Source organism: Musca autumnalis, unplaced genomic scaffold (assembly GCF_047663935.1).
Source record: "Musca autumnalis isolate F117 unplaced genomic scaffold, ASM4766393v1 scaffold_2, whole genome shotgun sequence".
NCBI lineage: Eukaryota > Metazoa > Arthropoda > Insecta > Diptera > Muscidae > Musca > Musca autumnalis.
In genome coordinates this window covers 137,043,907-137,115,995 of record NW_027411755.1, presented here as the reverse complement: position 1 = coordinate 137,115,995, position 72,089 = coordinate 137,043,907, and positions in this window count along the sequence as shown.

The window sequence follows — 72,089 nt, the reverse complement described above, 5'->3', positions numbered from 1 at the left end:
TATTTATTTTTGACTTTTTGTGTTTTTTGGTCGATACCCATAATGTTTAAGCTATATTATATATTAAATAAATTCCTCTCGCAATTACCAATCTATTCCATTTTACATATATTTACATTTGGTTTATTTTTCCGCGGTTTTAAATACATTGAAATATGTCTTACAATATATATATTTTTTAATTCTTCTTCGAAATTCTCACTTTGACTGCAATTTAAACCGCGATAATGACGCTATTTTGAAATATATCATTCATATTAATAAATTTTGACATGTTCTTTTTTTAATGCCAACTAAAAAATTATTATTATTAAAAGTTGCAAAATCGACTTTTTGCCTCAAAAACTGGGCAAATTACCTATAGTGCGGTGCATAGAACCATCCGCCGTAGAATTAGTGCCAACAGTCATTTTGGGTTATTATCTCAAGTAGTATGGGCTTCAAGAAATATATCATTGTAATCCGGACCACAGGACTTTTCTCCACAGGCCCTAAATTACACATAATCGAACATTTGTTGGGAAGGTAACCAAAGGAGCGGACCAATACCAGCATAAAAATCCTCCCAAAATAATGGGTTTTGTAAGGGAATTTTGGCAGCCGTAACTACTCTCAAAACCCCCTATTAACCCATTATTTTAACAGGGACATGTCGCACTGAATTACTAGTTATTCTATGACCACTAGAATAACTAGTTATTTTATGACCACTGGAAGTTGAAAAATAAGCTATAAAATAAAAAAGAATATTTTCTTTATTTTTAGAACAGTTTAGATGGAATTTGTTTGCAATTTCAACACACTTCATATTTTTTATTTTATTTGGCTATTTCCTGGATTTGAACACACGATCTTCTGCTTTGTAGACGAACACACAACACACTCGACCATAGAGATGGTTTTTACCGGGTATTTACCCGGTAAATACCCACACGGTGGTAAATACCCAGGAATAGGGTGTAAAATGTTGTATTTGCCATTCAATATAGTAAATACCCAAATAAATACCCACAAATGGGTATTTACCCGGTGTATAAGTTAGATACTTTGTCCCACAACTTCCCCTGCTCGATCAATCACGGATGCTGATTGGCGCACTGGCATCTCCTCTACAATTCCCTCTGCGGATACCGTAGTGTGCGGATCGCCGCTGGGCATCGGTTGTTGTCGGTTTGCTCGCCTTGTTACACTTTGCTCTCACTGGAATAATTGTAATTGTAGTAGTATATGACATGGGATCCTCTGCGATCACTCAGAACCTCTGCGTTCACTTGTCATTAGTCATTTGTCGAAGAATAACGTCTACGCGTTATTACAAAAAGGCCTCTGTCGCCAATACCACCGATTACAAAAGGTAATCTATTTTGTTGTATGAAAAGAAATCATCTACAAATAAACTTCCAGCATATTATTATATTTAAACTGATACTGCTTGTGTTTTTATTTCTCTTATTCTTTTCTCCCTCCACTGCTCAACATTCGGTAACCTGAGCTATCGTTGAACTATCGAAGAAACCTATGGATTTCCCCTCCCTCACCTAAACATTTGGTCCTTCGAGCCGGATAAAAGCCAGCCTTTTTGTTGTTGCCGCTCCATTGGTCAATTCCCCCTCTCTTGTATGAAATACAACGAGATTTGAAGACATCCTTTGTTGTTGCCTTGAACGGATTTTGCATCATCATCCTAACAAATCACCATACTAACACCAGGTACGTAAACTCAGATTTCCAGAAAAAGTGAGCTACCCGCGAGTGTTAGTATTTTTCGTTTTTGTTTCGGTTACTAATTTGAGCATTATAAAAAAGCATTGGTCGAATTTCAATCGCCCTACGCGAGTGCATTAAATTCGTTGCCTTCATTCCCCCTTCATACAGTCCACACACAAATTTGGTTTAAATCGTTGTTGTACTGATCATCCGACGTCGCGTTGATCATACAAATCATAATTTGCTCTAACTTATTAGTTCTCACCAAAACAACTAACACTCATAACTTCCAATCGTCGTTTCTAGCCTTGCAATTTGCACTTTGGTCGACTATTGTCATCACTACGTGTGTTAATTGCTTCATCCCTCCACATAAAGCGTCTTAGTTCTTGCTAAACTTGCTAGTTTTATTTCGTTGTACTGATCACCCTACGTCGCGTTGATCATACAAAGCATTCGGTGTTGTTACTTCGTAATATTCGAATTGTGGCTCTTCTCATTCTAACTGAGAACTTGCAAATATATGTATTCGTAATATTTGCAATAACCACATTCTAAAATGCCAATCACTTTTGCTCTGGTGTTGTTAAATTATTACACGCACTGATTTAACTCTCATTACACTTAGCTGTCTGAGTGCTGATCATTTGAAATTTATTTATTGTTGTTGTTATTCCACTAGGTCTTTTCTAACGAAGTCCTTTTTGTTGAGAATTTGCATTGGCAAATTTACACTAACAACATAACCTACATTGGTACTCTCCACATATTGTCGTTTGTTTCTCCAACCACAAAATATTTGGCGTTGTTATTTCCTCGTTTACCCTTTGAAAATTTGCCTGCAAATTTACAATAACAACGCACCATCCAAATTCTCGCTGCATTTTATTTCTTTGTTGTATAGATCGTCAATCACCAACCAAACACATTCGTTTTTCTATTCTCCTACCTTTGTCGGTCAGGTATTTATTCCAATTTGAGAAATTACATGGTAATTCTACCAACAACTTTCCCGCCCTTTTAAGCGTCCCTAAAAAAACTCTGCTGATCCTCAGCACTCACTTGCTTGGTCGTTTGCAACGTCTGTTGTTCAGTGGGAGCTTCGCTGCATACACATAGACATTTCTCTGCTAGCGTCGCTTGTGTGTGCAGCACAGTGGGGTAAGAAAGTACAAATAGTACAGTGGGGCAAAAGTACAAAAAGTTTTTTTTTAATAATTAATTTTGAAAATTATTTTTCGATAATTTTTAAAAATATAATTAATTGGCAGTAGGGTTTTTGGAATTTTTGGACAAATTCACCCTACACTCGGCATTTATTGCACATATTACTAGCAGAGAACATACGTGAAAAATAATTGTTTTTCGACATTTTTATATTGTTTTTGGCAATATTCGTTAAACATTTTGGAAAATTGTTCGACTCTTCGTAGGGGTTTCGGTATTTTTGAACAAATACACCCTACTTTTGGCATACTTGCACCAACGTGTCAACCAAATAAGATATATTTCTGACAAATTATTTTATCTGCGCTGATTTATTGGGCAAACATTGCTTTTTCAGACAAATAGCTTATTTGTCGTCGAATTTTGGACAAATACACCTTACCAGTGGTATAACTCACCATGCTGTACACCATACACTTGGTAGCACCATATACATTCTTGTATATTTGAAAATTTTTTGCATTTTTGGCCAAATTAAAGTAGTTTTTGTTCGCCCTGAGGAAGTTTCTTCAAATTTTCTCTTTTTCGCCCTACTTTAATTTCAAATATAATTACACCCTGTTAAGATTCTGTTGTATTCTTAGAATTTTGGAGGTTTTGTGTGGGAATTTCTAATTTCCTATGAGCTATAGCCATTTGTTCTTCAACTTGAATTTCATTTCTTCACCTCTCTTTGTTGTTTGCTGCAAATTCAATTGCAGATTTAACTTACAAAATGTCTGTCACCCAGCTTACTCGGTTTATTAGAGCTTCAGACATTGTTTTGAAACGTGTGGCTTCCTTTGAACAGAAAAGTGAAACCAAATATAACATACATTCTCTAGAAATCCACAATTCTGAGCTTCAAAAATTGTGGAACAAAGTTCATTGCACTTACGAGGAGTGCAAAAACTGCCTCACGACATCCGAGACTGCACAGACTGATGGTATTGATGTCGTTGAGGAAAAGTACGCCACATCCTACATTGCTTACCTTCGGTGCATTAGCACAATTAGTCGGCATCTTGAGCGCCTTAAAACTCCTGATAGTGAAACTCCTTCACCTGCTATAGCTTCTGCAATCTCACCACCTCCACCAAATGAATTGTTGTTCGTTTCAAAGGAAACACCATCTCCCAGTTTGCTTTCTAGCGAGTCTGTAGCCCCTGTTCCTGTGCAGTCTACTCCTCTTGGTGTAATTGTCCCAACAGAAACTTCCTCCACCACAACGTGTAGTACCCAGACTGACGACATCACCTTTTATTCGGAACAGTCTTCATCGGGTTTGCTATTGAGGGAGTCTATCCCTTTGCAGGTTGATGCTTCACATGTCTGTCCTTCACCTCCTCAAATCACCACCACCACAAATTGTTCTGCTGCCCCTATTGCAAACCACTCCAAGTCAACTGTCGATACCCATTATCTGCCTTTGCCTCCTATCGACATTGATGTTTTTGCAGGTGGATTTATGTCATGGCCCACGTTTAGGGATTTATTCACCACCCTTTTCGTTGAAAATTCGCGTCTGTCAGACGTTGAGCGCCTTTGCTATTTGTTGCAGAAAACCACCGGTGAGGCTCGCGAAATCGTCTCGTCATTTCCACTCACCAATTCTAGTTTCCCCTTAGCGTGGAAAGCATTGTCGGATACGTATGACAATAAACGTATCGTGGTGAATAGTCACATCCAGCAATTGCTCAATCTCCCTTCCTTGGATAAAGAAACTTGTTCTGGTTTGAAAACCATCCAGCGTGGGATTAGTGGTTGTCTTGCTGCAATGACCGTCTATGACGTCGTCACGGATCATTGGGATCCAATAATAGTTTGTATTTGTTTGCAGCGTTTCCCAAAATTAACTTTGACTCTGTGGGAGCAAAGCCTGAAAAATAAGTCTTCTTTGCCTTCGTGGAAAGACTTAGATGCTTTCCTCACAGAGAGGATACAAACATTGATGTGTATCCAGAACATGTATGGACATCAAGTCACAAATTCGTCATCTAAGCATATTTCTACATCTTGTCGCACCAATAACTCGTTGTTATCTAATGTTGTTCCTAAATCCTCCAATAAATTGTTGTCGGTACATAAATCTAACGATGTATCACCCCCTCGATCCACCAATTTATTGACAAGGACTTGCCCAATTTGTCCTAGTCAGAGACATGCTTTGCGCCTCTGCCCCAAGTTTTCTAAACTTTCATTTGAGGAGAAATTTTTTATTGTTAAAAAGTATAAGTTCTGCATTAACTGCTTATCTCGTGGCCATGTAGTTAAATTTTGCCAGAGCAAACATAGTTGCAACTCGTGTAAACAGCGGCATCATAGCCTTCTCCATCGGCCACAAGTTAGAAGAGTTATTGCTCCGGCCACATCAAAACTGTCTCCGTCTTTTACTGATGTCAAAAGTCGAGATCCCAGTTATGTTCTGTCGCAGCCCAGACACCCCCAGGGCAGTTCTACTTTGCCATGCACTTCTCCGGCTTTTACAAATGTCAAAAGTCGAGAGTCTAAGTGTACTGTGTCGACTTGCTCTTCTTCCAAACGCCGAAGCAATCATACAGACACTAATACCTTGCGCAATAGTAAAGTTCTTGCTTCGCCACCAAGCTCCGCTCCGGCTTTTAAACATTTCAAAAGTCGATCCCTTGATTGTAAGTTGTCGCCACAAAATTCCGCTCCGGCTTTTACAAAGGTCATAAGTCAAGTATTTAGCCCTTCTTTGTCGCGCTCAAATACATCTCCGGCTTTTACCAAGGTCAAAAGTCGAATATTCAGTCCTTCCTTGTCGCGTCCAACCTCCATTCCGGCTTTTACTGATGTCAAAAGTCGAGAACTTCGTTTGTTGGATATATACACCCTGTTAAGATTCTGTTGTATTCTTAGAATTTTGGAGGTTTTGTGTGGGAATTTCTAATTTCCTATGAGCTATAGCCATTTGTTCTTCAACTTGAATTTCATTTCTTCACCTCTCTTTGTTGTTTGCTGCAAATTCAATTGCAGATTTAACTTACAAAATGTCTGTCACCCAGCTTACTCGGTTTATTAGAGCTTCAGACATTGTTTTGAAACGTGTGGCTTCCTTTGAACAGAAAAGTGAAACCAAATATAACATACATTCTCTAGAAATCCACAATTCTGAGCTTCAAAAATTGTGGAACAATGTTCATTGCACTTACGAGGAGTGCAAAAACTGCCTCACGACATCCGAGACTGCACAGACTGATGGTATTGATGTCGTTGAGGAAAAGTACGCCACATCCTACATTGCTTACCTTCGGTGCATTAGCACAATTAGTCGGCATCTTGAGCGCCTTAAAACTCCTGATAGTGAAACTCCTTCACCTGCTATAGCTTCTGCAATCTCACCACCTCCACCAAATGAATTGTTGTTCGTTTCAAAGGAAACACCATCTCCCAGTTTGCTTTCTAGCGAGTCTGTAGCCCCTGTTCCTGTGCAGTCTACTCCTCTTGGTGTAATTGTCCCAACAGAAACTTCCTCCACCACAACGTGTAGTACCCAGACTGACGACATCACCTTTTATTCGGAACAGTCTTCATCGGGTTTGCTATTGAGGGAGTCTATCCCTTTGCAGGTTGATGCTTCACATGTCTGTCCTTCACCTCCTCAAATCACCACCACCACAAATTGTTCTGCTGCCCCTATTGCAAACCACTCCAAGTCAACTGTCGATACCCATTATCTGCCTTTGCCTCCTATCGACATTGATGTTTTTGCAGGTGGATTTATGTCATGGCCCACGTTTAGGGATTTATTCACCACCCTTTTCGTTGAAAATTCGCGTCTGTCAGACGTTGAGCGCCTTTGCTATTTGTTGCAGAAAACCACCGGTGAGGCTCGCGAAATCGTCTCGTCATTTCCACTCACCAATTCTAGTTTCCCCTTAGCGTGGAAAGCATTGTCGGATACGTATGACAATAAACGTATCGTGGTGAATAGTCACATCCAGCAATTGCTCAATCTCCCTTCCTTGGATAAAGAAACTTGTTCTGGTTTGAAAACCATCCAGCGTGGGATTAGTGGTTGTCTTGCTGCAATGACCGTCTATGACGTCGTCACGGATCATTGGGATCCAATAATAGTTTGTATTTGTTTGCAGCGTTTCCCAAAATTAACTTTGACTCTGTGGGAGCAAAGCCTGAAAAATAAGTCTTCTTTGCCTTCGTGGAAAGACTTAGATGCTTTCCTCACAGAGAGGATACAAACATTGATGTGTATCCAGAACATGTATGGACATCAAGTCACAAATTCGTCATCTAAGCATATTTCTACATCTTGTCGCACCAATAACTCGTTGTTATCTAATGTTGTTCCTAAATCCTCCAATAAATTGTTGTCGGTACATAAATCTAACGATGTATCACCCCCTCGATCCACCAATTTATTGACAAGGACTTGCCCAATTTGTCCTAGTCAGAGACATGCTTTGCGCCTCTGCCCCAAGTTTTCTAAACTTTCATTTGAGGAGAAATTTTTTATTGTTAAAAAGTATAAGTTCTGCATTAACTGCTTATCTCGTGGCCATGTAGTTAAATTTTGCCAGAGCAAACATAGTTGCAACTCGTGTAAACAGCGGCATCATAGCCTTCTCCATCGGCCACAAGTTAGAAGAGTTATTGCTCCGGCCACATCAAAACTGTCTCCGTCTTTTACTGATGTCAAAAGTCGAGATCCCAGTTATGTTCTGTCGCAGCCCAGACACCCCCAGGGCAGTTCTACTTTGCCATGCACTTCTCCGGCTTTTACAAATGTCAAAAGTCGAGAGTCTAAGTGTACTGTGTCGACTTGCTCTTCTTCCAAACGCCGAAGCAATCATACAGACACTAATACCTTGCGCAATAGTAAAGTTCTTGCTTCGCCACCAAGCTCCGCTCCGGCTTTTAAACATTTCAAAAGTCGATCCCTTGATTGTAAGTTGTCGCCACAAAATTCCGCTCCGGCTTTTACAAAGGTCATAAGTCAAGTATTTAGCCCTTCTTTGTCGCGCTCAAATACATCTCCGGCTTTTACCAAGGTCAAAAGTCGAATATTCAGTCCTTCCTTGTCGCGTCCAACCTCCATTCCGGCTTTTACTGATGTCAAAAGTCGAGAACTTCGTTTGTTGGATCGGTCTTCGGACAACACCTTTAGATAATTGTATACTTTTCGGAACCGCCAAAGATAGTTTTGAATTCGTTGCTTGCCCAAAAATATATTTTCGGGTACCTTCTTATCGGTCCGGTTCCTGCCACCTCTTGTTCCTAATCTCTTTTTATACCCTCCACCATAGTATGGAGGGTATATTAAGTTTGTTTTTCCGTTTGTAACGCATTGAAATACTCATTTGCGACCCTATAAAGTATATATATTCTTGATCAGGGTAAAATTCTAAGTCGATCTGAGCACGTCCGTCCGTCCGTCCGTCCGTCCGTCCGTCCGTCCGTCCGTCTGTGGTAATCACTCTAGCATCCACAAAAATGGAGATAGGACGCTGAAATTTTGGGAAAATGCGTCTTTTGTTTGCAGGCAGGTCAAGTTCGATGATGGGCTATATCGGTCCACGTTTTGGTATAGCCCCCATATAACGGTACCACCCGATTTACGGTATTTTGACGTTTTTAGCTACATTTTCAGACCGATTTGGCTATAATTTGACATTTAGGGTTCTTAAGTGTCAATAAACATATATAACAAAATTTGTGGACATAGGTCCACGTTTTGGTATAGCCCCCATATAACGGTACCCCCCGATTTGCGGTATTTTGACGTTTTTAGCTACATTTTTAGACCGATTTAGCTATAATTTGACGTTTAGGGTTCTTAAGTATCAATAAACTTATATAACAAAAGTTGTGGACATAGGTCCACGTTTTGGTATAGCCCCCATATAACGGTACAGCCCGATATACGGTATTTTGACGTTTTTAGCTACATTATCAGACCGATGTAGCTATAATTTGACATTTAGGGTTCTTAAGTATTAATAAACTTATATATTAGAAGTTGTGAACATAGGTCCACGTTTTGGTATAGCCCCCATATAACGGTACCCCCCGATTTGCGGTATTTTGGCGTTTTTAGCTATATTTTTAGACCGATTTAGCTATAATTTGACATTTAGGGTTCTTAAGTATCAATAAACTTATATAACAAAAGTTGTGGACATAGGTCCACGTTTTGGTGTAGCCCCCATATAACGGTACCCCCCGATATACGGTATTTTGACGTTTTTAGCTACATTATCAGACCGATGTAGCTATAATCTGACATTTAGGGTTCTTAAGTGTTAATAAACTTATATATTAGAAGTTGTGGACATAGGTCCACGTTTTGGTATAGCCCCCATATAACGGTACCCCCGATTTGCGGTATTTTGACGTTTTTAGCTACATTTTCAGACCGATGTAGCTATAATTTGACATTTAGGGTTCTTAAGTGTCATTAAACTTATTTAACAAAACTTGTGGACATAGGTCCACGTTTTGGTATAGCCCCCATATAACGGTACCCCCCGATTTGCGGTATTTTGACTTTTGTAGCTACATTTTCAGACCGATTTAGCTATAATTTGACATTTAGGGTTCTAAGTGTCAATAAACTTATATAACAAAATTTGTGGACATAGGTCCACGTTTTGGTATAGCCCCCATATAACGGTAGCCCATTTGGCAATTTTAGCTACAATTTTTAACAGAACTAACTGTAATTTGACATTTGAAGGTTGTAGTGGTCACCACACATCTGCATCAACAATTTTCAACATATCCCCAATATAACATTAATTCCCGATTTTCGGTACTTTGAGGATTTTAGTTAAAATTTTTAACCGAACGTAGGTCCATGTTTTTGTATATCCCCAAAACAAACCTCCCGATTTTCCGTACCTTAGCTTTATTTTTTGGGCGAACTTTCTGTAATTTGAAATTCAAAAGTCAACAAAAATTCTGCAACAAAAATTGTTCATTTAAGTTCATATTTTCGTATAGCCCAGATACCTCCGAACTAGCTGTTAATGACATTTGAAGTTCCCACGTTATGTACCGATTTTCGATATTTTGAGGATTCTAGCTAAATTTTTTAACCGAATTAGGAGTTATTTGACATTAAAGGCTCCCATCAAAAACTGTCAACATAGGCCCATGTTTTATTTTAACCCCTATATAACAGTACCTCCCAATTTCTACCCCACCAAAAATTGTCAACAGTTAGATATAGGCACCATAAAAAAGGGCCTCCCGAATGAAGCATTTTATGTACATTATCTGACATTTTAACGTACTACCTTAAAGTTGGGGACAGGAATGAATATTTTATGGTGGAGGGTATGAAAAGTTCGGCCCGGCCGAACTTAATGCTTTTTTACTTGTTTAAATTGAAATCGACCACTGAGTTATGCTAACAACTAAGAGAAACATATCGCTAGTGCTGTTATATCTTGAAAACTTAAATTGAATTGTTCAGTGACTCGTCTCCATATTCTTGAATCGAGCGAATATCGGAGTCGATCCTTTCTTAATTACTCGTTTATTGACATCGCTTGTTTGAACTATAGCTCACTTGAAATCTGAATTTACGTTCATGAATCTTCTTACTGACATATTGGTATAATATTATTAATCTTTATTGTAATTATTCCTAGCTTTAATTTGTTGATCCACGCTTACGTGTATCAAGGTGGGCGGCAATGTATAAGTTAGATACTTTGTCCCACAACTTCCCCTGCTCGATCAATCACGGATGCTGATTGGCGCACTGGCATCTCCTCTACAATTCCCTCTGCGGATACCGTAGTGTGCGGATCGCCGCTGGGCATCGGTTGTTGTCGGTTTGCTCGCCTTGTTACACTTTGCTCTCACTGGAATAATTGTAATTGTAGTAGTATATGACATGGGATCCTCTGCGATCACTCAGAACCTCTGCGTTCACTTGTCATTAGTCATTTGTCGAAGAATAACGTCTACGCGTTATTACAAAAAGGCCTCTGTCGCCAATACCACCGATTACAAAAGGTAATCTATTTTGTTGTATGAAAAGAAATCATCTACAAATAAACTTCCAGCATATTATTATATTTAAACTGATACTGCTTGTGTTTTTATTTCTCTTATTCTTTTCTCCCTCCACTGCTCAACATTCGGTAACCTGAGCTATCGTTGAACTATCGAAGAAACCTATGGATTTCCCCTCCCTCACCTAAACACCCGGTATTTACTATATTGAATGGCAAATACAACATTTTACACCCTATTCCTGGGTTTAGGTTGTAAATTCGTTTCAAATGGATAGTTTTACAATACTTTAGACTAGTGGGTAAATACCCGAGTATTTACCCAAGTGTTGGGTAAAAACTCATTAACTGCCGAACCACTTGACGTAGGCTGACAAAATTTGGCTTACGTCTTTCTTATGTCAACAGAACTTCTGGTACTGAACATGGGGTCTCTGGGTCCATGTTTTGATATAGCCCCCATATAGCCGTACCTCCCGATTTAAGGTATTTTTCATCTATTAGCCACATTTTACAACCAAATTGGCTGTAATTTGGCACAGTGAGTCCTCAAGGAGCAGCAAATATCCGTGCAAAAATTTGTCAATATAGGTCCACGTTTTCGAATAGCCCCCATATAAGGGTACCCCGATTTCGAGTATTTACCCAAATTTTGGGTAAAAACTCCTTAACTGCCGAACCACTTGACGTAGGCTGACGAAATTTAGCTTAAATCTTACTTATGTCAAGAGAATATCTAGCATTGAAAATGGGGTCTCTGGGTCCATGTTTTGATATAGCCCCCATATAACCGTACCTCCCGATTTAAGGTATTTTTTGTCTATTTGCCTCATTGTACAATAATAGTGGCTGAAATTTGGCATAGTTAGTTCTCGATATGTAGAAAATACCCTTGCAAAAACTTGTCAACATAGGTCCACGTTTTCTAATAGCCCCCATATAGGGGTACCCCGATTTCGAGTATTTACCCAAATTTTGGGTAAAAACTCCTTAACTGCCGAACCACTTGACGTAGGCTGACAAAACGTGGCATAAATCTTTCTTATGTCAAAAGAACTTCTGGTACTAACAATGGGGTCTCTAGGTCCATGTTTTTATATAGCCCCCATATAGCCGTACCTCCCGATTTAAGGTATTTTTCATCTATTAGCCACATTTTACAACCAAATTGGCTGTAATTTGGCACAGTGAGTCCTCAAGGAGCAGCAAATATCCTTGCAAAAATTTGTCAATATAGGTCCACGTTTTCGAATAGCCCCCATATAAGGGTACCCCGATTTCGAGTATTTACCCATATTTTGGGTAAAAACTCCTTAACTGCCGAACCACTTGACGTAGGCTGACGAAATTTGGCTCAAATCTTACTTATATCAAGAGAATATTTAGTATTGAAAATGGGGTCTCTAGGTCCATGTTTTAATATAGCCCCCATATAGCCGTACCTCCCGATTTAAGGTATTTTTTACCTATTAGCCTCATTGTACAATCATATTGGCTGAAATTTGGCATAGTGAAATCTCAATATGTAGAAAATACCCTTGCAAAAACTTGTCAACATAGGTCCACGTTTTCTAATAGCCCAAATATAAGGGTACCCCGATTTCGAGTATTTACCCAAATTTTGGGTAAAAACTCTTTAACTGCCGAACCACTTGACGTAGGCTGACAAAACTTGGCATAAATCTTACTTATGTCAAAAGAACTTCTGGTACTGAACATGGGGTCTCTGGGTCCATGTTTTGATATAGCCCCCATATAGCTGTACCTCCCGATTTAAGGTATTTTTCATCTATTAGCCACATTTTACAACCAAATTGGCTGTAATTTGGCACAGTGAGTCCTCAAAGTGTATAATATATCCTTGCACATATTTGTAAATGTAGGTCCACGTTTTCCTGTAGCCCCCATATAAGGGTACCCCGATTTCGAGTATTTACCCAAAATTGGGTAAAAACTCATTAACTGTCGAACCAGTTGACGTTGGCTGACAAAATTTGGCTCAAAACTTTCTTATATCAATAGTAATAAGGGTATTGAAAATGGAGTCCCTGGGTCCATGTTTTGTTATAGGCCCCATATAGCCGTACCTCCCGATTTAAGGTAATTTTAACTATTAGCCACATTTTACAATCATACTGACTGTAATTTGGTACAGTGGGTTCCCAATATGTATAAAATATCCTTGCAAAAAATTGTCGACGTAGGTCCACGTTTTCTTGTGGCCCCAATATGGGTTTCTGAAATCGGAAGGTACGGCTATATCAAAAAGTGGACCCAGGGACTCCATTTTCAATACTTTTAATACTATTGATATAAGAAAGTTTCTAGCCAAATTTTATGAGCCTACGCCAATGGTTCGGCCGATAAAGAGTTTTTACCCAATATTTGGGTAAATACTTGAAATCGGGGTACCCATATATGGGGGCTATAAGAAAGCGTTAACCTACGTTGACAAATATTGGCAAGGATATTTAATGCTCATTGAGGATTCACTGTGCCAAATTACAGCCAATTTGGTTGTAAAATGTGGCTAATAGATGAAAAATACCTTAAATCGGGAGGTACAGCTATATGGGGGCTATATCAAAACATGGACCCAGAGACCCCATGTTCAGTACCAGAAGTTCTTTTGACATAAGTAAGATTTGAGCCAAATTTTGTCAGCCTACGTCAAGTGGTTCGGCAGTTAATGAGTTTTTACCCAAAATTTGGGTAAATACTCGAAATCGGGGTACCCTTATATGGGGGCTATTAGAAAACGTGGACCTATATTGACAAATTTTTGCAAGGGTATTTGCTACATATTGAGAACTCACTATGCCAAATTTCAGCCACTATGATTGTACAATGAGGCAAATAGACAAAAAATACCTTAAATCGGGAGGTACGGTTATATGGGGGCTATATCAAAACATGGACCCAGAGACCCCATTTTCAATGCTAGATATTCTCTTGACATAAGTAAGATTTGAGCCAAATTTTGTCAGCCTACGTCAAGTGGTTCGGCAGTTAATGAGTTTTTACCCAACACTTGGGTAAATACTCGGGTATTTACCCAACTATTTACCCACTTGTTTAAAGTATTGTAAAACTATCCATTTTGAATCGATTTCATAGCCTAAACCCAGAAATAGGGTCTAAGATGTTGTATTAGCGATTCAATATAGTAAATACCCAAATAAATACCCACGAATGGGTATTTACCCCGGTATTTACCCAATTTACCCAATTTACCGGGTATTTACCCATTGGGTATTTACCCACTGTCCATCTCTACTCGACCACGCACACGACCATTAAGGGTTGTTTAAAAGTTTACATGTGCACCATCAACTGTCCTTTGTTTTTTTTTAACAAAAAGTACACGGCCGGCTGCGAGCTTTGAACACACAACACTCGCTCTGTGCCAACGTACTCATAACTTAGTAAGTAGTAATATAAGTAGTTATTTTAGTTTAAATTATTTTGTAATGGGTTACATAATGACTAACGGATCCGATTTTTTGCTGGGATATAGTCCATCCTCAAACTTGATCTTTTTGTAAGAAATATATTTCGATGAACACAGTTTGGACCAATTCGGTTCTCCCTTCAGACGGACGGAAATAGCTAGATCGAATTCAAATTTTCGGAATCGGATTTGGTCCTTACATTAAGGATGCCAAACTCCATTATTTCGAGCTTCAACAATTAGCACAAAAAAAAATGCGTCATATGTGCTACAATTAATATCCTGGGATTACCTTTTAAATTGATTCCTTTCATTCGAAGATCTTAAAATAATCAATTAATAAAAGTCATTCTAATGGAATGGATTAAGCTAATATTTTAATTGTCGCTTAAAAAGTCGTCTAAAGGTAAATGCAAACACATGTTATATTTCATGCCTCTGAAATTCATCAGCGCCCACACCAAGGTCAATTTGAAATACAAAAGCTTCAATGAAATGTAGGCGTTACCTTTTTTATGGTAATTATGGTCCATATAATTTTTTTCTCCCACTGCCACCCTCTTGCTTTAAATTCTTAAACGACTTCAAAAAAATTTTAAAAAATAAACAACACAGATGTTTCTCTGCCCCCGTGGGTAAAAGAACATCATCAAAATTTCAAATGACATCATAATAAAAAAGAAATAATTTTCAAAAAAATATACATAACTTGTATGGCTTGCATTCCTCCCCCTTTCTAAAACAAAACTTCAACACCCACTTTATGAGCTATGAAATGGAATAAACTTTCTCTTCCGGTAAACAAATACACCAACAAATGACAAAAAAGTCAACTGAAAAAGCGGACGAAACAAGTGCATTAATATGCAAAATGTGTTTGAAACAATAAAATCCAAGCCTAACAACCGGGAAGTTGACATTTAAATTGTGTTACCCTCTTCCCAACTTGTGTGCGTGTGTATGTACATGACTTTGTGGCCCAGGGATGAATAAATGAAATAAAAATAATAAAATTTCATAAGCAGGGACATCAAGGATGTGTTACTCCAACCAGTGAATGGTAGCCAACAAAAAGCCACGCACACAAGTGTATAATTTTCCAATTGTTTTCCGGAACAAGAGACCTTCCCACTTGTGCCCGGTGAACAATCCGTAAGCTTTGAGGTATTCTAACGACCCTTTTATGTTGTTGTTCAAAAGAACATATCAGTCCGTCTCCGTCTGTTCGTCCGTCCGTCAATGTTTATTGTCCTTTGGCCCTTTGAATTGTGTATTCTGCATTCCAAGATTATGATTATGATGATGCTCAGTGGTGGGAGTAGCAACAACACTAACATCACCGCTAGCATTTTAAAATTTCATTATTTTAATAATAGAAAATATCCCTTTGCCTCAATTGAATGCTACAACAAGTTGAGTCGTTTAAAGCGAAAAGCAAGGGGATGTTAATGATACACTGTATGAAGGAAACCCCCTCAAAATATATGTTAAACTTTTTGATGCCAATTGTTGGGCATTGTTGTTAGAACAGTGAAGTAGATTTGAATAGGTACAATAAACCATTTTTATACCCTCCTCCATAGTATGGCGAATATATTAACTTTGTTTTCCCGTTTGTGATGCATTGAAATATACATTTGCGACCCTATAAAGGATCAGGATAAAATTCTGAGTCCACACTAATTGAGCTAGAGCGCTATATTTTTGCAACCGATTGTCCTTTTTCCATAGGCAGGTCAATTTCGAACAATTTTTAACCTAGCTTCCGTTAATTTGACTGTTGAGGTTCCTAGAAGTCACAAAATATCTCCACCAAAAATTGTGTTCATAGGTTCACCTTTTGGTATAGCCCCCATAAAACGGTACCTCACGATTTTCTCTAGTTTGAGGGTTTTGGCTACATTTCTTGATTAAAGTACCGGCAGGTTGACGTTTGAAGTTCCCAGTGGTCACAAAATTTCTCCACCAAAAATTCTCAACATAGGTCACCTCCCAATTTTTGATATTTTAAGTATTTTAGCTACATTTTTTACCAAAATACCCGTAATTTGTTGACTTTTGAGTTTCCTCTCGATTTTTTGTACCTTCTAGGTGTTATTTGCCGTTTGAAGTTCCTAGCGGCCACAACACCTCTGAACTAAAAACTGTCAACATAGGTCCATGTTTTGGTATATCCCCCACATAAGGGTACTTCCCGATTTTCGGTAATTTTAAGATTTTAGCTACATTTTTGACCGAACTACCTGTAATTTGAGGTTCCGAGTGGTCACAAAATATATCCGCCAAAAACATCAAAATATATCCACCAAAAAAAATCTTATTTTGGTGTACTTTCCGATTTTCAGTATTTTGAGGATATTAGCTACATTTTTTGACCGAACTACCTGTAATTTAATATTTGGTCGCAAAAGATCTCCACAAAAAATGTTTTGGTATAATAATTGTTGCACAAGCATCCCATACGGGACAAGGGAGACTTCTCTCATATCAATGAGTCGATTCGTATTAGCTCAATGATATGGGACCTACTGTTTATCGCCGAGTCCGAACGGCGAGTCTTAAGACACCACTTGTATAAAAGTCTTACGTGGCTGAAATACACAGGAAATGTCGCCAACATCACAGAGTGGTATTTTGCCACTGTTGAAAATGTTGATGTTGACTGGCCGAGGAATCGAATCCACGGCGGTTGTGCATACCATTTCACCACGGTGTTTTGGTATAGCCCCCCCATATAAGTGTACCTCCCGATTTTCGGTATATTGAGGTTTTAAGCTATATATTTGATCGATCTACCCGTAAGTTAATATTTGAGGTTTCCAGGGGTCACAAAGCTTCTCCACCAAGAAATTGAATAATGGTACCCCCGATTTTTAGTTTTTTTGAGAATTTTAGTTATAGGCCCTGAATGACTTTAAAATGGCAAAGCCCAGGACTTATCTTGGTTCCTCTCTCATTTCATATGGACATTGGCCTCCCCGTGGTGTCACCTGGGGAGCTGCTTTTAAAACCCGTTAAAGGTAGTGAGCTTACGTATGTCGGGCTTCACCCATAAGAACGTTAAAAACTTGAGTTGGGCGTTGGGCTAGTAACCTCTCTACATAAAGCAACATACTATGAAACAAGTAAAAAAGTATCGGTCGGCTTTGTGAATTGAAAATTATGTAATTATCTATAGCCAGATTTTGTGGTTTGAAAGTATGAACTTGCCGACAAAAGTATATATTTTAATTAAAGCTGAAGGAATGCATCGGCATGTTCCATTTTGGAAGTGGATTTTATTTTGGGAGTCATTTCTTTTCAATAGATAGCGCGCCCTTTACTCATTGCAGCTGGTCATCGTATAACTTAGAAGTTTTGACCACTACGTCAGGAAGCATGGACTTGCGCATGTAAAACATTATATCGCTGTAAACAGGAATCGGATGATTCGTTCGAGAGTTACAGTGCGCTCAAACCACTACACATGGTGCCATAAGGGGTTTTTATACCTTTCGGACCATTTTTCTCAGGGTGTAACGGGGACAACGAATTAAATTGGCTACAACAAAAATCAAAGCGATTTGAGTGCAGCTATTAAACTGCAAATTTCCGAAATTTTGTGTGGAAGGTACCCAAAGTATTGGATATGGACTATATTCCAACTTTATGTAAGATTCGAAGAAATATTACGATATGCAAAGTATGGACTCCCTTCAAGAGATATCGTGCGCACCATTTTAGCAAAAAGTTTTTAACTTTTGTTCGGAAGTTGTGCACCGATATCGTCCATGATCAAACTTAAACTAAGTTTAGACAAAATAGTAAGAAGGCCAAATTTTGGACCGAATCGGCTGTCGTCCTCTCCAACCACTACACATGGTACAATAGAGGTTGTTACAGCTTTCGGGCTATTTTTTCAAAAAGTATGGATTTGTCCCTGAAGAAACTTGTATCGCCGTAGTGTAGGCAGGGAATACAAGTGGCTGCAAAAAAAATCAAAGCGATTGGAGAGCAGTAGTGCGATTCTCTAACTCATTTTTTGAGTTACCGACAAAAATCGGTAACATTAAAACGCAAAATTATTAATGAAAATTCAAATAAAAGTTGACAACGCTGTTGCTGTCGGTAGAACTTTACGACTAATTTTTATTGGTTGCTAACTTACCGAATTATATCGTTAATTACCGAAATTATAAGCATTTTAATATTTTGCTCACACATAGTTTATGTTAGAAGATAGGACATATCGGTCCACTCCTTCCGGTACCTCCCCCACAAAAGTTCGAAATGTTCAGAAAATTTGTGGGCACGACAACTCTTGAGGGGAGTAACCGACTTGGCCCACACTTTGCACATCTTGATATATCTACCAGACTTAAATAAGGTTCAAGTACGGACTCAATCGGTCCATTTTTTCTTGTATCTACCACACAAAATTTCGGAAAAGTTCACTTTAAGACCTGTTCTCGAATCACTTTGATTTTTTTTTTTTTTGAAGCAACTTGCATTCGCTGTATAAAAGTTGTAAAAAAAACCTATGGCACCATATATAGTGGCTGGAGAGCACAACAACTCTCGATCTGATCAACCGATTTGGTCCATAACTTGGCTTTCGTCATATTTTGCCATAGTTTCAGTTCGAAGATTGGTAATACCGGTCCATAACTTCCCCGAATATTAAAAAAATTACACTTAAATTGTATGCACGATATCTCTTGAACAAATTTGGTCAAAACTTTGGATATCCTAATATCTTGTCCAAATTTAGTTTAACTCCTAAAATGGAGGGTATCTCCCCGACAAAAGTTCAACATCTGTGTCTAAGTGCAGTTTAAGTTCTGTTCGAAGATCCTTTGGAAATGTATGCCTATACTGTTCGTTGTTGTACTTTTTACAGCGGTTTTACATATGTTTTCCGTGGACAAGTCCATGCTTCCTGGCATATGGTACAAAATTGTACGATGACCCACTGAAATGACTAGTGGGCATGATATCTATCGAAAATATACTTTTTGAACTTTAATCCTAATCCATATTTTCGTCGGGAAGTTAAAATGTCCAAAAAAGGCCACAACACACTGAAGAGACCCTAAATACATTCGATCTGACCGTAGATGAAAGTTTTAACTCACATAGGCTGAGGGTATATCTCTGTCGGCAAAGCGGACTGATACTTTTTTACTTGTTTATTTATTCTTTCGTTATGCAAAGGCTCCGACCCCATTAGACATTTTAAAGGCAGATACTATTCACGATTTTCCTGTCAAAGTAAAAGTAGCAGCCAACTAAATAAGGTTCATCTCAACAATGTATAACTTTGACATTTTGAAGGCAGATTGTAAGTGATTTTTGAAATGTTCTTCTAATTTCATTCCGCAAACAGGGTTTACAACAAATCATGTATAGGATTGTAGAACTCGCGATTCTGAGTTATTTGATATATGATGTGTTGTTAATGTAGTCTACACATATTCACAGAAATCTGTATCCAAATATGGAAATTTTGTGCGAAAAGCCTAACTTTTACAATCGTCATTTGATTTTCTCGTAATTGATTACAAATTTTGTTGATCTTTTAAAGAACTTTCAAATTTCAAAGGACAACAACAAACTCATACATATTTTAATTACTTGTTTGCCTCAGTTTTGATCAGTTTGATATCTGTAGACCAAAACAATTGAAAACATTATAAGACAAGAGCTACCACTTTGCGCCGACAGCAAACTAAAAATTCTTAGCGGTTTAGTAGATATGACAAAATGATATCTTTTAACATAACACCTATGGGGGTCCATAACCGACAAAGGGAAAGGGATGGGGGAAAATGCCGGGACACGTTTCTCCTTATTTTTGGTCCACCAAGTGATACCCTACACCACTTCCGCTGGGCACTATTTTCTACAGAATTTATTTTATATAATTCCAACACGTTATGTTATTGATATAATTAATTGATATTTTTGCATTATTTATTATTGATATAATTTGCACCAAAGGAGAGTTCAAGAGTTGGTTTTCAAGCTTCGTGTTTACTATACGATCATTTTTTACAAGTATTGGCATTGTACTCTTATTTCGTGCAAACATTGGTCAGTATTAAAATATAACTGCGACATCTAGCGTGATTATGGTTACACTACACACAATTAAAACTGTGGAATCCCTCTATAATATAGAGTCTATATACTAGACAGTAACTATCTTATCTGACCACGTATGTACATCAGCATAATTGGAATCAATGGAAAGGTCAAAAGATCTTCTTCTAAGTATAGCTCACTGAGGAAGAACGTATCTTTTAGGAATAAAAATAAAGTCATTATACTAAAAATTTAACCAATTTTCTTACAAAAGTTTTGGTCCATTTCGCCCGCGAACTATTACACTGTGCCACAAATTGGAACTCAAGGTCTGTGCGGTGGAAAATTTCTTTTTGGAGATGAAAGCCCTCAGTGAGTATATTAAGAACCCAAAAGGAAATTTTCCCCATAGGTCAAGTTTCTGAGATATCGCGCGATGAATTTTTTGAATTTTCGCCTGTGATGCTTGAGAAAATAGCTTTATATCTCTGTTTGCTGTTATTGTAGCTTCATTTTGAGATTACATATCTTCAGTCAAATCGAATGGCGAATCTTTTTGTAGAACATTTCATTCTTCTAACTCAATTCCTTTCATGTCCTTTTCGTCCTTTCTTTCTTGAACCGTAGTAAAAGTACCACAAGATGAGATTTTACAGCATCCAAATATTCCACAAAAATGTTGCTCAGAGAATTTTAGGTATGGTTCTCATTGACAACTAATCGATATTGTCACGTTTTCATTGTCTTTTTTGACATTTACCCGATTTTTGTTCAGAAAAAACCTATGTTTTGTTTTTCTGTATATTCGTTATTTGTTATGTATTGGTAGGTAGACATACCCATTGGTTATCGCTTATATTGACATCTGGGATGTATCTGAAATATTTACCATATATAGCTCCCGATATGCTGAACACGTTAATGACAAATTTTCTTGGAGAATAGATCCGGTTATCTCATATTTTGAACCGGATATAGGTTTATATCCCTATTTTTTACCGATTTTAAGTAACCGATTAAGGTTATATGTATACAATTAGAAAGCTAATGAAATTGCCAATCAGGAAAAATAAATTTTTTGACAGCATCTTACCTGAGTTCGGTACTAAAACAAAAAACCCGTATTCTTGAACCGTTTTTAAGGAAAAATATCACTGCGCGTAAATAAGAAGATCAAAGCTTGGTGGGTGAAATATTCTTTTTGCCGATGAAAGTGGATGAAGTTAATATTATGAACCCGGAAGGACAGTTATGCCGTAGGTCAAACTTCTGAGTTATGAAGCTACAATAACAGCAAACAGAGATATAAAGCTATTTTCTCAAGCATCACAGGCGAAAATTCAAAAAATTCATCGCGCGATATCTCAGAAACTTGACCTATGGGGAAAATTTCCTTTTGGGTTCTTAATATACTCACTGAGGGCTTTCATCTCCAAAAGGAATTTTCCACCGCACAGAAACCTTGTTGCACAGTGTTATCTAATCATAATGTTCAATTGCAAGCTTCATCTTTGCCTTAATCCAAACCTTACTTAAAATTTCGCGTCGATCAGATCATTGCGAGTAAAAAGTCGTTAAGATCAGCCGGGCCGAACTTTTTATGCCCTCAACTATAACATATTCATAACTAAAATGGAACTATGAGTTTCCTTTCCTGTCAACAATTTTAGGTGCAAACATTTTTCCACCATGGATATCCCTAAATTATCTAATTTAATCTAAAAAATGTATTCAATCAGGTGGTACCTTATTATGGGATCTATAGCAAAGTGTGGACCTATCTTGACAAATGTTGGAGGAAAAGTTGTGTAACTGCAAGGAACCTCAAATGTCAAATTTCGGGTAATTTCGTCAAACAATGTAGCTAAGAGCCTCAAAATACACAAAACCGGGAGGCAATATCTAAACATGGACTATGTTGGAGATTTTTAGTAAAGAAGTTTTGTGACCACTGAGAAGCTCAAATGTCAAGTTAAAGCTATTTCGATTTGAGCTAAAATCTTCAAAATACTGAAAATCGGGAGGTGCCGTTAAAAATACCGAACATCGAGAGGTACCTTTGTATAGGGGCTTTACCAAAAAGATTTTTAGTGGAAAAGTTTTATAACTGCAGGGAACCCCAAATATCAAATTACGGGTAGTTCCGTCAAACAATGTAGGTTAGACCCTCACAATACCGAAAATCGGGAGGTACCGTTATGTGGGGGCTATGCCAAAAACATGGACCTATGTTGACGATTTTTGGTGAGGAAGTTTCGTGACCTCAAATGTCAAATTACAGTTAAAATTTTTAGCTAAAACCCACAAAATACCGAAAATCGGAAGGTACCCTTATATGAGGGCTATACCAAAAAGTGGACCGATATAGCCCATCTTCAAATTTGCCATGCCTATGGTAAATAAAAACTTTGGTACAAAAATAAAGCGTTCTAGCTCAATTATTGTGGACGCTAGATTGATTACAACAGACGCACTGTGGCCGAAATTCAAATCTAGCGGGGAAAAAGTCCGAAAACTGACCAAGAGCTAAGTAAAAATCATTAATGCAGTATTTTTCCTAACATACTGATAGACCTAAAAATAACAATCAGTATTGCATTTAATGATTATAGGCCGTTATAACGGTACATTTACTAGGAGCTTTTTTTGCAAGTGATACAATCGACTTTTTGATGACTGGTATATTGACAATTAATGTGGACAAATCAAAATAAATATGACCGTAATTTAATTTTTTCAGATAGTTTGGAAGTAGTGTTTATTAAAAAAATAATTGTAGCATTATTTGATGTTGTAAATATCCTGAAAAAATCTTTAAATATTTATATGGGATTTTTTCTACTTAGAGTATTTTGAGTAAAGTGCAACTTATGGGAAACACTACAGGACTTTTTTAATATTAAATTACATACTCCGAGGTATCTACTCCCAAAATTTCGTCTGCCTTTTTCTTGCCTTTTTTCATGTTATCAACAATTTTATAAACCCATTTTTACATGAAAATACGTAATAGAAAGTAGGACATTTATATGGGGGATATACCAAAACGTGAACCTAAGTGAATAATGTTTGGTGTGTAGATGTTTTGTCTATTTAAAACCCGAAAACAAAATTTGCAGCCATTTCCGTTTTAAAATGTTGCTAAAACCTTCCTTATTCTGGATTTCGGGAGATACCTATATATGGGCACTATATCTAAACGTTGATCTAGGTCGAACATTTTTGGTACGGAGGTTTTGTGTGTACTTAGAACCCGAAATACCAAAGTACAGCCAATTTGATTCGGAAATATGAAGAATACATTCAAACTAACCAAAATCTCGGGGATAGACCAAAACGTGGACCTAAGACCCCCATCATTGGAACTAATATTATATACCCCCTGAAGATCCTAAATACCGAAATACAGCAAAATTAACAGTGAAATATGGTCCACGTACCCAAAATACCTTATATGCGGAGGTACCGTTACGAGGACGATATACTTTAACGGTTAGCTATATTCGCCATACTCAGTGTAATCATTTCTATACAAATAAGTAACATCAGTACCAAATTATAGCCGCTTACCTCAATTAGTTTAGGAGTTATTAATTTTTCCCCGCTAGATTTGGATTTCGCCCACAGTGAGAGGGACAGATCATGGCTATATCGACTCAGAACTTTATCCTGATCGAGAATATATGTATATACTTTATAGGGTCGCAAGTTATTACTTCAATGCGTTACAAACTGAAACACAAACTTGATATACCCTCCATACTATGGTGGAGTTTATAAAAATATTTATTTTTGGTCCATTTCACACCCCCAAATATTTCAGGATCACCACCAGAAACTAATCGTTTCGATTCTAGTTGGAACACGACCTCCGTACAAAGTTGCATGGCGATTGGTCCATAATTGCGGCCTGCAGTTTGCTTATACTTTTAAATGGAAGACGGACGGACGGACACACACCTCAAAATAGCTTTATCTCGTCGAGATATGAATTTTGGTATAACACATGGAGAGTCTACGACGAATGTTTCGCGGTGTTGAATGAATTTTCGGAAAAAAAAAAACAAACATATAATACCCTTTCCACATTATGATTTATCGAACGTACTACTACGTCTTTTAACTGTTTATGTATGTCACACGAAAACCCGTACGAAAGGAAAGCAGTCACTCACATCCGTCTAAAAATGCGTTCATGTATGTATGTATTTCGCAAACTATCGTGTGACTGCCGGTTAATCTACAAAATAATATGACGGGTTATATCGACTCCAAATATTTACGTCACATATTGTTATTAACAAAATCCCTTTCACTCTTCAAATGAATGGCTAAATACGAAATTGAACTAATTAAATATCATTTCAAACATTAATATATTCTTTAAATTTGTGATGGTGTACACCGATAGACTTCCACACAACAAAAGGATTTGTATAAAAATAATTTGAAATGAAATATGTACGTCATGGAAAAATGAAACAAAAGAAAATAGGGCTCATACATACCTGTCAAAGGGTTTAACTTCTTTAACGTTTAATCAGGACAGAGAATAAAACAAAAATGGAAGAATGTGAGAGTGCTGACCAAAGGGTATTGGTGGTCACTTAGATGGGGCTATTAAAAGAATGTCAGTTTATGTGTGTGTGGCTGTGCTCATATAGGATTCCGTGGGTTTTTTTTTTGTTGTGATGAAGTTAAAAGATAATTTACGCCATAATACATGGAAACGAGTGTGTGTCGGTGTGTTTTTAATCTTTTCAAATGTACAATTGCCGCTTAGAGCAATTGTACGATGGATGTAGGTGGTGGTAGTGGAGCTCACGGCTATTTTTATCTATGTCCATATAAATTTCAGTATCCACTCAAATGATATGTATTTTTGAAAAATGTTTGCAAGTGGACATTTATTAGATACAGTGGTTACAGCAATGATAATGTAAAACAAAATGCAAAAATAAACAAAATTCAAAACTGGACCAAAAACTTTGATATATTTTAGCAATTTTGGTAGGAAAGTTTTTACCTTCTACGAAGTCTGAAGATCTAAGAATAGTCAAAACGGCAAAGAAATAAATAACATTTGTGGGTACACTTTTATGAAGGGTATGTCGAAACGTGAACATATCGTCGGTGTCATGCTTAAGTGTTCCATACGCCATTTTTACTTTTTGAGGTACAGGTGGTTTCTAGGTTTTTTTCCGGTATGCTCCTTTTGAATTTTTGGTCGACTTTCTCCTAATTGCGAGATATCCACGCATCGACGCGAAAGCTTAAACTTTTTTTAGTTTTGAAATTAATATTTTAAAAACTTAAGGCAAAGATGGAAATTTTTTGTCACTTTGTTCCATATGGTGTACAATATTTCACATTTGTGTCATAAGTGTGGATATGGAACAAATCGACAAAGATTTTATTTTTAAAAAATAACTATAACTCTTATATTCCAATACATATTCCTATATATTTTTGCAAATATTTTCTATATACTATTCTTAATATTTCAAGTCAAAAATATAAATATTTTCTTTAGTCATCTACACCCAGTTGTGAAGCAAAACATTAAAATACGATTATCTCAAAACGGACAAATGGCTTATGGAACACTTAAGCATGACACCGACGATATGTCAACAATTTTTCCTAGGGATGTTTCGGATCACTAAGACAGAATATACTTTCAAAATTTTTAAGAAAATATTCATGAAAAAAGTGTACGCTATACAGTTAACTTTCACATACGAAATGCGTTTTGGACAAATTTTAGCCATCGTTGAATGCATTTTTTCCCAAAGATCGGAAAAACCTCTAGTTGGGATAAACTTTTTCTTCAGTTATATACTTTAATATAATTTGAATTTTTTTTCTAAGACTTTCACTATTTATCAAAATGTTGTACGTTTATATAACCAGATATAACAAACCCACTGAGATTTAAATGCCATTTCCATTGTTTATACGTCCAATAAATCCTCATAAAGAAGGTTAACCGGACAAAATGCTATAATATAAACACACTATTAGAAGAAAATTAAAAACTAAAATGAATTATTAATTACACCCTACACCACTACTTACTTAGATGGCTTTTATACTAAACAGAACGTTTTGTTGCATAAGCCGAACTAAGAATAGATTTCCAAACGCACCGATCTGCTACTTTACTTCTCCAATCTTAAATGCCGTCTTTTGTGATATCATCTTTAACTTGGACTTTCCGTCGGAGTTTTTGCCTTCCTTTCGGGCGGGGCATGGATAAGCCATCCTGCTGACATGACCCAGCCAACAATCGTTGTAGCTCGATACGTTTTACTATATCGATGTCGGTCGGCCGGTACAGCTCGTGGTTCATACGACGTCGGTATTCACCGTCAACGAATATTGGTCCATAATTCTTTCGAAGAATTTTTCTCTCAAACACACCAAGTTCTGCCTTATCTGTTTTCGCAAGTACCCATGCTTCAGATCCATACGTAAGTACGGGTAGTATCAACGTTTGGTAGAGTGTAAGTTTGGTCTGACGAGAGGTGGTTTTGCTTTTGAACTGTTTACTTAGACCAAAATAGTATCTGTTGGCCAACTTTATTCTTCTCTTGATTTCATAACTGATGTTGTTAGTTTTATTTATGGCAGTGCCGAGGTAGCAAAATTCATTTACTACCACAAAAGTGTAATGCTGAATATCCACAGTTGGTCTGAGTCTACTGGACATCTTGCGTGTTGATATCATAAATTTTGTCTTATCGCCGTTGACTGTCAGACCCAACTTTGGCTGGCTTTTTTTCAATTTTCGCAAAGGTAGCTGTTACGGATCGAGTTGATCGACCTATTATGTCAATATCGTCTGCGTACGCCAGTAAGATTATATCCTTATTGTATATAGTGCTATTTTTATCTCTATCAGTATATACATTCTCTTCTCGTATGACCAGTAGAATGTTAAACAGGTCACACGATAGACTGTCACCGTGTCTGAAACCTCGTTTTGTTTTAAAAGTTTCGGAGAGGTTATTTTCTATGTTAACATCTGATCTTGTGTTAGCCAATGTCATCCTGCATAATCGTATCAGTTTTGCAGGGATACCAAACTTAGACATGGCTTGGAAACCTTTGATCGAATTGGGCTGTCGGCTTATAGTCGACGAACAGGTGGTATGTGTCGATCTGTCTTTCGTGGGTCTTCTCCAGTATTTGGCCCAGTGTGAATATTTGGTCAATTGTCGACCAGGTCTAAAACCCATTGGTATGACCCGATTATTTTATTGACAATAGGTTTTAGACGTTTAGACAGCACTTTGTATGCGATTGGTAGCAGACTTATGCGTCTGTAGTTTGTACACACCATCTTGTCTCCTTTCTTGTGTACGGGACATAGGAGTCTGAGGTTCCAATCGTTGGGTATGTTTTCTTCCTGGTAAATTTCGGTAATTAACTGATGCATACTCCTTATCAGAATTTCGCTACCGGTCTTGAACAGTTCGGCGGGCAGCCCATCACGTCCTGCTGGTTTACCCTTTTTTCAGCAGATTAATTGCTACCATGACCTTTGCGATTGGTTATGGTGTATCTTCATCGCCGCCCATATTCGATACTAAGAGCTTCATGAAATGCTCCTTCCAGATCCTCAGTATGATATTTGTATCAGTTACCAGATTCCCTTCATTCTGGTGTTTTACTCTCTGGTAAAATTTTCGGACTTCATTCTGACTTCTGAACATCTCGAGTTTCTCACGCTCACGTTTTTCTTGCTCTTTCTTTTTTCTTCTGAAAATACGCTTTGTATTGTTACTGAATGCAAGGTTGCTCTGTATGCCGCGTTCTTTTCTTCAGTAGCCTTACGACACTCCTGATCGTCCATCGATTTTTAGGTGGTGGTTTTTGGTACCAAAGCACAGATTTTGCGGCAGTGGGCTATTCTTTGCCACTGCGCTTCCTAATTATCGGGACAAGGAGTGCCGTCTTCCAGCATGTGGGTCAGTTGAGCGGAATATTCCTGTGTTATCTGTTGGGTTTGCAGCTTCTCGACATCAAGCTTCCGTCATTAAGACGAGTGCGTACATTTGCTGCTACAAGGAAATGGTCCGAATCGATGTTCACTCCTCGAATAGATCGGACATCTAACATACTGGACGAGAGTCTTCCGTCTATCACAACATTATCAATCTGGTTTCTTGTTTTCCCATCTGGGGCTATCCACGTGGTCTTGTGTATGTCGTGGTGTTGGAAACCTGGTACTGCTCACTACCATGTTTTTTGCCGATGCAAAATCGATCAGCCTCATTCCGTTGACGGATGTTACCTCATGAAGGCTGAACTTACCGACTGTGGACCAAAGATATTTTCCCCTTCCAATTTTAGCATTTAAAGAAGAACAATATTAATGTCATGGCCAGGACAGCGGTCATATGATCTCTATGCGTAGAATATATCCTTGGTCTGTTCATCTTTCTCTTCGGTCGAAGCGTGGGCGCAGATAAGACTGATGTTAACAAATACTGTAGAGAGTCCTGTCATTCCAGGTGCAGATTCGCATATCATGGTATTGTTTTTCTTCTGGATTTGTTTTTCTTCTTTTTCTTTGTTTTTTTTTTCTTAGTAGGCGGTATATTGACGTGGTGAGTTACTAGCCCAACGCCAAACCCATGTTTTTAACGTTCGTTATGGGTGGAAGCGAGGCACATGTTAGCTCACTACATTTAACGAATGTTAAAGGCAGCTTCTCAGGTGAAAGAGAGATCAAGATAAATCTAGGACTTTGCCATGTTAAAGCCGGTCATAACCGTTGCTTGGTATCATTCATCCCCTACACCACTAGCTGGGAGGGTATAATAAGTCGTAGTCCTATACTTGTGTATACCAAAATAAATGTCTTGGCCAGCTGATTCGATCCGTCCGTCGGTCCATTTAAACCTTGTAATAACGCTGATCGGATAGTGACCAAATTTTGGCAGCTGATTTTAGTGATGGTTAATAATGGATAATATTCAGGGGTCGGAATTGGTAAAAAACTTATTTGGGGAAAAAGTAATCGTTTTATTTCAAAGCAAATATCTCCGCTTATATAAGAGGTAAAACCAAAAGCAACGATGTAAAATAAATTGTCGTAGGTGGCCAAACAACGGACATACCACAATAGCCGCTAATCCAACCCAACTTTTCATTTTTGCGATTTTATGTGTTATCACGAATATCGCTGTTTTGGATGGGGACTTCCCTAAATCAAAGCCTGACAATTAAAGTAGAAAATCCCACCTTTACAATGATACGAAGAGGGTTGGTATAGGAGTTACCGCAATAGTCGGTAATGCATCGCGGGGTTTCAATTTTTTAAACTACGCTACAGGTTGCAATTTTGATCGGTACGACACGACATTTCGGGTGTTAATGGGCTTCACTGAAAGGAACAAACCTATAGAGTTTGGTGACGGTCGGAGGTCGGATAATATTCATGGGTCGGGATGGGAAAAAACTTATGTAGAGAAAATTTAACGTTTTATTCATATGCGAATATATCCGCTTCTAGTATAAGTATTCCAAAAGAAACGACCGTCAATTGAAGAAGGAAAGATCTCCTTTAGATTGATGTAAAGTAGGTTAGCGTATGTGGTCAAACAACGGTGATATCTCAAAAGTCGGGTAATCTGTAATCACGCCACAGATCGAAATTTTGGGCGTTAATGGGACCCCACAGAGGAAAAAGCCTATCGATTTTGGTGGTGGTCGGATAATATTCAGGGGTCGGAATAGAAAAGATCTCCTGTGGAAAAAACTCAAAGTTTTATTATTTTGCGAATATCTCGGCTTATAGTTGGGGTATTCCAACGTCAAAGCCTGTAAATGGAGAAAAGATCACCTTCAAAATCTGGGATATATCTAATGGGCGTTTCACGATCCTGCGGACGCATCCTGTAACACTCGGGTATGCTTCTCCGAAGGTCAGTAACACTCGGGTATGCTTCTCCGAAGGTCAGTATTGTTACATAAAATCGACTTCCTTTCTTTTTATACCACTGTAATCTGGATATAATAATGGCAGCTTACGACATACCCATGCATGCGTGCATAATATATAATATATTCAAGTATTAGTGGATTATAAACACATGGGTATGCGATGAATGGCAAGTGCTATAAAGGTGTTATCATTTCGCATTTTCCATGTTTCTTCTTTCTATGTATTTTCTCTTTAACACATTCCTGTATAAGACCAAAGTCGACAGAGAATTATACGATAGGGTTGACCTCAAACAGCAATTGACCGTGTTAAAAGGACATACACATAGCCACACACGCTTTGTCCATTTACACATATCTGCCACCGCCAACATTAACCCTTCCCACAAGCAAATGTGTTCCGAAGTGTTTTTCTCTGCCACGCAAAACATTTGTGAAACGTTTAAAAAAATAACTCTTCAGAACATTAGATTTTTTCATGTTTTCGATCTTTTCCCCTGGTACACGGATATTTTTCTTGTGGCCAATGGTGTCGGTGTTGGCGGATGGTTACTTTTTCAAACCAACAAAGTACTTAAACGGTGGATGGTGTCCATCTTATTGGTCAACATGTGTGAAGCCGGTTTTTGGTATGAAATTCTATTTTTTATTTTTTATATACTTAATTCGATTGAATGCCTTCTATATGGGTGTACATGCGTCTGTGTTTGATAAAATGCGGAAACGTAAAACGAATGGAGAAAAATATCTACAAGGAAAAAGTCCGAGACATTTGTTATACTTGGTCGGAAGATGGAAGTGGTCGAAACTTTTTTGTTTATTTATATATGAAAAATGAGTTGACATTTATAAATCCGAAGAGTTTACACTGGAGCCGTTAGGGGAAATGTGTCGTTTATTCAATGTCTGACACCTGATAAAAAAGGGATTCCATAAAGTGTTTAATGTATGTATGTATGTATGTCTGTGTGGGGGTATAAAGCGTAATTATACATTTTCTTTGAAGTGTATTGAAATGATTATTTGAAAAATTAGGCCATTATCCAAATGTTTTAGTAAATATAGAGAAAATTATTGTGTATAATGCTATAGCACGCGAACCACGATAAGATGTATTTAAATTCGACATTGTGTGTATTTTAAGGGTTGCACAGTACTCCAAACGTCAAGAGGGACTATGATGTTGTGTCGCGATGCGCTAACGTAATGATCAAGGTGTCATCCGATTTTGCAGCTTACGAGGGCGGTTCGGAAACTTCTTAGCCTATCAATGAAAGAGAATAGTTAGTTTTTCAAAAATATTTTTATTTTTCAATACAATCTCCTGAAATTTCAATACACTTAGTCCAACGCTTTTCTGGCAATTCTATCCCTTGATTAAAATAGTTTTCCTCAAGGTCTTGCATCTTCATTTGAGGTAAAACGCTTGCCAGCAAGGAATTTTTTTAGATTTTGGAACAAGTAAAATTCATTTGGAGCTAAATCAGGAGAATAAGGTGGGTGGTCAAGCAACTCGTACTTTAATTCGTTGATTTTAGCCATTGTTAAAACACTCTTGTGCGCTGGTGCGTTGTCTTGATGAAAAATTATTTTTTTGTGTTGTAAGCCAGGACGTTTATCTCGAATTTGTACATTTAATTGATCCAAAAGGTTGCAATAGTACTCTGAATTTATTGTTTTACCCTTTTGCAGATAGTCAATCAATAAAATACCTTTGAAGTCCCAAAAAACCGTTGCCGTAACCTTACCAGCCGATTGAATTGTTTTTGCCTTCTTTGGGGCACTTCCTCCAGCTTCAGTCCATTGTTTGGATTGTTCTTTTGTCTCTGGAGTATAGTGGTGGATCCATGTCTCATCAACAGTTATGAAACGACCCTTAAAATCCATTTTATTTCGCTTAAAACGATCCAAACAAGCTTGAGAAATATTCATTCTTATGCGTTTTTGATCGACTGTTAACAAATGCGGCACCCATCTTGCAGAAAGCTTTTTCATCTGTAGTTCTTCATGCAAAAGTAAATGGACTCGATCATTTGAGATGCCCATGATATTAGCAATTTCACGCACTTTTATTCGTCGATCATTTAATACCATATCATGCACTTTGGCTACAATTTCTGTTGTTGTTGCTGTTTTTCCACGTTTAAATTCAGCTACCCAATTTTTTACTGTTGCATATGAAGGAGCACTTTCACCTAACACATTCACCATATCATTATGAATTTCTTGACCCGATAAACCTTTTTTATGTAAATATTTAATGACAGCACGCCTTTCTAATTTTTCTGTTGTAAAAAAATTGCGGATGCGTCTTTTATGAACACCTGTTTCTATATGAAGAAGTTGCCAGATCGAAACAAAATTTAACATGTGTTCATAACAGAGATGGAAGTTTCCAAAACACTTAACTTTTTTCTGTTTATACCGCGCTTTTTGTGCTAGGCTAAGAAGATTTCGAACTATCCTCGTATGTGTCGTTAGCTTCGCCGTCACCAAATGATATTTCCTGCAGCTGCCTCAACAGTAAGTATAGCCGCAGCATCTCACACCACAAAAGCTGTCAACCCGCTTTTGTTCTACCTCAATCGCCAAATCAAGTGTTAGAAATCGCGAAAAAGATCTCCAAGAAATCGCCAAAACGAAGATTCTTCAGTTTATGTTAAAAGTTATACTGTATTTAGCTTTTTATAGCCTCCACCATAGCATGGAGGGTACATTAATAATAAGCTGCACAAACATCACAGAAGGGACAAGTGAGAGAGGGTATATTAAGTTTGTTTTACAATGTTTTATTTAACTTGCTTTGGTGTCTGTTTAGTTCAAATCTAGTAACTCATTTTTAACACAGTTGCAGTTGACCAATCGAACTGAAACTGAACTGAAACGTGTATATGAAACCAACACCAATATGGGTCCATTTTTGCCTATAACCCCCATATAGCAGTACCACCCGATTTAGTTCAAATCCAGTTACTCATTTTTAACATAGTTGAAGTTGACCACTCGAACTGAAACTTTGCACGCTTTTCAGATTGGGATGACAATACATGAATATGAATCGGAGAAAAGTATAAAAATCAAATATTTTCTAAAGAGTTTTGCTATTTTGACCTTTAAGAACCCTTCGCAGACAATTCGTATGTTCCAGAAAGTTGTTTTCTGATATCTTTGCTACATTATTGTAGTTGATTGTTGTCTTGAATATTGAACAGTTTAGTATCTGTGGACCAGAACCAAAGAAAACAGGATAAAATTCCCATTTGCTTTGCTATTTTGATCTTAAAGAACCGCTTATACAGAGTTCGTATGTTCGTTTATTGCGAACTTAGGCACATTTTTTGTTGGTTGTTTGCTTCAAATTTGATCGGTTTGCGTCTGTAGACCAAAACTCGAGAAAAAATGTAAAAGGAAATTACTTCTTGACGATTATGACGTAGAAGATGAAGTTTGATGGAGTTTATGTCTTCACAATTTTTGTTCTGTTTGAGATGTGCTACAACTATGAGATGAGAACGAATTCAAATTTCCTAACGATTTGGAAGATATAGTCCTGACAAAATGACCCCTTTTGACATCAAAGCCTCAAACCTTTGGAGGCCTATTCTAAGATGTTTTTTAATCAAATAACAAATTTTGAGACGTAAATAAAAATATTCGGTAACGCAGTTGAAGCAAATAATATCATAACGCTCCTATTCGGTTCATAATCGATGGTTTTCTGAAATCCTCGTTTTCACCACTGCCCGTGATATTTCACTCAAGCAATTGAATACGAAGGAAGGAATACAATCGTAGGGATTAATGCCGAATATTTGAATTTTAATGGCGAATGAGCGACTTGGTTAAATTCGAAAAGCATTTTCTTAGATTTTCTATAATCGAAAGAAGATGAAGAACTAAACTGATGTTGTTTAAGTTAAATTTGTGTCAGTCATAATTTGCAATGCCTTCTCCAATTTAAGTCATTTGATGACTTCTTATAATTTGATCATTTATTATTGTGATCAAAATGATTGAAAATTGTAGTGCTTCATTACTAATGGCTACTTTACACGATATACTTTTTACGTATGTGTCGTCACTTTGTGTATATGTGACAACAGATATGTAAAAGTGACAACACATATGTAAAAAAACATATCAGGTAAGTAGCAAAAAGTAATGAACGTTACAATATTTAATTTTTTGGAGTGGGAAGGGGCTTTTAAACTTGAGTTTTAATCAATAAACTAATTTTGAGCAGAGGGATCCGATAGTTATCAAGTAACCACCTTCGTCTGCTTTTATTTCTAACTTCTATGTTTGAAGTGATCTCCCGAATTCTACTAGCTTTGCAAGTTCGGAATTAGATGCCAATGGCTTTGGTAACACGAACAACTGCTGTAATTGTATTTTCACTGAGACTGCACAATCCAGGGGGTCAATTCTGTTTCAATGAAAATGTGAAATGACAACTTTTATAAAGGAAAAAACTGTCAAATGAAAAAATTATAAAGGAAATATTTTTCATTTCAAATTTTCATAGAACAAGAATCCAGCCCCAGTACTTGGTACATTTCTCCTTGTAGCAGAGCTATTCTATCAGTTGTCGTTCTTTGTGTGTTTCGGATACTTGAAGTCTGGTCACTAACACGTTATGTGTATTTAATTTCGAGTTCATGTTACATTATGTGTTTTGTGCCAAAGATAAAAACTTCTGACTCGCAGAGTTGAAAATAACATAGTCAAATTAATACCACAAACTAATTATCGTTTAAGAGGTATTTACTTTCTTATGTCGCCCGATACAGAATATTTGACACACAATTCGACCAAAAAACCTCCAGTACCTCCAATTTCTTGCTTTTTTTTTCTTTCCAATTTTGAATATCATACTTTTTCGATATACATACATACATATGTATGTTAGGGTTATAACTGTTTGCACTTTTTTGCGAATATCAAAAATACCACCACATAGCCGTGTAGAGCATGGAAAACTATTATGAAATACGGCGTCAATTTTTCTCTATCGCGAAAAAAGTTTCCGCACCAAATGCATTGAAGTTCAGTAATGCATTTTTTAATTTTAGCTGTTATGGCAACATATATGCTTTTAATTAAAATTTTTATTTTTTTGTAATCTAATTTATAATCATTATCAAAGCGTTCTGGACCAATTTGTTCTCAAATCGCGCCATTTCGGAGCATATTAGGAACTTTTGACACTATTGCAATTTTTGGTTTTTCTTTATAAACTCGTGAATTCTATGTTTATATTTATTGTACCTATCGGACCGGAGAATATGGTGTCATTTGCAACAAATTCGCGAAAGTTACAGACAGTTTTTTATGACTTTGCCTGTGAGAAATGTATTTTTGTCTATAAATATTTATTCAAACAAAGCAAATTTAAAATTATAAGTAGGAAAAATACCAAAAGGGTTTTAGTAATTACAGTCGGCGCGGAAACTTTTTTCACCGAATCGATCTTAGAAACGCGTTTTCATTATTAGGACAAAATTCCCCACGTGTTACTGGTGTTGTATTTTTGTAAAAAACATATACGATTCTCACAGGCAAAGTCAACAAAAACAGCCTGTAACTTTCGCGACTTCGTTGCAAATGACCCCATATTCTTTTGTCCGGTAGGTACAATAAATATAAACATAGAATTCACGAGTTTATAAAGAAAAACCAAAAATTGCAATAGTGTCAAAAGTTCCTAATATGCTCCGAAATGGCGCGATTTGAGAACAAATTGGTCCAGAACGCTTTGATAGTGATTTTAAATTAGATTACAAAAAAAATAAAAATTTTAATTAAAAGCAAATATGTTGTAATAACAGCTAAAATTAAAAAATGCATTACTGAACTTCAATGCATTTGGTGCGGAAACTTTTTTCGCGATAGAGAAAAAATTATACCTTTTTTCATAATAGTTTTTCATGCTCTACACGGCTATGTGGTGGTATTTTTGATATTTGCAAAAAAGTGCAAAAAGCTATATCCCTAATGCACAAATTGTGACATTTTATGTTTTAGTTTTATTGATAATTGAAAGTTCTAAAATGTTTTTAATACGACAATCAATTGTATTTGCATTGAAATTATTTAAAGAAAATTAAAAAGATACAAATTGTCAACGATTATTAGTGGTTTCGAGAGAGGCAGTTATTATTATTATTATCATTATTGGTTTAGTAAGAAATTACCTACATACATTTCTTAAAGTAAATATATTTTGGTGTTAATTTTGTGACCGTAAGTAACGACAAAAGCTTATTATGTGGTTGCTATATGTTCTATCATATTTCAATGCCGCGACTTCTGTTATATAAAATTCTATTATATAAAAATTTCGACCAATTTACAACTGTTGTTTCGCGATTGTCCTAAAATGTTTATATATATATATATATATATATATATATATATATATATATATATATATATATATATATTTGTTCCACAACATCCCATAGGGATAAGGGAGACTTCTCTCATATCAATGAGTGCACCCCGATTCATATTAGCTCAATGATATGGGACCTACAGTTTATTGCCGAGTCCGAACGGCGTGTCAACGACACCACTTTTGTAGAGAAGTTTTACATGGCTGAAATACTCAGGAAATGTCGCCAACATTACTGAGGGGTATTTTGCCACCGTTGAAAAGTGTTTTGATGTTGCCTGGCCGGGGAATCGAACCCACGACCTTATGTGTGCAAGGCGGGTGTGCATACCATTGCACCACGGTGGCACCCCTTAAAATGTTTATATTCATGTTTAATTTTTTTTTGTTTTTTTTTTATTATTTGGGAAAGCAAATACATTCCGATGTTATCATCTTTTGTGCGGTTGTGTTCATATTCCGGTACCACGAGTCTGAAAATTCGCAATCAATGGTATATAAATGATCAAGAATACCCACAGCGCAGTGATTGATGCTCAACTCCAAAAATAGCGCTTTCGGGCGGTGTCGTTATATGGGTGCTATGCCGAAACGTGGAGCTTCGCCGAACATTTTCGGCAAGAAATGTTTGTACCTCGACCGAAGATCAAGATAAAAATTGCATGCGCTTTTATTGTACAATGGGCCTCACACCAACAAAATATCGAAAATATGTATGTAGGTATTATTTTACGGACACTATGGGTCTATACTAACAATTTTCTCCAACAAAGTGGTATACATCTAAATTTTTTTGATTAAAAAACTCCATCAAACATGTTGAGAGCTTTGTCTACTTTTCTACAGACGGGCAAACTGAGGGACATCGAATTGGCATTTTATGCAGATTAAAAATATGTGCACTAGGGTCATACATTTTTTGTATATTTTACAAATATCGAAAATACCACATAGCGGTGTAAAAAGCAGTTATTTCTTTCATTTCACCATTACGGCAAAAAGCCGTTCTTCAAAAAACGATATTTTATTGAATATTAGACTTTTAATCTATTTGACGCACCAAACATGCAATATATGCAGTAAATTTTGGAATTTGTTACGGAATTTTGCCTACAAATAAATGTACCAAAATATATCGAAATCGGTCCAGATTTTAATGCAGCTCCCAAATAAAATTTTGGCCGATTTGAGGTATCTGATGCATTACCACGCTATGGATGTCCAATTTCAATGAAGTTTTTAAGTGTGAAGGAATTGGGACTATATATTAATTATATTGAAATCGGTCGAGATTTGTAAATTGTGTGTAGAATTTGGACAAACAAATTTTCAAAAAAATATTTGGAAACCCGTTCAGATTTCAGGTCATCCTTTTGTTAAAAATGTCACATGAGTAGAGATAAGACATGTCCTTATCCTCATTATTATTATTGGATTAAAAATTGTCAATGCAAGTGGGAGTTCCGTAATAGTAATTTAAGGTGTCACAACAGCTTGATATATACCCTTGGAAAACGTTCTCAATCTTAAAGTTATTCCTAATTTAATTCTCTTCTTTAAAGGGGACATTTATGGTGACGATGTGACATTTGCAAACGTCACCCATTTAGGGGTAGTTATAGTAGGAAAGGATTTAGCAGGAGTCTTACTACCTGCACTATACAAAAATACAATAACATAAGCTCCTTACACGGAACCGAATGTGTAGAGAAAGCCTTCATATCTGCTATATTTATGCATTAAAGTATTTTAAAGAATAATTTAAATATAAGTATAGCATTCCATTATATTTTATCTTGGTCGGGTTAGCGAAGCGCACCGGGTTAACCTAGGATCAATATATATCTGGTACTACTCAAATTTTATACGACATAAATAGGACTTTAATCTTTCGAAGATGTTTTTACTTACGGTTTAAAAGTATGCATATATGCCACAACCTCACTTCCAGAGGCGTACAATGGAGCCTCAAAGTTGGTGCATATACAATTTTCGCCAAAAACTGTCCAAAAAAGTGTCACGGTATACTCCAAACGTGAAGCTCGATAGAAATGTGTGGAAACATTTACTTTCTTCAAGAAATATTTTTGCAATTTTTTTAGCAGATTTTTTTAGGTTTTATCCTTTTCTGCCATGAGAACATTCCGAATTGGTAAGAATTGTCAAAATCAATTCAGCGGTTGTTGAGTTATAAGCGTAGTAACTAACATCATTTCCTTTTGCATATATAGATTTATTTACTTCCCTAGATAAACGAACAAAATACAATAAAATGCTTAATTAATAAAAAAGAGGAAATTTCCTACAATTAACCAGCAAAATCGCCGCCAACTATTCTATAAACTGCCAAAAAAGTCACCATGTCAAAATAAAGTCGCCAAACGCACTGAAAATTCGGCACGTTTGGCGGGAAATTTGATAAAAATACTTACTTTTACTACTTTTTAAAAAATAATTTATTTTCATCTTTGTGTTTATTTCAGCTTTAGTCCATATTTTGTTGTATTCAAGCACATAAAAACAGTGGTGGATATAAAATTCTTTAGTTCGACTCAAATTGTAGGGTAATCAGTTTTAGGGCCATATAGCAAATTTCTCATTTTGTTTAATTTGCTGGATGGGCTTATTGACCTGTTTATCGATACAGAGTTGGCGGAAAAGGGAACTGATGAAGTTGTTTGGTGACAACTGAAACTATAGTATTCCCTACCCTCCGCCCGCAACTAATCAATTTCATATCCACTGTAAAACATTTTGTTGTTATTCAAATACTTGAATACAACAAAATATGGACTAAAGCTGAAATAAACACAAAGATGTAAAATTCTGCAGTCCAACAATAAAAAACGCCAACAACAATATTTTTTTTTCAAATAAATTTATTATCTGGACTTACTTTTACTACTTTTTAAAAAACAAATTTCAAATAAAATTATTATTTGGACATAAACAGCAGTAAATCGCAAACATATTCAGAACAAAACCAGTAAGGAAAAGATCATAGTCGGGCGGACCCGACTATATGATACCCTACACCACTGTGAATATGTAAAATATATATAGGAGATATATGTATATCAATTTGAACTGATTTCTATATAATATGGTAGACTTATTACTAGACAAAATTCCAATTTCATCAAAATTGGACATATATAGGGTGTTTGGTGGAGTAATTACGTCAAATCGTCCGAAAATATATATGGGAGCTATATCTAAATCTGAACTGATTTCGATATAATTAGGCACACTTACTTATAAAGTGAGTTCAGTCACCCAAATTTCATCAAAATCGGACGTATATAGCGTGTTGGTGCAGCAAATACGTCAAATCGCCCGAAAATATGTATGGGAGCTATATCCAAATCTGAACCGATTTCGATATAATTCGACACGCTTATTTCGAGACCGAGTTCAGTCACACATTCCAAATTTCATCAAAATCGGACGTATATAGCGTTTTTGGTGACGCAAATACCTCAAATCAGCCGACGAAAATATATATGGGAGTTATATCCAAATCTGAACCGATTTGGATATAATTTTGCACATCTATTTTCAGACCGAATTCAGTCACATATTTCAAATTTCATCAAAATCGGACGTATATAGCGTGTATTGTGTAGCAAATATGTCAAATCGGCCGAAAATATATATGACAGCTATATCCAAATCTGAACCGATTTTCACCAAAAGCAGTAGCGTTCTTCCTATGGGTAAAAAAATATATATTCTCCAATTTTCAGCTGAATCGGACAAAAATGCGAACTGTAGGTTGCTAACAAAACTACATGGACAGACGGACGGACATGCATAAATCGACTCAGAAATTGATTATATGTATATCCCCAAAAGGAAATATGGGTATATTTCGTTTCCTTTTGTATGTTACATACAAATGCACAAAGACATAATACCCCTTACCACAGTGTGGTGTAAGGTATAAACACAAGACTAGTTAGGTCCGTTTGTATGAAAATAAAATTGAAATATTTATTTATTCTCTTTCAAGTGAAAAATACATAAAACTAAATATGCTTTTTTGCATGCTATTTTATATAAATTTTCTGTTTTTATGTAGTTTCCTCCCAGACACAAGTCCCATTGAGTATTTTTTATGAAAAAAGAGATCCATGGCCCAACAAACAGCAAGAACTGCCGATCGATTGAATACTAAATTACAAATTGTGATGTAATCGCAGTGCAACAAAAATAATAAAAATGTAACCACATTCATCACTTTTTAAATACAATTTTTTTATTTAAATTTGTATTTAATGTTTTTGTTTCCTTATTTCTATGAAGATTGGGTAATATTTTGTAAAAATTATATATATATATATTTGAAATTATATCCGCCTACTTCAATCTGTTCGGAAGCTGGAGGGATTTTCACAGACGGACGGACGCAAGTTCTTGACAGCCAATAGCAAAAAAGAAAAACCTTTTTACCAATACAGTTATAATTTTTTAAATACGCCCGTCTGCCAGGTTAGACGTGAACTCGACAATAGAACAAAACATTGGTCGGTCGTCTTCTTGTCCATTGTGTGTTATACCCTATTGTTTTAGGAGCCAAAATCCAACAACAGTTTGTATACGTTTTACTTTGCATACTTTTAGGCGGCATAAAAATTATTTCTTATGATGCGAGAATAGTAAATCGCCTGTATGTATGAAATATATTTGATTTTTATACCCTATTACGGGGTTATGGCCACTTATTAAGCACGAAAAATTAATTAATTAAAATTAAGATCACACCTTGAGCTATATTCGGATTTTTTTGGTGAAAAATATTGCAGTGTTCTGATAAATGGCCGCCTACGAAACACCGTTTTTACTAAAGCAATGTTCTTTTCGTCCTTTATTTTAAGAGCCGCTTTAAAAGTACTACAAGATGACGTTTTTCAGCTTCGAAATGTTCTGCAAAAATGTCGCTCAGAAACACAGTTTTTTCTGAGCAAACAGGGGTAAATGTCAAAAATTACTATGAAAATTTCGACAAAATTGATTAGTTGTCAATAAGAGCCGTAACTAAAAATTTCTGAGCGACATATTTGCAGAACATTTCGAAACTGAAAAACGTCATCTTGTAGTAATTTTATAGCGGCTCTTAAAATAAAGGACGAAAAGGACATTGAAGGAAGCGAGTTAGAAGATCGAAGTGCTCTACGAAAATAATCCTCATTCGATTTGACTGGAGACATGTCGTCTCAAAACTAAGTTAAATCAACAGTGAACAAAGATATAAAGCTAATTCCTGATGGTTTTGCAGGGTCTCTAGCAAAAACTTCATGATGCCATAACGCGGAAGTTCGGCTCACGCCGGACTTGTCCTTCGGGGTTCTTAATATACTCACCTAGACCTTTCTTCCACAAGAGGAATTTTCCGTGCCCCAAACTTTCACCTCCATTTTGTTGCACAGTGTTATTACCAATATTAAATAAAATACAGAGACATATCGCTCATTTACTCAAAGAGTGGCATAACTCAAAAAATGCGTTTTCTGAGTTAGCAGTTTCTATTTTTTCTACGACTTCTCTTTTATCTTGTGTCAAATTTTCATGCCGATATCTCTAAAACTCATCGAGTTACAGCTAATTTACTACGAGTTTGGCATAATTCAACAAAACAGATTTTTGAGTTTATGAAGCACTAAAACACTTCAAATCATGCTTGATCATGCACAGAAATTTAGCACTGATATCTGGCTACCTGTTTGCTAAATATGGTCCAAGTGGTTATTCTATTTTTTGCGTAATAATATTTTTAAGTTAGGAAGTCAAATTTGAGTGGTCAACTTAAAACGCTTTTTTCTCGAAACTGGATTTTTTGTAATGTGTCACTCTTTGAGTAAATGAGCGATATAATTATAAGCATGCATTACAACAATTTATAGAAACATTGGCCTTAACAGAAACAATGCAGGTTGCTGGTAACTTCAAATCGCAATCAAGAAGGAACATTTCAAGTTATAGTATCAAACACGAAATTTACGTTTTCAAGGATCTATTCAAGAAGAATTCCATGTCAATTTGATCGTTCAAATCGGTTAAATACGTACAAAACGTATAAAAGAAAATATTTTCATTTAACCATATCGTAAAATTACATTATGTTAAATTCAACAAAGACATAAATACAACTAATTCATTTAGATATGACTTCATTAGCCGGATTTAGTGCATTATCAGGTTTTATTTGCTAAATCCGGTCAAAATCTACCAGATTTCCCATACAAAAATAAATCCTCGTATTGGGTGGATTTATTTTAAATCCGGCATAAATCCTCGCATACAAGTCTGTTTTTTGCAACATGTTGCTAGAAAATACAAAAAGTTGCAAGCTGGGACAAGAAACAAGGTAGATGCATCGGTGGATTGATATTACAAAAATATTTTAAAATGTCAAAATTTGTAAACGATACGAAAAAAATAAATGTGATTTGATATACAAAGATGATTTTAATCAACCAAGACAAATATTTGCAATGTTTAAACAATAAAATAATTCTTTATTTGCTCATTAGTTAGCATTAGTAGCATAATGTGCTAACATTTTCAATATTAAACAATACATTTGTAATTTGCCGTATGTTATTTTGAGACGAGCTCAATTTACAACAACTTCTTCTGACGTTTCAAATTCGATCGGATGGGCTGATGAATCTACCTTGGTAGTTGTGCTATGAACAAAAATCAGCTGATTGAAATTTAAATCCTCCAAAAGGTATATCTAAATGCAATGAGAATTGTACTGAATTTATTAAATCTAGTTGAGGATTTATGGCTAGTCTAAAGGAGCTATAAGACTAGACAAAATGCATGCAACAAAAAAATGTTGACGAAACTTTGTATAGAAACATTACCCTTAACAGGTTGCAGTTAATTCAAAATCGCAACCAAGGAGGAACATTTCATGTAATGGTATCAGAAACGAAATGTATGAATTCAAGGCTCTATTCAAGAATAATTCTATGTCAATTGAATCGGTAAATTCTGTTAAATACGTAAAATGTATAAAAGAAAAAAATGTTATATCACCATATCGTAATATAACATTATGTTAAATTCAAAAGCCATTCACTGAAGAATGATAGCAAAAAAAGTCTTATCTTGTTGTATTTATGTCTTTGAATTCAAAAGCTATTCACTGAAGAATAATAACAATGAAATGTCCTATCTTGTTATATTAATGCCTTTGTAGAATATTTCCATTCACCCTTTTGATTCAATTATGAGATTTTCAATTATAAAATGTATTGAACCGTTAATTTAGTAAAAAGCACCAGTTCTTTAAGAAAACACATAACATTGATTTATTCACTCATTTTACCATCTTTACTCAACGACTGCCTTAAGGAAACTGAAGAAAAAATGCTCTCTGTCTTTCTCGCAAAAATAACACAAAATATAACCTGGTAGGTTGGTTAACTGTTACAAAAAAAATACTGCTTGTGGATGAATAAATCGCAACAACAACAACAAAGAACGAAACACGAGTGTTCGGCCGCATACCGCTTACACAGCACCAAAGCAAAAACAAACTTTTTCACAACTCGTCGTCGCTTCCACGTCTTCTACCCACAGCTGTTTAATATAAAATAAGCGAGAACCCTTTTGTTACGCTCTTTGACAAAAAAAACCTCTCTTCACCCATACAAAATATGTTCTAACATAAACACGTAAAAAAGGCTTAAAGTTCGGTCGGGCCGGACTTTTTATACCCTCCACCATGAACTGTATTGAAGTAAATAGGAACAATTAGTTTATGAAAGTACTAAAGTTTTCTTTTTATTGCAGGAGTAGTACATATGTATATCCCAATTGATAATATTCAGCCCATATGGAACGTCATAGGTGTTCTTTCCAAAAAATGGACCAATATTTACAATTTTCCGTATTGAGCGAAATACATAAAATTGGTCAATACCGGCTAAACCAAAACCTGATTATTCTGCATTTTCTGATTATTTTTATTTTTCAACATAATCTACTGAAACTTCAATACACTTAGTCCAACACTTTTCTAGCAATTCTATCCCTTGATTAAAATAGGTTTCCTTGAGGTCTTCAAAATAGTGGTTTACAACTGTAATTGCATCTTCATTTGAGGTAAAACGCTTGCCAGCAATGAATTTTTTTAGATTTGGGAACAAGTAAAAGTCACTGGGAGCTAAATCAGGAGAATAAGGTGGGTGGTCAAGCAACTCGTACTATAATTCGTTGATTTTAGCCATTGTTAAAACACTCTTGTTTGACGTTTTTCTCGAATTTGTACATTTAATTGATCCAAAAGGTTGCAATAGTACTCTGAATTTATTGTTTTACTCTTTTGCAGATAGTCAATCAATAAAATACCTTTGAAGTCCCAAAAAACCGTTGCCATAACCTTACCAGCCGATTGAATTGTTTTTGCCTTCTTTGGGGCACTTCCTCCAGCTTCAGTCCATTGTTTGGATTGTTCTTTTGTCTCTGGAGTATGGTGGTGGATCCATGTATCATCAACAGTTATGAAACGACGCTTAAAATCCATTTTATTTCGCTTAAAGCGATACAAACAAGCTTGAGAAATGTTCATTCTTATGCGTTTTTAAACGACTGTTAAAAAATGCGGCACCCATCTTGCAGACAGCTTTTTCATCTGTAGTTCTTCATGCAAAATTAAATAGACTCGATCATTTGAGATGCCCATGATATTAGCAATTTCATGCACTTTTATTCGTCAATCATTTAATACCATATCATGCACTTTGGCTACAATTTCTGTTGTTGTTGCTGCTTTTGGACGTCCACTACGTGGTTCATATTAAATGCTTGTACGACCACGTTTAAATTCAGCAACCCAATTTTTTTACTTTTACATATGAAGGAGCACTTTCACCTAACACATTCACCATATCATAATGAATTTCTTGTCCCGATAAACCTTTTTTATGTAAATATTTAAGCAAGCATTTCTAATTTTTCCATTGTAAAAAAAATGCGTATGCATCTTTTTTGAACAACTTTCTATATGAAGGAGTTGCCAGATCGAAACAAAATTTAATATGTGTTCATAACAGAGATGTAAGTTTCCAAAACACTTAACTTTTTTCCGTTTATACCGCGCTTTTTGTGCTAGGCTAAGAAGTTTCCGAACTGCCCTCGTATTTAATAACGTTGACATGTACCGAATACAAATACCAAATTTCTGTTATTCCGGTTGAATAATGAGGCTAAAACTTTCAAAATACCGAAAATTCAGAGGGACCATTCTATGGGGGACTTTATAAAGACATGAAATAATATCGGGAAATTTCAGGTGGGAATATATATAAATATCAAATTTCTGCCCTTTCGATGGGATATTGATGGCACAACCTTCAAAATACCGAAAATCGGGAAGTACGCTTCTATGGGGGCTATTTGAAAACATGGAATTATACTGATAATTCTCTCTTCTATAATATTTTATACCCCCATGGAAGTCTAAATACCAAATATCAGTCATATCGGCGTTAAAGTGAGGCCACAACTTTCAAAATACCAAAAATCGGGACGTACCGTTCTATGGGGGCTATCTGAGGAAGTCGACCTATCCCGAGATATTTCAGGTGGAAAGTTGTTAACCCCCAGCTTTAATCTTCTATCAAATTCCAGCCATTTTAGTGGGATATATAGGCCACAACCTTAGAAATACCGAAAATCGGGAGGTACCGTTCTATGGCGGCAATATGAGGGCTTGGACCTATACAGGTAGAAAGTTTTATACCTTCAACGAAAACTAATTACCAAATTTTAGCCATTTTGGTGGGATATTGACGCCACAGTCTTCAAAATACAGAAAATCGGGAGATACTGTTCTATGGGGGCTATATGAAGGCGTGGACCTATACCGATAAATTTCAGGTGGAAAGTTTTGTACCCCCAACGAAAATTAAATACCAAGTTTCAGCCATTTCGGTGTTATAATGAGGCTAAAATCATCAAAATACCAGGGGTGTCGTTCTATGGGGGCTAAATCAAAACGTAGACCAATACCGACAAATTTCTGGTAGAAAAATTTGTAGTCCCACGCAAGACAAAATACCAAATTTACGCCATTTCTGTGAGATAACGAGGCGAAAACCTTCGAAATGCCGAAAATCGGGATGTACCGTTCAATGGGGGGTATATCAAAACGTAGACCTTTACCGACAAATTTCTGAGCGAAAGTTTTGTAGCCCCAAAAAGGTCTAAATGCCAAATTTCAGCCACTTCGGTGAGATAAAGAGGCTAAAACCTTAAAAATACCGAAAATAGGGAGGTACCGTTCTTTGGGGCTATATCAAAACGTAGACCAGTGCTGACAAATTTCTGGGAAAAAGTTTTGTAGCCCAAAGCAGGACTAATTACCAAATTTCAGCCATTTTGGTAGGATAAAAAAGCTAAAATCTTCAAAATACCGAAAATCGGAAGGTACCGTCCTATGGGGGCTAAATTAAAACGTGGACTTATATAATCAAGTTTTGGTATTTTTTTGGTATTATTTCCATGAGCTACGCACCGAATGACAAACTTAATATACCCCCCATAGTATGGTGGAGGATATAAAAATTGGCGCTATATGCGACATTTTGGTATAAACCCCGATTCATCCGACCGAAATTGGTGTAATTTGGTATTGCGGAATCTCAGACTGGAAAGTACCACGATACCGTTCGATGTGAAGTCTTTTAAAAGGTTTTTCTACTGTAGTGACTGTAATTTGATATTCTCAATGGGTGGAAAACCAACACACAAAATGATACTATAGGTTCATATGTTGGTATATATCCCATATAAAGATACCTCCAGATTTTAACTAGTCCTAGGGTACAACTTTTAAACCCTAGGACGATCCAACAAATTTGTTTGCATTTACATGGCATTCATTTTCGTTTGTTTCCATAGTAATTTGAATGGGGCCCAAGCTGCATTTTTACGAAAATTCTCTAAAATCCACATTTATGGTCAAATCGATGAAAATTTTTACCAGTTCATTGTTGTGGCTAAAAAACGAGTCCTACAAAAATTTGTGAATATTGGATCGGATTTCGACATAGTAACGCAGTGACATTCGACTCAATCCGTTTTGGCAAAATCTTCTTTCATTCACACATACATATGTATATAAAAATCCACATGTCCGTCACATCACCCACTCCCACCCCAAACAACTAATTTCGTCGTAATCGCTTCCTTAATGCCATAGAATTTGATAATTTTACAGTATTCAGATTTAACCCTTTTGTGATTATAAATTGTACACAAGGTATTTGGTAGAAAGAAGAGGGAAACAAGTCGACGAAGTCGGTAAACAAATTATTTGAATACTTTTCAACTCATTCTTTCAAAGAGAAACAAATATAGTTGAGGGTGGTATTTTAATCACTTCTATGGCCTAATGTAGTCTCCACAAGAAAAGGGGGAAGAAGATTGAACAACTTAACTTCAATAAAGAATTTCTGTCAGTTGCAAGTTGTCGAGTTAAAAGCCAAAATTGCGGAAGCGGATATATGCGCGAAAGATTAATATTTTTATTTTTCAAAATGAAAAATGTATGGTGAGTACAAGTGAATGAGCTGAAGGCAGTCAGCCAGCCAGCAGGCAACAGGAATTGGAACTTATGTCAGCCCTCATCGCAAAATTATAAAAACGTAATTACATTTATTTGAACAATGATGATGATGATGAGGACTATGGTATGGCATTGTTGGTTGGTTGGTAGTCGTAGTGGCTGCCGATGATGACGATGTTTGTTTATAATCACAAAGAATCTGAGGGTTGTTACATTCTTCATTCAATATTGTTGTTGTCTGCATTGTGTCCTTTGATATGCCATAAAGCGTTTGACAACGACCAATGTGCCGGGGTAATTTTCTAAAATACAAACAACAACGATGAAAAAATTATATTGATGAATTTTTGAATTTGACAAATTGTGGGTTTTGCACAGCCAGTAGACCGTACAAAGGCGGCAGTAGCAACATGCCATTACCCCAGCATATTAAATGATGAAGTAACATTCCAAATGTACACATTTGATATGGAAATTTCTGTTGACACCACCAAGTGTTAGAATTTTGTGACAAAGTTAAACTTTTTTTGCTTAATGTCAAGTGATGTTAAGCGAAGTGTAATTTATTTTGAAACTCAGCAAAGTGGTTTGAATGGAATATAAAGTATGTCTTCACAGGCAGTCAAATTGTCCAAATTTATATTGTCCAAAATTATATTGCTGAAAGAATAATCTTTGCGACACTGTGTGACAATCCCTGATTGGCTCCAAAGAATTGATATACATATTTATGAAGCAGTCCATGTGGATTTCTGAGTGAAGTCGGACACTTTTTGAAAATGAGGTTTTTGATTTCCTTTATATTTTGCTGTGGTGATGCTGCTCATTAGCAAAACATTTCAGTATATTTTTAGTTTTTTTCTGACGGGTTCCAGAGATACAGCACCTTGAAAAAGTTGAATTCTGTAAAAACTATAGACAAAGAAATACTCCTGACTTATTTAATATTGGTCCAATTTAAAAAATATTTTTTTCTAAGTTTTGTTGTTTTATCAGCTATTTAATAAAAAATAGAAAAATTTCGAAAAATGGGATTGGATGCAATTTTCGCGATTTAATATTTAAAATCAATTTTTAACAATGATTAACCCCTTTGATTTTCTTTAAATTTTTTGTATTAAACTACGATTAATTACAAAAATTTTAAGTCTAATTTGGTAGTGGGATTCGAATGATTAATATTTTTTCTTAATTTTTTTAAAATTTGTCAATACAATTTTTCCATATACCACTGTGAAACATTTATTATTTTACCTAAACTTAGTTTAAGTTCACCTCCCCGTCAAAATTGCAAACAATTTCTCTAAAATGGTATGCCCGATTATCTTGAACGGAGCATGCGATTTGGTCCAAACTTTGGATCTACATATATTTTTTCCAAATTTAGTTTAACGTCAAAAATACGTTCTTCTCTCTAGAGTTTCTTTCCCACAAAAATTCAACATTTTTGTTTAAGTCTACATTTGGAAATGTATGTATACTGTGTTACTCCTTCTGGTCCTGTTTACAGCGATATTTATTATTTCGTGGCCAAGTCCATGTTTCCTGACATAGTGGTCCAAAATCTCTAAATTATACGGTGACCAACGGAAATGACAGGAGAGATCGATATCTATTGAAAAGAAATTACTCCCAAAATAACATTCACTTCCAAATTGAACTATTTCGATCCATTCCTTTAGGAACCTCCTCCGCAACACTTTTTAGCTTCAATACAAATATGTATATATTTTTGTCGGCAAGTCGATACGTCCAAAAAGGGCCCAAAATGTGAAATCTATTGGGGAATTGGATTTTGATTGCGTAGCCTGTATTCGATGTGATATTGTCTATAGATGATAGTTTCAATTCACACAGGATGAAGGTATATCTCAGTCGGCAAAGACCACTGATAGTTTTTTACTTGTTTTTCATAAACTTCCCTATATTTTTTGTAGATCTCCAAAATTTGTTGGGATGTTACCAGTTCCAAAGAATGACATATCGTAACAACACGTCGTTTCCCTACTGCGGTCATGATCTGCATTAACATATCACCATACTTCATACACCCAGAAAGCACAAGATGGCTTAACCATGGGAATCCAATTGAAAATGTTTCAAAAAATTCATTAATTACCTCTTCTTTTATATGCGGTTATATGCACCATGTTTACTCGGAGGAATCTTTGGCCACGTGTGTCTTCACCTTAACAATTATATGTTCTTGCAGTTTTTCACCAAGGGAGCGGAATGCAAGCTTCCACCTTTTTCGATCCATTCCGGTATAGAGAAAATATCCTGTCAAGAATCTTTCATGTCCCCCAGATCCGCATTCACAACATGTCTATATCGTTGAGTTGTAATTACGGATGTATGGATTTGTGGCTGCTCTGGTCTGAAACAATATCAGGATTACTGCATAGCTTACCATAGACCGACATATTGCGTTTATGTGGTTTAGAAGCTTTCTTTGTCTGCAACCCAAAAGATGCCGGCTAGGAACTTAAACTTGTTACAACCCACCTTGTCGCAAATAGATGTGGCATATGCGGATGATCTAAACATGCTGTCGAGTTTTACCTCTAGAAAGATAAGTTCTGCTGCCATCGACTAGGACATTCAGCTCTGTGCTCATCTCAGCAGTCCAAGTGGTGAATAGAGTGGCCGTAGATTTAGTGGCAGATTTTTCCTCACGCGGAACAAAAGCTGTAAGATCACAAATTGTATTAGATGCAAAGATCGTATAATCATCCGCATACGTAACTATCTTAATGCCGCTTAAAGGGAGTGCCTGAGTCCTCGATAAATACCTGAGTGGTTGAGTCCTCGATTAATATGTGTGGAGATGTCGCATAGCCCTAATGTAGTGCTTTGCGGCTTACGGAACCCAGTTGATGGTCGGCAAGTGGATAGCTATTTCTGATGCTGGGCAGGAGTAAAGTCCTAAGAGTCTTTGATACGGGCGACAAAAACGAAAGCGGCCTGTACGATTCACCTTGCTGGCATCCTTGCCCGGCTTCAGTAGCCGGCCCATTTCCAGGACAGGTTGTGAACTTTATTAAGATACTCAACTCCCGGCTCCTCCGTACGCTTTGGATGATATAACGTTCCTGATGATATTTGCAACATCATACATTCTAAATTCTTGGGATTCCTCCGCGACAGGAAAAGATCTAATGCAACGTAGTACCCTTCTCTGCACCCTTTCACTACCGGGGTGCTCAAAACTTGTCCAAATTCATCGGTCCAGGCAGGTTAAGGAGACCAAATGTGACTGAGATCCTATTTTTCTTCTTTCAAGGGTGAGAGAGTTACTTAACCATTGCCCACAATTCAGTTATTCAGGCTCCAATGCTGCAACTCTTCGGATGATCTAGCTACTTGTTCCGCTTGTGCTCACCGACTAACTAACTAACTCATTTGCTAGTACCACCGCTCCTGCAGGGAGCGGTAGCTGTCTTTTTGTCCCGAAACAGCTATTTAAAGCTGTTATTGGTGAACACTCTAAAACCAAGCTAGTTAGCTATCTCATGATTGTTGAAAGTGAGGAGTTCAGATGTGATGAAGACGGGCAATCTGCTGATGGGGACGATTATAGGAGACCCAAGAGAAACGATGGGTTTCTAGGTAAGGAAATTTTTCAGGCGAGATGGTTATATCTGGTGAAATATGGCATTCTAAGCTAATTCTGGTAATGGCGTCGAAAGCACATTGACCGCCAAAAAGGTATTGACCGCAGAAAACGCAGAGCTATCAGTCTGCCTGGGTGAGCAGATATGATATACCTCCCTTGTTATTACCGGCCCGCTCAGGAATCCTGAGTTTGGGAATTTCCGACTTTTTTCATTCCCGGGAAATCGGGAATTCCCGGGACTATGGGAAATCGAATCCGTGGGGCATAGACGTGACAGAGAATACGAAAACATGAAGTACTTGCTCCCTTTATGCGTAGTTGTGACGTTATTTATCTCTTTGGAACAATATTAAGGGTAAAATACAAAAAGGGTCAAAAAGCAATAGCAAACATCTTAAGAGACGTTGCGCCAAAATCTTGAAAGAACCAATAAATCACATACGGCATATGGCAGCTGTTCAAGACTATCTATATGTATGCTATCAAAATCCAATTATTCCTGACTAATTTGCGGAGGTTATATAAAATATATGTTTCGCACTACCATCCTAGCAAAGCTTCCTTGATATCAAAGAGTGCTGTCCAATTATATTTTTAAAGTCAACGATATGGTATGTTGTTCTTATGATTCGAAGAGCGTGTTAATCATAGAACAAATCCGTTCATAGCGAATTTTTATACGGCTGGCGTTTTGAGTACAAGACAAATTTCTGGGGAAAGTCTTATACCACCAACAAATACCAAATACCAAATTTCAGCAATTTCGGAGGAATATTGAGACCACAACCTTCAAAAATACCGAAAATCGGCAGGTACCGTTCTATGGGGGCTATATTAAGGCGTGGACCTGTACCGACAAATTCCTAGGGGAAAGTTTTATACCACCAACGAAAATTAAATATCAAATTTCAGCCATTTCGCAGAAATATTGAGGCCACAACCTTCAAAATATTGCTAGCTGTATCTTGATTTCAACAGACGGGCGAACGGACGGACGGACATGGTTATATCGACATAGAATTTTACCCTGATCAAGAAGATATATACTTTATATGGTTCCCGATGAATATTTCGATGTGTTACAAACGGAATGACAACTTTAATTATACCCTCCATATTATGGTGGAAAGTATAAAAATATACATGACTTAGATTCACTTTGGCAGTTTTGTTGTGATGTGTGTTTACTTTTTATTTTTAAAGTAAGTCAAGCTTAATCACTGATTTGTTGTTTTCAAATTTGAAAACAGCAAGGTTTTAAAGTGGGTGTAGTTAAAATTGATTTACTTTAGGGAAGGGCAGAGAATACTATATATGACTTATGCATGAAAATACAAATACCCGTATTCCCGGGAACTTCAAAAAAATTTCCCGGGAAATCCCGTTCAAAAAATTTCGGGAATTCCCGGGCCAGGAATTCTCGACCAGAAACTCTACTCAGGATGCACACTGCTGAGGGGGTCATGTTAACAGTAAACGATTTGTATAAAATTTAATATCTAGATCAAATTGCAAGAAATTCGAGGAGGGTGATCATTCTAATATTTTCGTGGGACAGTCTGGTATACAGAGTGCAGTTCTTCTACCTGATGAATAGAAAACTATCCGCCGCTAAATCTGATGCCTCCCTGTTTAACACTGAAGTGCGGCTGTCACGAATATATTGGTAGATGACTTTCCGACTTTCAGCTGATTTAAGTCGTCCGGGTCATTTCTATTTTCAATTTGATCATAAGAAGGAATAAGATCCTCAAGTTACTTGCCTGCTGCACTTATGGTATTATGGGACCTCAGTGTGCCATCTATATGAGGATTCGAAAATTATACCGGTTCATTAGCACAGTATGTTGTCGATGCAGTACATACTTGACCGCTGTCGGCATTAGTAGCGTTCTTTCAGAATTTCGTAACCAGGCCTAGAAAAGGTCGAAAGATACAAACATGAACCTCTGGATCAATGGTCATATCTAGCAAACTTGGATGACATTCATCACATGCACTGCATGTGATCTAGAACCACACGATACGCTGCATCTTTTTAATGGTCTATATGTTCCGGCTACTTTTATCCACTAAGACTCTTGAGGCATTATTCCTCCACAGATTCAGTAATATATTATCGATATAAATTCCGGGCTCAGAATATTACAACCTCGGATATCGTATTCACGTTATAGGTCAGTAGTGATAGACCGTATAAGGAGGATTTGATACGGTCAAACATGTCAAAGAATCAATCATACGTGGAACTTACGGAACTTATTACTGTGTTGCATACATACATGGATAAATGTACACTTATGACGTCAGGCCAATGTTGATAACATTTTCGGTCGGCAGAGTGTCTATTCTTGGAGGATTATGCATATTTCAGCCGCCAAATCTGTGACCATCTGTGTAGATAAATCTACCTTTTAATATTCAGTAGTGCGATTCTCTAACTCATTTTTTGAGTTACCGACAAAATCGGTAACATTAAAACGCAAAATTATTAATGAAACATTCAAATAAAAGTTGACAACACTGCTGCTATTGGTAGAACTTTACTACATTTTATTGGTCGCTAACTTACCGAATAATATAGTTAATTACCGAAATTATAAGCATTTTAATTTTACCTATTTTTGTCGGTAACTCAAAAAATGAGTTAGAGAATCGCACTACTGGTCAACAACTCCAACCACTAATTAAGCGAAAATACTAGGTATGTATGAACCCACAAACATCGCTGAATGGACTAGGGACTCATATCACGCGCACGCCAATTCTAATTGGTTCAATGATATGGGACATACTTTGACACCAGTGGAGTTCTGGGGCACACTGCCCTATTTGTTTCGGCGTTACCGACAAAAAGCACTAAAATCCTACCGTAGGAACACCACATAGGATCATATGATTAAGAAAGAGAGATCAAAAGGTACAAGGAAAGTCTCTTGATCAAAAATAAAATGAGGTGTCTAGTGATTTGTGTGTATAAATATGTTGGTTTTTGTTTAAATAAATGCAATTTTTGCCTGTGTATTTGCCATAATGAACAATAACTTCCCCAAAAATTATATAAGAAAGAACACAATGTGCCACGATCATCATTTCATAAGATTTTGTACTGAACTGAATTTTTAGTCTTCTGCAATGGTGCACAAGAAGAGAATGCTACTTTGGGTTTTTTATGGGAAAGAGAGTTGTAGTTAACTTTTTCGTAAAGACGCGTGCAGGGCTGGTCTTCTGGTTCTCACAACGCTATTTAGTCAAATACTTTAGTTGAACTTCTTTGTTATAAATCAGTCAAATGTTGTTGGTCGTAATTCAGTTGTTCAACCCCATGTTAGAACATATTGTTTGAGGATGGAAATTGCAACAAAAAATTGTTTCTTCTTCACATGTTTCGTCGTTATAACCAATAGCAAAAACCAAATATTTGCCACAAAGACGACGTTACAACCGATATGTCGTTATAAACGATGTCGTTAGAAGCGATATTTATTTGTGCGGGTTATATAGGGAAGAAATTCGGGACTTTCGGATTTCGTCGTTATAAGCGATATGACGTTATAAACGACGACGTTAAAAGCGATTTCGACTGTAATATGGTCTCTCTTACAGCAACATATCAAATCATATCTATTACCATATCATTTTCAATAAACTCAATCGACAGATTTCATTTTAACCACTGTCCAAATACAGATTTATTATTCAAAAAGTAATTATTTATTCGTAGATGTGTGAACATATTGTACACAGTTGTAGGACAAGGACATACATACATATTTATTCATAATATAATCAAAAGCGTGTAAGCCATACACTGTAAGCTAAACTTTTGTTGCAAAGTAACGAAAGCACAGCAAATGATGGTGGTGGTGGTGGTCCTTGGCTAAGAGAAAATTTCTCACTGTGAGATGAGAATTTGTTTTTATGAATTACAATATTCAAATTTACCATAGTGGGGTTGTTGTTGTTGCAATAAAACAATGACTGGCGGAATGAATAAATGAAAGCATGAATGCCTTCAAGATATGTTTGAGTGCTAAAATTGTCACTTTATTGATGGAAAGCTTTTTGTCGGGCAGCCGTGTTCGTTCCTTTGTTAAGTAATTAAGTGATCTTTTAATTAAATTTCTAAAAAGTTTATAAATGGTGGGAGTGTTAGAGATGAGAAGGATGATGATGTTGACGACAATCAAACGGAAATGTATTTGAAATTATTTAATTTCTAAAAGTATTTGAAATAATTATAAAAATGAATTGTTCTTTTTATGGATGTTTTGGTAGCAGTGAGAATGGGCGGGATGGTATGTGTGGGATAAAGATGAGAATGGAAATAAAATTATGAGGATGAATACAGGAAGTTCAGTTTGAAGAAACATAAAGTGTTGCCCATGGGACAAACGCTAAGTCAGTGTAAGTTGAATGAACATTCTAATAACGTGTTATGTTGTTTTGTGCTTTCGAAGACGATAGTGAGGGGTAGAGTAGATGTGGAAGAGTGAATTATTAAAGCTGTTATATTATTGGGCATAAGCGTGGCTTTAATTTTGTGGTTATTCGGAGGCCGCGAAAGTTTTAAGGATCATTTTCTGCGAATCTGCTTCTGGAATTTTGGGACTCTTTATAGATAAGGTCGTGTTAACGCACTGCAGCTGCACTTGCAATGTACAAGTCCGTTATTACTGTCATGCAGGAAATGCGATGGATTTGGAAAGGCGTCACAACAACACCTAAAGGTGACGCACTGTATTATAACTGCCATGATATAAAGCATGACGTTGGTTGCGGATTTATAGTTGCTCGGAGGTTAAAACATCTGGTATCCAACTTCAGCCCAGTGAATGAAAGACTTTCTACAATACAGATAAAACCAAAATTCATGAACATCTGCTTTATTTGCGATCATGCTCCTACTGAAGGCAAGAACGAACATATATATTTTACGAGCGCTTAGAAGAAACATACAACCGTTGTCCTGCCCACGACATTAATATTATTCTAGACGATTTTTATGCCAAAATTGGAAAGGAGATTATCTCTGCCCCAAATGTCGGAAATTCAGTCCCCACAGTGAACACGTGACACGTTGTGATAAATGGACGGCAGTCATCAAGCGTGTTTGATGTACCATCGTTCCGAGGAGCAAACATCGATTCACCAACTTGTTGGTGTTAGCCAAAAGTGTTTTTTGCGGTGACTTGCGACAGAACTTTTGTGTCCACAGATGACAACAAGCTTTAGACTTTTAGAAATTCGAACCAATATGAACAAAAACCCAGAATGTTCACATATCACAACAATTTACATACCTTTTCTCCATCTATTTTCGATATGTGTTAAGAAAATTGTGTACCGGTGGACGTAAATCTTTCTCTCCTGTTTCCTTAACGCTCGAATGGACCATGTACAATTGAGGCACTCAGCGCCAAAACGGCCTAACCTTCAAAAAATGGTGCTGAGAAAAACTAAGTTTAAATAAAATACATTTTTCCCACTAATTAATTAAAGTTGTTTTAATAAAATAATATTAAAACAACGACTATGGTATTAAGCCTGACTATTTTGAAAAACATTTTTAAAATAGGTTTATTACTTTTTTACTAATAGTAAATGTTTGTTGTAATATCTGTTTTATTTTAATCATAAGGTCTTTATTAATTTAGATAAAGTCCCCAGTAAAATTTGAAGGAAGGGATTCCATGAGATGACGTGATTTCATGGCATCTTTTGCATTGGTTCAAACGAAGTCGTGAAAGATCCGATCTTTTCATTAGCGTTTGAACCAGTGCAAAGGAAGTCGTGAAATATCCGATCTTTCATCAGCGTTTGAACCCATGCAAAGGAAGTCTTGAAAGATCCGATCTTTTCATCAGCATTTGAACCCACTCCATCGATCCAATGAGATGAATTTTGTGTTTTTATTTATAAAGTTTTTTCTAAATATATAAGATTAATTATTTACAATAGGCTTGATGTTGTCGGAGACTCAAAATCACAACCAACGTTGTTAAAACTTTCGTCGTAATGATAATGTCATTGCAAAGGGTTGGTGAAAATGACATGTCAAAGCATTGGTGTAAATTACATGCTGTGGATCCAAAAATGAATAGCATCCTTTGGGGTCCACGCTCATATAAAATTCATCGATGAAGATGCTAAAAAGATGACATGCCAGCTCACTTGCACCCATGATTGAATGGCATCTTTGGCATCGAACATTTTGCTGGGTCTGTATTAAACGGTTAACAAACAAATTAAAGTATGGCCTAAGCCACTTTAATTTTTTTATTAACCGTTTAATACAGACTTTATCTAAATTGGAATTTTGGAAATCATTATAAAATGAATGTTTTATAGAAGAATGAATATCAATATGATATGAATGCCAACTTCTTGAAATAAAATATCTTTGTTATTTGTAGTGAATTATAAATGGCTTTACGTTTTGGAATCGAATCGGAATTTTCTAACACATTTTTTGCTTACCGACTTAAATGCTTACAAATTCTGTAATTAACGATATTTGTCTGCAAGGTAGCAACCAAATTAAAATAGCAACAGTGTTTTAACTTTTATTAGTACTTTTCATTCATTACTTTGCGTTTTATTTTTTACCGATTTTTGTCGGTAACCAAAAAATGAGTTACAGAATTCCAGTACAGATACCATAGATTTTGGCCCATTTGTGGCATTGGCTTTCACGTGATGCATTACGAATACTAGACCATATTACCTATGGGCCTCGTGAAGTTTTTCCCTCATTCTAGGTATATATGAATGAATGACTTGTTAGTGATAAGGTCATGAATACTAAGAAAATAGCTCCATTGCTGTCTTTTGTAGTTTGACAGGTGTTTGCAGAGGTTTTATAAAATATATGCTATAACTGCATATTTTTCCTTGTTAAGTCCAATGGCATCCCAGTTCTAGCTGATTCAATTTTCGCTTGAAAAAAATTGAACACCCATAGTTATCTTGATTTATTTTTCAAATATATTCCTGATTTAAACATAACATGTGTTGCTGAATTTGCGTTTTAATGGCAAATTTTTATGGAGTTTTTGCTTTACAACTCAAAAATATGTATTTTCTACCTCATTTCTTTTTTAAATTTATCGACAGAATTTGTCTGCAACCTTTCTTTTCTCTTAAGCTGGGTACACATTGTCAGTTTAGAATGACAGCTTTGTTGTTGCTTGCTAGTGTGGCCGTTAATTTTTGTCATTCATCATGCAACCACAAAATATTTTGTGGTTGCTGGACGGTTGGACAGTTATCGATACATGAGCAATATCGACATTCAAAACTGACAATGTGTACTGCTCTTTACGGAATTTGTCGTATTTTTCGCCCGTTGATGCTGTTTAGAATTTATTATCGTCCTAAAGGGATCTAGTAATAAAAGAAAACAAGCAAAAAAGCGTTAAGTTCGGCCGGGCCGAACTTTTCATACCCTCCACCATAAAATATTCTGAACTAAAATGGAATAATTAGTATTCATTCCTGTCCCCAACTTTAAGTGGGTACGTTAAAATGTCAGATAATGTACATAAAATGCTTCATTCGGGAGACCCTTTTTTAGGGTGCCTATATCTAAATATGTATGTAGACAATTTTTGGTGGGCTAGAAATTGGGAGGTACCGTTATATAGGGGTTATAATAAAACATGGACCTATGTTGACAGTTTTTGATGGGAGCCTTTAATGTCAAATAACTCCTAATTCGGTTAAAAATTGTAGCTAGAATCCTCAAAATACCGAAAATCGGTACATAACGTGAGAGCTTCATATGTCATTAACAGCGAGTTCGGAGGTATGTGGATACGAAAATATGAACTTAAATGAAAAATTTTTGTTGCAGATTTTTTGTTGGCTTTTAAATTTCAAATTACAGAAAGTTCGTCCAAAAAATAAAGCGAAGGTACGGAAAATCGGGAGGTTTGTTTTGGGGCTATACCAAAACATGGACCTACGTTCGATTAAACATTTTAAGTAAAATCCTCAAAGTACCGAAAATCGGGAAGTATCGTTGTATTCGGGCTATGTTGAAAATTGTAGATGCAGATGTGTGTGACCACTACAACCTTCAAATGTCAAACTACAGTTAGTTCGGTTAAAAATTGTAGCTAAAATTGCCAAATTACTGAAAATTGGGAGGTACCGTTATATGGGAGCTATATCCGAACATGGACCTATGTTGACAATTTGGTGGAGAGGTGTGGTGACCACTAAGAACTTCAAATGACAAATATTCAAATTACAGCTAATTCGGTTAAAACTTGTAGGTAAAAATTTAAAAATACCGAAAATCGGGAGGTACCATTATATTTGGGCTATACCAAAACATGTACCTATGTTCATAATTTTTTCGAATATACGTTTTTTGGTCTGACTGACTGGTGACTTAAAACGTCAAAATACCGTAAATCGGAGGTACCGTTATATAGGGGCTATACCAAAACGTGGGCCTATGTCCACAACTTTTGTTATATAAGTTTACTGACACTTAAGAACACTAAATGTCAAATTATAGCTAAATAGGTCTGAAAATGTAGCTAAAAACGTCAAAATACCGTAAATCGGGGGGTACCGTTATATGGGGGCTATACCAAAACGTGGACCGATATAGCCCATCATCGAACTTGACCTGCCTGCAAACAAAAGACGCATTTTCCCAAAATTTCAGCGTCCTATCTCCATTTTTGTGGATGCTAGAGTGATTACCACAGACGGACGGACGGACGTGCACAGATCGACTCAGAATTTTAGCAATGCGTTACAATCGGAAAAACAAACTTAAAATACCCTCCATACTATGGTGGAGGGTATAAAAAATGGTTAAGTCAAGAGAGACGTATATAATTTGTAAATATGTCGTTTTTCTTAATAAGGGATATACCGTGCCACCTTCTAAATTCATACCTACATGTACCACGGTACTTTCCACAAATTTTTGAGAAAATCGGTTCTCTAGTTTTTGAGATATAACATACTTAAAAACTGGCCGTGGTCGGGACTTCGGGCACCAAGAAGGAACATTTGATCGGGGTCGCAACCACCGTTGTCTCGAAAATGAATTTGCAAGCCGATGCATTCATAAGTTTAGTAAATATAGCGATTATAAAACAACAGGCCCTAAAATTCATCAACAAATATATAGCATTTTGAACCACGGGTCATTCCTGAACATTTGCTGAAAATCTCATGAAATTATATTGAATAGTTTTGAAAAAAATTATTGAAAAGAGTGGCCGTGGTGATCAATTTTCAAGACATAACATATTTAAAAAAGTGGTCCGGTATTTTGGCTCCAAATATGTACCAAAATTAATGCTGAAACCGATATAATAATAAGTTTGGCATATACATATAGCGTTTGAAAGAAATGCGTGGGAAGGTACCCCACCTCCTCTGAAATTCATAAAGTACACATTGCCACGGCAGACCTTGAGCATTTGCTGCAAATGTCATTGAAATAGGTTCAGAATTTTGGAAATATAACATATTTGAAAAAGTAGACGTGGTCGGTCTCTGGGCCGAGAAGAAGTACCTAGATTCTAGATTAATTCGTAGATTTTCAAACCGATACATTCGTTATTATTGAAAATGTAGTGTTTTTTTATTATCAAACAAACCATGCAGTCAATTTTCACCTGAAGCTTTTGGCCCTAAATAAGTACGTAAGGTTGAAGACACAACCACAATTGTCTCGCAAATTAATTTCCAAACCGACACATTCGTAATTATTGTAAATATAGCATTTTTTAAAAAATAGGGCGTAGGGGAAGTATCCGGTCCCTTCGAAATTCAACAAAATTTGTAGCCTTTTTACCGGGGGCCATCCTTGTACATTCTCTGACAATTTCAGAAAAACCGGTTCAGTAGTTTTTGTAGAAAATAAAAAAATGAGAATTGAAAAAAGTCGGCGTAAAAGTGGCGTGGTCAAATTTTCGTTGGATAAACACCTAGGTAGTGTTATGGCGAACATTTCACAAAAAGAATTATCCAAATCGGTCCAGCCGTTCTCAACTGATTCCATTACCAACGAACGACATTTGATTTTTATACCCTCAGCATTTATGCTAACGATATACACTTTCATACGGGCAAAATGTGCCTCATCGGAATAATGGTTTTAGACCCCAAGTATGTTTGGACGAAATGTGTTTTAGGCAATTTGGAGTCGATTGAGCAATGTCCGTCTGTCTGTCTGGCTGGCTGGAGCGCACGATAACTCTCGAACGGATCAACCGATTCGGTCCAAAATTTGGCTTTCGCAATATTTCGTCCAAACTCAGTTTAAGTTCGAAGATGGGTTATTCGGTCCACTCCTTCCGGTACCTCCCCCACACACAAAATTTCGGAGAATCGCTTCGTTTTTTGTTGTAGCAACTTGTATTCACTTCCCCCCATACGACGGTACAAGTTTTATCAGGGGCAGGTCCATACTTCCTGAGCAAATAGCCTGAAAGGTACAAAAAACCTCTGTGACGCCGTGTGTAGTTGCTGAAGCTCAAGATAACTCTCGAGAGGATCTGCCGATTTGGTCCATTATTTGGCCTTCGTAATATTTTGTGAAAATATAGTTTAAGTTCAAAGATAAGCCATATCGGTCCACTTCTTCAAGTACCTCCCCCACAAAAGTTGAAAAATGTCCGAAAAACTGTGCGCACTATAATTCTTGAAGGGAGTGACCGATTTAGTCCATACTTTAAACATCGTAATATATCTACCAGATAAAGATCATGTCCGAATATGGACTGTATTTGTCCACTCCTTCGGGTACCTCCCACACAAAATTTCGGGTAAATTCACTTTAATACCTGCTCTCGAATCACTTTGATTTTTGTTGAAGCCACTTGCATTCGCTGTCTCCATTACGGCGGTAAAATCTTTATCAGGTGCAAGTCCATACTTTTTGAGAAAACAGCCCGAAAAGTGTAAAAAATCCCTATGGCACCATATGTAGTGGCTGGAGCGCATGGCAGCTCTCGAAGCTTTGAGCTTTTATCCTAGTCCATATTTTTGTTGAGAAGTTCATACGCCCAAAATTTTGAAACCCCCCTAAATACATACGTTTTTTGAGAAAAAAGTATTTTATTTCACACAGGCTGAGGGTATATCTCTGTCGGCAAAGCCGACTCATACTTTTTTACTTGTTATTTATAAAGAAGATATAGAATTTTGAAGCATTGTGGCGTTTTTTTATTGGGATAGCGTTTGCAATTTTGTTTTTTCAAAATAGTCTGGCTTAATCCCATTGTTGTTGTTTTAATATTATAAAACAACTATTTTATTAGTGGAAAAGATTTGGCATTGTTCGCCAAGGGGTAAGGCAGGGAATACTATAGTTTCGATCCACGTCACAATGCTTCAAATTGAAGACACTGGCACGACGTGTGTTGTTTTTGCTGTAAAGCTGACCAACCAAATTTTTGTGTGTGCATTCTTCGAAATTCGACGACACATACAAGAGGAAGAGGTTTGAATTGTTTTCGCAGACACTTTCGTCGGAGTTGTATGAGGTTGCCAAGGAAAAACTTCTCATTGAACTTTTTTCTTTGCTTACCTTTATACTTCGAGCTGACGATTGATGTTTGGGTATAAAGAGTTTCTTGTTGAAGAAGTTATTGAAAAATAACTTCGGTGGAGAATATCCACAAACAAGTAACAAGGGAACTGATGAGATCCAGTGGCGTGGATCGAAACTATAGTATTCCCTGCCTTACCCCTTGGCGAACAATGCCAAATCTATTCCACTAATAAAATAGTTGTTTTAAAATATTAAAACAACAACAATGGGATTAAGCCAGACTATTTTGAAAAAACGTTATAGAATTTTTTAAAAAATAGTGTATAAAACTTGTAGCCAATTTTAACCGGGGGCCATCCCTGTACAGTAGTTTTTGTATAAAAGATAAAAATTGAAAATTGAAAAAAGTAAGCGTGCTCAAATTTTCTTTGCATAAAAACCTAAGTCGGGTTACTGCGAACATTTCACAAAAAGAATTATCCAAATCGGTCCAGCCGTTCTCAACTAATGCCATTACCAACGAACGACATTTGATTTTTATTTATAAAGATTTCATGTATTTGATTTGGCCTAAGCGGCTTAGGCCGTTTTGGCATCCACATTTTTTCAAACTTTCCGTAGACGAAAAACGGTGTTCTGCATGTGATATCACCTAGGGTCAAACTATGCAATAGGATTTTTTAGTATATATTTTAAAAGGTTCCGGTTCCAGTAGAAAAGTCACTTTGATTTTTTTCAAAATGAGGGTTAGGCCGTTTTTGCTCTGAACGCCTCAATTGGAGGTGTTAGCCAGAAGTGGACTGTAGATTTGTCTGCGAATTGGCGGGCGCAATTTCCTCAAGTGAAAAGCGGTTTAGCGGAAAATGATTTTTCTTATTTAAATTTACAAAGTGCGGGACATTTTATTGTTGCTACTTCTTGTCGTGTTAATTGTCCTAATACAAGTGAAGTTGCGATGTAATGCTGCATCCATTTTCTTCGTTTTCAATAAGAGAAACGAATGGAATTAAATCTAAAAAATTGTATCCTTGATAATTGAGGGTAGCTTTATTAGAAAGCTAGGTTACCAAATCGCGTAAGCTAAATTCAGTTATATTTAAAGTAGTAGTTCAAGTTTTCAATTCAATAAAAAGGGAAATTCATTGTTTTATTTCTTAAGTGACTAATTTAAACTTTTTGTTGAAATTACTTCAACACAATTGATTGCTGAAAACTATGTTGCTTATTCTCTTTTTCGATATGTGTTGATCATGTGTGCTGCAAAATATGAGTATGCGTATTAGGTGCTGTTTTATTATAGCAACAATATCAAATAGCATTAGCTTCGCTAGCAATATTTTGTGTCATGTGTTGCTACATGTTGCCGTTGTTCATTGTTGCTAAAAGCATTTTGAAGAAATTTTCGATGCTTTGCTAATATGGCGTTAGCATTTTAAACCCTATATATAACAAAACACAGTACAGCATTGTAATTTGCATCAATTAAAAAAATTAAACTGAGAATTCTCCTATCATCATCATTATTTGAAAACTTTTGTGTCATGATTGCGACATTTTGTAGCATGAAAGGTAAACGTCGTTCTTTACAAACACGTAACGTAGTTCTTTACATTGGTTACGGCAATGTATACGTTCGATACATTTTTTCCCCACGCTAATTTTCCGCTCTCTTGAGCCCTATGTGGAAATCTTCTCTGCACTTCTTCCAGGAGCCTTATTCGCCTAGCTCGGATTGTAAGAGAGAGTTTCGCTCTTTTCTACTACCTCTCCCGGAAGCCTTATTCGCATAGTTCGGATGCAGTGGTGCGCTTTCCAATGCTGCGGTCGTAGTTGATCTTTATGGCCTTGTTAACGCTATTGTGCCCTAGGAAACCTTACTTCCTATTTACTTTCGACGGAGCCACACTCCTATTGCATTTCGTTTCGTAGCGTCACATACAAAAGGTAATGTTTCTTATTCGAAGAAACCCTATACTAACAATAAAACAAAGTACGTATGTATATTTGAAACTGATACACTTGTTGTTTTCGTTTTCTTCTCATTTCATCCAGAGCTATCGACTGTCATTGGTATCACGCCAACAACCTGTTACCCAATTGCTACAGTGATATTATTTGCATCAAGTGAGAGCTCAAGAGTTGGTTTTTAAGTTTAGTTTTCATAATTTGTTCGAATTTGCCAGAATTTAAAATAGAGACCAAAAATTAAATTTTGATATTTTTCCCACAAAAGTCAGTTTCACATGCTAAGCAATATCCGAACATTATAAAAAAATGTTGGCGCTATCTTTGACTAAAACTCTTACCTCGTGTAAAAATTTGTCAGTATTAAATTATAACTGTGGCATCTAGCGTGATTATGGTTACATTACCCACAATTAAAACTGAGGAATTCCTGTATATACTAGGCTCTAACTTGGTTATAATTGGTTATAATTTAGGATATTATTGCGACCTACAGAGCAGCTACAAAATCGGGTAACATTTTGTTTTCACCCGCTGAATATTACACCATCATTACCACCAAGAAAAGGTGTCTATTCTGGTCTGAGAAAGGCCTCCATACAAAATTTCGTGACGATTGGTCCATAATTGCGGCCTGTAGTTTGTTTAAATTTTTTAATGAACGGACGGGCTGACACACGGAAGCCCATCGCTAAATCGCTTTATCTCGTCGAGATATGAATTTTAGTATACCACAAGGGAAGACTACGACGGATAACTCGCGGTGTTACATGAATTTTCCGAAAAACAAACTTATAATAAATACCCTTTCCACGTTGTGGTGCAGGGTATAACAAACTCACCATCCTGAGTACATTAATTCTTTGTTAAAATTTTCAAACAAAACTTTCCCATCTTCAGTTGTTATTTACTTATATTTTAAGTATATCACATCTATTTTGTTACCTTTATTTACTTTGTTTCTAAACTCCTGAACGTGTCATAATTCTGTTACGAGTCTCCCGCCTGCGCAAATGCAATAAACTCATAAAAAGTAAATCTGTGACTTATAACCTGTCTCAGTTAATATTTTCTACGAGCAATAAAATTAAACCGAAAAAAAGACAACATAAAATAAGCCACGGAAACTCGACACGTTCCACAATGAAGTGTAATTGAAAATGATTTCCCGGAAAATTAAAAACACAATAAAAAATGTGTCGCAGACTGCGCTCATTACAACAAACACGCGACAAACACGTAAATAAAACTATGAAATATTTTGTTTTATTTATTTTTTTGTGAGGAATGGATAGGATAGGACAAAAATAAAATTATGATTTTAACTGGTTGGAGACTAGCTAGTGGTTGTGTGTGCGTTACAACCAGTTAAACAAACATTTATGTAGTCATATGCTTGTGTTTGTCCGCCATGCACTTATCTGTGCACATTAATCACAGGTGAATAGAAAGATTTTTTTATTAAGAAATATTAAAAAGAAATTTTCATAAATTTCCGACACGTTCACATAATGTTGGGGTTTGTATTTTTGTATTTGGTAGTCCCTGTACATGACTTTTAAGATGGACACGCGTGCCTTAAATGCATTTATAATGTGACATTTTGTGTTTAGTTGTGTTTCGTTGAAGTTAAAGACTTTTTTCCTGTGAAATCATTTAATATTCTCCCCAAAAGTTTTATGTTTTATATTTATTTGAAATTAAAGCGTAGCTATGAGTCGTTATTTAGGGCAAACTCGGTACGCCTTGCAACCAAATTTGTTCAGAATTAATTGTGCCGCAATAACTCACGTAGCAACTGCACCATTTATTAATCACCATATTAACTATTTCCTCTGAGATTTTTCAAACTTATTGATGTAAAGGTATAGAGATCTGTAGAAGTAAAAGGTCCAGCCGCAGACTATAATTTGTTTCATTTTAGAATCCAATCTGTATAAATAAGAATCAAATGTCGTTCATTGGTAATGGCATCTGTTTAGAACGGCTGTACCGATTTGGATAATTCTTTTTTTGAAATGTTCCTCAGATTAGGTTTCTATGCAAAGAAAATTTGACCACGCCCACTTTTTTAAATTTTCAATTTCAATCTTTTCTACAAAAACTACTGAACTGATTTTCCTGAAATTGTCAGGGAATGTACATCGATGGCCCCAGTGAAAATAGGCTTTACGAGACAATTGAGGTTGTGTCTCCGACCTTACCAACTTATTTGGAACCTTTTTAAAATAAGCTACATCTACAAAACTACACAACTGATTTTCCTGAAATTTTTAGGAAATGCCAGGGATGGCCCACGGTGAAAATTGGATCCATATTTTCTTGAATTTCGGAGGGGGCGTGGTACTTCCCTTAGCCATATTTAAGAAAATTACATATCAGTCAGTCAGCTGTGCTGATGGAGATATACCCTCAGCCGCTGACAAAAAAACGCAATCACAACAATGACGAATTTGCTTTAAAATACGTGGAATCTGTAGGTACCGTAGAAAGCAAACCATTTTAGTATGTGCTGGCAGGGTTTTTGGAGCTTTTAGGCGATTGTCTCAGAAGTATGGACTTACTCCGGAAAATATTGTACCGTTGTAAATGGGGCGAATATGACAACCTACTGAAAAAAAGAATCAAAACGATCCAAGAGGATCTTTAACTTCGCTTTTTCCGAATTTCGTGCGGAAGGTACCCGAAGGAGTGGACCGATAAGTCCATATTACAACCTGATACATGACTGGATGAAATATACGATGTGCAAAGTCTGCACCAATCAGAAACAACCTGCGAGAGTTATCTTGCGGATTTGCCATTTTGTTTGGTGCCGTCACGGTATATTGGAGCGTTAAGGGCATTACCTCAGGAAGTATGGACTGGGGCCCGAAAAAAATTGTGACGTCATAAAGGGAGCCGCAAGGACAACCTGCTGAAAAAAATTTAAAAAACGATCCGCGAGGTTCTCTTAAACTTCACTTTATTCGAATTATGTGTGGGAGGTACCCGAAGGAGTGGACCGATATAGTCCATATTCGAAACCGATCTATGCCTGGTAGGAATAATACGATTTGCAAAGCTTGGATCAAATCGATTGCTCCCTTCACACCATTTTACAGAAAATTTAGAACTATTGTATAGAACTTCGATATGGCCCATTAGGGTTATGACTTTTTTACAACCTCATATCCCTCTATCATAGCGTGATGAGTTTTGCCATAAGATGACATAAAATCTTAATTATAAGGTGATTCGGTGAAAAAACCTCACGCACAAAATGATTTTAAAATTTGAATTTATCAAAATTATGGACAATTTTTTGAAGTCTCTGAAAACTGATATATAATTGAAAATAATCTTTAGAGCCACATGAGATAATTAAAATGACATAAAATTTATTTCTCACTATTTTTCTTCAATTCTGAGAATCGTAAAAATGTCGTAAACGCTTTTATTCAAAAATATAATTTTTTAACAAAAAACAAAAAATTTTAAATTTTTTCAAAGTGACTTTTTTCGCGACTTTTTTAATATTTGAATGAAATAAATGTTATTATAGTTATAAGTAGGCTTATAATTATTCATTCGTGCAACAAAAAAGAATTTTTTGAAAAAAAAAATTTTTTCATTTCATATATTTTTTCAAAAAATTATTTTTTTAAAATCGATTTGTGCGTGAACTTTTTTTATATTTCAATGGAATAAACCATAGCATAGTGATTCATAGGCAAAAGTTCAATCATCCCTGCTACAGGAAATCATTTTTGAGGAAAAATGTCAAAAAGTCATAACCCTAATGGCCCATCTTCGAACTTAAACTAAGTTTGGACAAAATATTACGATACAAAATTTGGTTCGAATCGGTTGATCCATTCGAGAGTTATCGTGCGCACCAGCCAGACGGACGGACATGGCTAAATCGACTCCAAATTGTCTGAAACGAATATCGTCCACACATACTTGGGGTCTAAAACCGTTATTTGGATGAGGCACATTTTTGGTCATGTCAAAGTGTGTATACCCTTTCTAGCCTAAAGGCAGAGGGGATAATCAAATGCCGTCATAACCCAAATTAGGTTTTTATGGAAAGAAAATTTTACCACGCCCACTTTTTTCAATTTTTTATTTAATTTTTTTTTTTTTCTAAAAAAACTAATGAACCGATTTTCCTGAAATTGTCAGGGAATGTACAGGGATGGCCCCCGAAATTTTTGCTGAATTCCAGGTGGAGCGCGGTACCTCCCCTATGCGATATTTAAAAAAAACACTATATTTCCAAAAATTACGAATATATCGGTTTAACAATTTACGAATTAATCTACAATCTAGGTACTTCTTTGGGGCCTAAAGACCCGACCACGGCTGCTTTTTTTAATACTACTGAACCGATTTTTTTGAAATTTACAGCAAAAGCTAAAGGTTTGCCGTTGTTATGTATATTTTATAAATTTTTGAGGAGGTGGGGTAACTTTTAAACGATAAATGTATGAGCCAAACTTATTATTATATCGGTTTCAACATAAATTATGGAAGGGAATGGGGTTGTGTGTACCCTAGGTACATATTTGGAGCCTAAATATCGGACCACGCCCACGTTTTTAAATAAATTATATCTTGAAAACTGATAACCACGCTCATTCTTTTCAATGCATTATTTTTCCAAAACTACTGAACCTAATTTCATGCAATTTTGAGAAAATGTTCAAGAATGTCCCGTGGTCCAAAATGCTATATACATATTTGTAGACGAATTTCGGGGGTCTATTGTTTAATTATCGCTATATTTGCTAAATGCACTCATTGGCTTGCAAATTAATTTTCGAGACAACGGTTGTTGAGCACTCGATCAAGAAAAACGATATATTTACAAATTAGCCATGAAAAAATAAGCGCGAGAATTCGAATTAACCATTTTTAAACTTTTATAATTAGATACCTTTAGGATAAAGACAGGGGACATGGACGATAATAAATCCTAAACAGTATCAACGGGGGAAAAATTCCGTAAGAGAAAAGAAAGGTTACAGGCAAATTTAAGATCCTCCTCGGTTTGACATTGAACCGAAGAACTGAGGTAGAAAATACCTATTTTGGAATTGTCAAACATAAAGTCCATAAAAAGTTGTCATTAAAACTCATAAGGACGGGTATCGTATAAATTTAGCCGAATCAAATCTCCCAAATGTAAAATTTCCTTTAATGAATGCAAGAACTACGAAAATAGACCATCACCATTTGTTGATTTATGCGAAACTCCTAGTAAATGAGTTTTAGAGATATCAACATGGAAATTTTACACAAGATAAGGTAAAAGTCTTAGCATAAATATAAATTTAAAAATGGAAATAAAAAATTGTGGAATTGGAGAAAAGGAACATATTTCGCACGGAATTTTTATTCATGCTTTCCCTGATTTTTTCAACCATGTTTTTGCAAAGCCCAAATACGGGTTTCGTACTCAGAAACAGTACTGTGAATAGGATACGGAGCCTATGTGTTCAATTGAAAACGTAATAAGGCAAAAACAAGTAAAAAAGTATCAGTCGGCTTTGCCGACAGAGATATACCCTCAGCCTGTGTATATTGCAAAATGTTTTTCCCAAAATACGTATGTATTTAGGGGGTTTTAACAATTTTGGGCGTTTGAACCGACATAAATGTTGATTAGGATTAAAGATCAAAAGTTTTGCGGAGGAGATACTAAAAGGAATGGATCGGCATTGACCGTTATGGAAGTGGATCACCAGCCACAACATATGATGCCATAGGGGGTTTTTACAGTATACGGGCTGTTTGCTCAAGAAGTTGGACTTGCCCCTAAAAAACTTTTACCATCGTAATTAGGCAGCGAATGCAAGTTGCTTCAACAAAAATCAAAGTGATTCGATATTAGGTCATAAAGTGAACTTATCCGAAATTTTGTGTGGGAGGTACGGGATGGAGTGGACAAATATAGTCCATATTTGAACCTGATCTATATCTGGTAGATATATTAGGATGTGCAAAGTATAGACCAATTCGGCCACTCCCTTCATGAGTTACCTACGAACAATTTTTCCGAACATTTTTGAACTTTTGTGGGGGAGGTACCTGAAGGAGTGGACCGATATGGCCTATCTTCAAACTTAAACTATGTTTGGACAAAATATTACTAAGGCCATATTTTGGACCGGATCGGCAGATCCGTTCGAGAGTTATCTAGCGCTCCAGCCACCTCACACGGTGTCATAGGGGTTTTTTGCAACTTTCATGCTATATTCTCAGGAAGTATGGACTTGCCCCTGATTAAACTTGTACCGTCATATGGAGGGCAGTGAATACAAGTTGCTAAAACAAAAATCAAAGCGATTCGAGAGATGGCCCTAAACTAAACTTTTCCGAAATTTTGTGTGGAAGGTACCCGAAGGAGTGGACCTATTGAGACCATATTGGAACCTCATATTACTCTGGTAGAAAGTTTACGCTATACAAAGTATGGACCAAATCGGTTATTCCCTTCAAGAGTTATCGTGCGCACAAACATTCCGAACATTTTCGAACTTTTGTGGGGGAGGTACCGGAAGGAGTGGACCGATGTAGCTCATCTTCGAACTTAAACTAAGTTTGGGCAAAATATTACGAAAGCCAAAAT